This window comes from Ictalurus furcatus, chromosome 25, assembly GCF_023375685.1.
Source record: "Ictalurus furcatus strain D&B chromosome 25, Billie_1.0, whole genome shotgun sequence".
Taxonomy (NCBI): domain Eukaryota; kingdom Metazoa; phylum Chordata; class Actinopteri; order Siluriformes; family Ictaluridae; genus Ictalurus; species Ictalurus furcatus.
In genome coordinates, this window is record NC_071279.1 from 20,094,202 (window position 1) to 20,152,182 (window position 57,981).

General features: G+C 39.7%; 2 protein-coding genes and 2 pseudogenes across 4 annotated transcripts in view; 3 read left to right on the forward strand and 1 right to left on the reverse strand.

Moving 5' to 3' along the window:
• Positions 1 to 350, forward strand: part of LOC128601482 (zinc finger protein ZFP2) — a 17,423-nt gene extending 17,073 nt beyond the window's left edge. Inside the window, exon 6 of the mRNA XM_053614723.1 lies at positions 1 to 350. This exon is cut by the window's left edge and continues 2,713 nt beyond it. The gene's annotated coding sequence lies outside the window, so the exon portion shown is untranslated.
• Positions 351 to 16,895: 16,545 nt separating this feature from the next.
• LOC128601516 (zinc finger protein OZF-like) lies at positions 16,896 to 25,447 on the forward strand (annotated as a pseudogene).
• Positions 25,448 to 26,593: 1,146 nt separating this feature from the next.
• LOC128601493 (gastrula zinc finger protein XlCGF7.1-like) lies at positions 26,594 to 36,483 on the forward strand (annotated as a pseudogene).
• A 7,254-nt stretch (positions 36,484 to 43,737) lies between these two features.
• Positions 43,738 to 53,784, reverse strand: LOC128601490 (uncharacterized). 3 transcript variants are annotated; one of them, XM_053614744.1, is made up of 10 exons: positions 52,935 to 53,784; positions 51,059 to 51,176; positions 50,201 to 50,333; positions 49,988 to 50,074; positions 48,580 to 48,699; positions 46,521 to 46,824; positions 46,171 to 46,414; positions 45,796 to 45,961; positions 45,540 to 45,649; positions 43,738 to 45,151 (listed from the first exon to the last, which is right to left on the reverse strand). In XM_053614744.1, exons 2-10 carry the CDS (start codon positions 51,128 to 51,130, stop codon positions 45,146 to 45,148), a joined length of 1,242 nt encoding a protein of 413 aa, XP_053470719.1. In that variant the 5' UTR covers positions 51,131 to 51,176; positions 52,935 to 53,784; the 3' UTR covers positions 43,738 to 45,145. The 3 variants fall into 3 exon arrangements, with proteins under 3 accessions (XP_053470719.1, XP_053470717.1, XP_053470718.1); XM_053614742.1 differs by having other exon boundaries at positions 43,738 to 45,154; positions 52,935 to 53,783; XM_053614743.1 differs by lacking the exon at positions 52,935 to 53,784 and adding an exon at positions 52,806 to 52,925 and having other exon boundaries at positions 43,738 to 45,154.
• Positions 53,785 to 57,981: the final 4,197 nt, after the last annotated feature.

Sequence of the window (57,981 nt, forward strand, 5' to 3'; positions counted from 1 at the left end):
ATGCACAGTGGAGAGCATCCTGTCTGGCTGCATCACCGTCTGGTATGGGAACAGTACTGTCCTCAGCTAAAATGTGCTGCAGAGAATAGTACGTACATCTCTGCATATAATTGGAGGTGAGCTTCCCTCCCTCCAGGAAAGCTCGGGGGATCATTAAAGACTCCAGCCATCCAAGCCAAGCACGGTTCTCATTGCTACCATCTGGTAGACAGTATCACAGCATGAGAACCCGTACCAGCAGATTGTGGGACAGCTTTTTCCCCTTAGACCATCAGGTTACTAAACAGTTAATAACAACTTTGTGTGTATGTGTATATATGTGTGTGTGTGTGTGTGTGTGTGTGTGTGTGTGTGTGTGTGTGTGTGTGTGTGTGTGTATATATATATATATATATATATATATATATAACATACATACATACATAAGACAACCTCTGGATATGACGCTGAGCACGTGCACTCAACTTCTTTGGTGGACCATGGCGAGGCCTATTCTGAGTGGAACCTGTCCTGTTAAACCGCTGTATGGTGCTGCAGCTCAGTGTCAGGATCTTGGCAATCTTCTCATAGCCTAGGCCATCTTTATGTACATCAACAATTCTTTTTTTCAGATTTTCAGAGAGTTCTTTGCCATGAGGTGCCATGTTGAACTTCCAGTGACCAGTATGAGGGAGTGTGAGAGCAATGACACCAAATTTAACACACCTGCTCCCCATTCGCACCTGATACCTTGTAACACTAACAAGACACATGACACCAGGTAGGGAAAATGGCTAATTGGGCCCAATTTGGACATTTTCACTTAGGGGTGCACTCACTTTTGTTGCCAGTGGTTTAGACATTAATGGCTGTGTGTTGAGTTATTTTGAGGGGACAGCAAATTTACACTGTTACACAAGCTGTACACTCACTACTTTACATTGTAGCAAAGTGTCATTTCTTCAGTGTTGTCACAGAAAAGATATAATCAAATATTTACAAAAATGTGAGGGGTGTACTCACTTTTGTGAGATACTGTGTATATATGTGTATATATATCCAGACACACAAAAACAAAAAAAGTACATACTACTGCACGTTTTGTATACCATGTATACAAGATCACTTGCGTCTGTCTGTGTTATATGTTGTGTAATGTGTACTGTGCTATGTTATTATACATTTGTATATTCTGCTTTGTACAGTGGTGCTTGAAAGTTTGGGAACCCTTTAGAATTTTCTACATTTCTGCATAAACATCACCTAAAACATCATCAGCTTTTCATACAAATCCTAAAAGTAGACAAAGAGAACCCATTTAAATAAATGAGAGAAAATATTATACTTGGTCATTTATTTATTGAGGAAAATGTTCCAGTATTACATAAGAGTGTTAACTCTTCCCACTTATGGGAAGAGTGTGTGCAGGTCCAATTGGGACCTAAGAGGGCATTGATAAGTTTACTGTGAACACTCTTCCCTTTCTGTTCCCTTGTGAACACACTCTTTGTTCCTCTGTTAACTCTTCCCAACAAGGTCTCCCCGAATACCATATGTGTGCTTTTACATACCTCCCTGAACAACATCTGCTCGTATTCCTATGACTTCCTGAAAACTGTATATTGGGTTGTTCCTCTTACATTGATATGCTTTCTGTTTCATGCAAATATGCCCTTCCACCTAGCCAATCAATAGTTAACCCATTGTCTCTGTTGTGTGTCAAGCATGATATATACTCTGCCTTTCTTTGAATAAATCATAGCTCTTGCCATTTGAACATTGTGTGTCTGTGTGTTATTTGGCAAACTCTACCAAGCGCTTGGTGCGGGAAGTGTGTAGCGGGGCGAGGGTGCTGTCTTTCTTGTGTACTTTCACTTTCTCTGTTCTTAAGAATCGTAACCCGAATATTCTCAAATCATAACATGTTAAAATAGAAGTATCAAGGATTTTTTTTCTGCTAGCTCAGTTATATCAGTATAAATTAGATTTAATTATTAAACAAACAAACTGATCAAATCAGGATGACGACAGCAACAAGGTAAAAACATGGGGTTTTATGAAAGAGAAATGTACATTTAAGTAAATGTTTGTTTGTTCAATTCAATTCAATTCAATTCAATTCAATTTTATTTGTATAGCGCTTTTTACAATAGACATTGTCTCAAAGCAGCTTTACAGAAATATCAACATGGTATACAGATATTAAAGGTGCGAATTTATCCCAACTGAGCAAGCCACTGAGTGGCGACGGTGGCAAGGAAAAACTCCCTAAGATGTTTTAAGAGGAAGAAACCTTGAGAGGAACCCGACTCAGAAGGGAACCCATCCTCATCTGGGTAACAACAGATAGTGTGAAAAAGTTCATTATGGATTTATATGAAGTCTGTGTGGCCTTAGGAGCAGCCGTAGTCCCAGCAGTCTGGAATTAGAGAAGATTTGAGCTCCATCCAGAGGCAGAAAGGATCTGGATCTCTAGTATCTCCATAAATTCATGTGGGGCTCGGCGAAAGGAGAGAGGGAGAAAAAAGATAATTATGACTGCGAAGTAGTAGAACAGAATCTAGTCAGGGTAGGCTTGAGTAAACAAATACGTTTTAAGCCTAGACTTAAACACTGAGACTGTGTCTGAGTCCCGAACACTAATAGGAAGACTGTTCCATAACTGTGGGGCTCTGTAAGCGAAGGCTCTTCCCCCTGCTGTAGCCTTCACTATTCGAGGTACCGTCAAATAGCCTGCATCTTTTGATCTAAGTAGGCGTGGCGGATTATATAAAACCAAAAGGTCACTTAGATATTGTGGCGCAAGACCATTTAGTGCTTTATAGGTTAATAAAAGTATTTTATAGTTAATGCGAGATTTTACTGGGAGCCAATGCAGTATTGATAATATCGGTGTGATATGGTCGTACCTTCTAGTTCTAGTTAGGACTCTAGCAGCTGCATTCTGGACTAACTGGAGCTTATTTATATTAATTAAATAATTAATATTATTTATATTGGTTTGTTCCCACCAAACAGTACATTCTGATGATGTCGCCAGTTGTCTTTTCACCAGCATGACATTATGACAACATTATGACCACGTCTTGGTAAAGTTTCATTTTTAAAAAAATAATCTTGGCTAACAGTCCAGAAACGTTGTGACCACGTCCTCAAAAAACGTTACTAACTAGTCCAATTGAGAATGTTGTGAAGGTGTGGTACCCTGGTATTCAGATAACTTTCTCTCATTTTATCTTTGTTGAGATATATACCATTTCACATAATATGGGAAATTTACTACATGGATCCAACATTTTACTTATAGGCTAAGTAAATCAATCGACTTCTGAATGTTATTAGGCCTATGAATAATACATATTTTATTTAAATATTTTTGTATTGTATTTAATTTACAACAACTACCAAACATTTTGTTTATTAAATGTTGATTATTCATAATATCTTTGGGAATGAAAGAGATTTTCTAATTAAGGCACGAGACTTCTCTTTGAATTTCAAACTATAGCTGCGCGCGGAATCGGTTTTTCGGAGTACTGCGCATGCGCCTAATTTTGCCAGTAACTGCCGATTTCCAACGGAAACAGGGAGAGAGAGATCCAGCATGAGTGAACGCTTCTGAAGCGGCTCTTGTTCCCGATGCTTATATTGATATTGAACAGAATGCTCCAGCAGGAGGCGCTGTACCTCTCAAGTGCACAATATACATCAAGACAGCAAATAATATATGAAATTCTTGCAAGTTTATTCAGAATCCACAACATGTCGTAAATTCTGTCATTTTTATGGGTTCAGGCACATGTGGGAGTGGAGGGCTATGAAACTGTTGATATGTTGGCTAAACAAGCTTTAAGATACCCAAATATTGATATTCAGTTCCCATTAAGTAAAAATGAGGTAAAAACAAATATAAGAGCAAATATTAAAATGGAGTGGCAATAGAATTGAGACAGATAACTAAAAGAAAGGCAATTATATAGTATTCAAAAGCAAGTTAATACAGAGAGGATAGTCTATAATAATGCACCAAAAACCTGGCTGTCAACCGCCAATAAACCAATAAACTCACAACAGAAGAAGAACATATGTGGTTTTTCACCCACGAGTGACGGTGGCAGCTTCTTACCACCGTGGTGGTTAATGACCAAACAACAACAAAAAAATATCTTATAATGGAATCAGCAGGGATACGACCGTGCTCTTCTAGAAAACCTCCACACACTCCTGGTCCCACTGACTCACAGGTAACAGTTATCTATATGTATGCAATTAAACATAACATTTTTAATAACTAAGAGATTCACCTGACTGTGTGAATGTTCTTCTCTTAATCAGCTGCCATCCTTGGTAGCTTGCATGCTCTCCTACTAATCAAGTAAACCATGTTATTATCGTCTCTTCAGTATCCTCATGGACTATATGTTGTGTTATACCACAGTTAGTTTCAGTCCACTAATTTGATTGGTCAAGTGACATTCCAAGAGTGCTGATATTTATTATAACGGCACTGGGACATTTCACTGTGTGTATCACTCCACTTATCTGTGTTTGCTGCATAAATTACAAATCTAGCAGTAGATCATTACATTGAAACTGTTACTACACTTACTACAGGCTGTCAGTCTGTGTGTTACACGGCAACATGGAAAGCTCTATCTAGCTGTGGCTGTTTTGGGAATTATTTCCATTGACAGCAAAAATAAACCAATATTTGGCCATATTGTGTCTGAAATGTTAGTTATTTGATATTAATTTCTTATTAAGAAAACTGTCACATAAAAGCAAGATCACACTCGCAGTTGTACTGCTGTACTGAATATCGACACTGCTGTGATTACCTGCAGCCTCGTGTCTACGGCCGAATCACAGCCGTGCCGATATTCTGTATAACAGCACTTTTGCTCATGCAATATCGCTTAATCGACTTTCTTTTGTAAATAAGTATTATCACTCTTTGTTCATCAGCTTTGTGGGGATGTGCAGACAGAAAATATACATCTTCAGATGGAGGGACACATCACCTGTGTGAACCTTCAGAAACATGTAAAAAAAAAAAAAAAAAAAAAAAACTGTAGATGAAGAATACTTCTGTAACTGTAGATGAAGAATACTTCTGTAAGTCAACATGGCACATTACAATCCAGTCTAATATTCAGTAATAATTTTTAGTCTAATCTAATTTGTGAATGAACCACATCACTGTCTTTTCCCCATTTATATTTTGTACTTCACTTTTTATAAGTTAAATTAAAACATTTCAGTTCAGTTAATGAGATTCCAGGTGAAGCGACACCAGCCTCTGTGGGACACATCACACCTGTGGACCTACAGAATCATATGAAAAAGGAAGAACCTGAAGATAAAGACTATCTCTGTAAGGCAACAGGGTGTATTATGTTCCATACTGGAACTCAATAACTAGGGGTGTAACAATACATGACACGTGACACGATGCATCAGGATGCAAAAATCTGATATGTGTTGTGGAAATGTGTGATCTCAGCATACTATTAATTATGACTCATGCAATTGCAGTGTTTGAACACCAGAGGTCCCAATCTGCAGGTCCCATGGGGTTACATTAAGGCAGGGGTTCCCAAACTTTTCCAGGGCAAGGCCCCCCAGATGGCATTAACATTTGACTGAGGCCCCCCTTTTGCAAGATGTCTTTAAATCACATTAAAAATACAGACTTCTGAATATACCCCCCCCCCCCCATTTTTTTTTTTAAATTAATAATTACATATTACATCTTTACATTACATTAGGAATTGATTGTGTGTGTGTGGTTGTCTGAGAGTGAGAAAGAGAAAACATACTAGTGGGAGGGATGGGCTTGGTGGCTCTGACCAAATTGTTGAGGCCCTCTGGCGGCCCCCACTTTGAAAACCACTGCATTAAGGTATATAGAGGGCATGCTGGTCACATCGTGTTGTTTCTTTGAGAGTCTGCACCATTACCTAGACGGGAGTCATGTGCACTTGAAAAGTGACTGATGGATCACAATTACTAACTTGACTTGCCACGATATCATTTTCATGCTCATACGGTATCCCTAGTTCAAACCAGTAATTAGCACTTTTTGGATGCTAGATGGGGCTATCAGGTAAATGTGGGTTGTTGCATGCCTAATCTTTTTTTATTATTATTATTATTATTTTTTTTTTAAAAAACAACATCTTCTTTCATTTTAGCTGTGTTTGCAGGGTGATGAGTGTGAAGGTGTGCAAATAAATTCGACATTTTCCCTCTCACTGAAACGTTTGTCGTGCAGTTTCTACATATGCCTTCAGCTGTGTTTTCAGGTTCTCTATGTTCGTTGGGTGTAAAATCGGAATATTGCCACACAGGAGATGTCACTCCTTTGATCATTTCAATACTGGTCTCCGTTTTGTCTTCTAAATGCGGCTAGATTGTTTCAGGGAGTTCTCGTGCATTTGTTCCTGTCAGTTAAATGTAATGTCTTCTGTCAATGAGCGTGCTATGCTGTTGGTGTAGTTTTGATGTGTCTGTAAAAAACATTCAGTTTTCATTTAATTTATCATTAGATGACTAAACATAATTTAAGGCTGTTCTATGCATTAGGATATTAATGTAGGAAATGTTATTAAGTTTTATTCGTAATGTTTCCCCTTTTAAACTGGTATAAAATATCATACCGGTATACGACCCCTGGCAGAAATGATGAAATTACCAGACTTGGATGTTCACCCAGTGAATTATTTTATTTTTTTATTTTTTAAACTTTGTAGCAAATAAACAAATCATAGAAATGAAACAATTTTTTTGTTTATTTGCGGAACATTGTAGAAACATACCTTAAGCAAATAAAATAATTTAAATTAATGCCATATTTTCCCCAGAGCAAGTAGAGGAAGAAATGATTGAATCACAATGTTGAGGAGAAAAAATATGGAATCACCTTGTAATTTGCATTTCTAAAACAATTATCAGCACAAATCCTAAAAATGCAAATAAGTCTGTAGTTAAGAGCGCTTACAGTCCTTAAAAGAGTGCTGACAGACCTTAACCTTGGACTTTTTGAAAGGAAACAACGAGAGTATCAATTGAAACAATGGAAAGGATTATAAAACTCCTTCAGGAAGAAAATCCAACACGGAGTGTGCCAAAAGATGGTTGTTTTTTCTCAGTCAGCTGTGTCTAAAATTTGGTGCAAGTATAAACAAAATAGGAAGGTTATAAAAGGAAAACATACGGGTCGACCAAGTAAAACGTCAAAGCGTCAGGATAGAAAACTCAAAGCAGTATGCCTTGATTGTTACGCCACGGCCAGCAGAGGGCACAGTGGCTCGGCTCAGCTCCGGACGAGTCATGCGACTTTGTTTTGGTTCGCTCTCTTTCGGCTGAGCACTTATTGAAGTGACTTTCATTTGCTACAGGTGTCTATGTTTTGAGTTTGATTATGTTTGGGATTTAAATGCCTTGGTTACTGAGCACGGCGCTCAGTATTATTGATTGTATAGTTATATTGGTTGTCGTTTTTGTATCAGTCGGATCGGTTTGTTTCCATGCCTCGAATGTTCTCGTTTCCCGGTGAAGACCGCGTTTACTTTGGTTTTGTGTTTGAAGTTCAATAAAGACTTTGATCTGCGCCTGCATCCGCCTCCAGTCCCGATACGTTGCAGAATACTGAGCCTAACACGGAAGCAGCAGATCAGGCAGAAGATGAGCGCGGAGTTGGACCGAGTGTTCTGGGAGAAGCAAAGGACACTGGACGAAGCACTGGCGCGGCTCACTCACCAGATCGCTCAACAAAGACTGCTGCAGCGAGCCGGTCCATGCGCCACGCCACCAACAGCTCAGTGAGGAACTTGCTCGGCTCAAGCGCATGAGGGCAGAACAGAGACAGCTGCAAGCTGTGCTACGCGCCATGCCACCCCCCCGCGCCCTTTACCCCGTCCCTGCCACCAGAGAACCACGCCGTGCAACGCAGCCAGCAAAGCGGCCGGAACATCTGGGGCCTCCCACTGCAGGGGAACTGTACAGCGCCACGCAGCCAGCAAAGTGGCCTGAGCATCTGGGGCTTCCCACTGCAGGGGAATTGCACCATGCCGCGCAGTCCAGAGGTGAAGGCTGGCCCAGAAATTTTTTTTGGGGGGGGGCAACGAAGACAGCAGAGTTCCAGCCTGAGGCCTATGGGGAGGCCTCAGCTGTGGAGCTCCTGCCTGAGGTCAGTCAACAGGGTGACCTCAGAGCTACAGCTTGAGGCCTACGGGGAGGTCTCAGCTGTGGAGCTCCTGCCTGAGGGTAACATGGTGACCTCAGGGCTGCAGCTTGAGGCCTACGGCGAGGTCTCTGCGGGGGAGCTGTCCTGCTGTCCAGCCCAGCCGAGGAGGTCGTCCCGCTGCCCTGCCCAGCCGAGGAAGCCGTCCTGCTGTCCAGCCCAGCCGAGGAGGCCGTCCCGCTGCCCTGCACAGCCGAGGAAGCTGTCCTATTGTCCAGCCCGCCCGAGGAGGCCGTCCCGCTGCCCTGCCCAGCCGAGGAGGCCGTCCCGCTATCCAGTCCTACTGGAGACACTGCCCAGCCCTCCATTCCCGCTGGGGACTTATTTTTATTCTATATTTAGGAACATAGCGTGAGCCATGACAAATTAATTTACCTTCTGATGAAATAAATTTAATATCTTCAGTTAATTTTACAGGCTGTATGCAAAAAACCACTGTTGACCGGTTCCACTTTGTTAACAAATATAATAAATTTCCAAAAATGAAATCAAAACATGAATACTGGAGTTGACTTTTCTAGTGATATCTGGCAAATGTGAGTTTAAATGAAGTGAATGTGCTGTCTATTAGAGTTGGTGAAGAGAGTGAAGGAGAGAGGCAGTGTACTGTATGTTTACAGACTGAACAGTTGCTACTCTTGATTATGATTGGTGAGGAATTATTTAATAAAGAAGTTTGAAGTAAACCCACCTTGTAGTGTTAGCATTATTATTAATTTACTCCGCCCGCCGCTGTGTCAACACGATCAGGTCACAGTCGCAGGTTCAGGTCATTTTGCGTGATCAATAAAAGATGGTGGTTTGTGAGATCGGGAAGTTGAGAGAAGCAGATGATGTACAGTGCTGCTCTTGTCCTCATAATGCATTCTTGCCAGTATTTACACACTTGTTCGGTTTACTGAGGTGATGAAAAGCAGTGTTAAAGTAACTGTTGCGTGGTGTAGATGCATTTTGGAGTTGTAATTTTTATTCCGATTGTATTATACAACTTTGTATAATACAAAGTTTTCACTTGCACCAGTGTGACTATATATTTTTTCACGGTCACACAAAGTACTTTTCAGTTGCAAATGCAGGTGAAATGGTCACACTGTAGAGCCCTGGTTATAGTCCCTCATAACCTGTAGAACTGATATGACCATATACCTATTACTGACGCAAGTTGTATGTTTGGTGCACTTCCCAGGTTTGGGTAGGGAATGAAGCTGGAGGCAGGCTTGGAACAACTCAAAAGGAGCTTTATTCTTTCTTTTACTTTCCCTTTTCAGCTGTTTTATTTTATAAGAGCATGCACACATGGCTCTCTGCTGGCTGTCTCTCTCTCTCACTCTCTCTCTCTCTCTCTCTCTCTCTCTCTCACATGCAGGTGAGAATCATTATGCGTTACCTGCCGGTTCAGCCTGCCTTCTCTCTGTCCACAGCCAACACTGGACCACTCCCCCGCTGCCACAATGTTATGCAGTTATACCACCATATAACCATAAAAGATCTCTTCAGTAGCTTTGAAATGGCACCAACCTTATGCCTCTGTGATCTGTGGTGCCTGAAAAAGACTTTGGGAATTTCAGCCAACTTTGGAGCGCTATTGCCAGCTAAAATGACACATCAAGCTATGCTGTGGAGCTAATTATTTTTTTAGTCGATCATTTTCATGGTATCCCAGGTTATAGACTTTATCAGGCCGTACAGGACTTTGCTGATTTACTTTTTTGTGATTGTTGTACCCAAAACTGCTTGATTTTACTGTGGCTTTTTAAAAGATTTGCAATGCAACCTGCGGAGATTTTTCTACATTTTTGCAGAAAACTACTTCAATTGGTGAACTTGCAATTGCATGAAATTGTTTTGCATGGTCTTTCACAGTGATGTTCGTTGGTAAATAAGACCTTTTAGCTGTACTCGGGTTTGACACACATGAATCAAAGAGGATTTTGACTGAATGTGCATTGTGATGGGGTCACATGATGCATCTTGGCCTAAATCTGCTGTAATTTTCAAAATTGCAAGCTCCTCCGACTATTGTGGAGTTTGCATTATTTTGTGTTAATTTCTGTGGTCACAAAATCACGAAATGCTGCAGAGAGTGGTTTATGCAATCAGATTTTGGGGAGAATTTGTACATTGATGTATTTATTTTTAAAGTATAGTGAATCTATAGTACATTTTTGTTATACAGACAAAAATGCACATTGTTTTGCATTGGTTATCATTTATTAAAAATAGAGTACTCTTTTCACTCATAGTATTTCTTCGTTCAAATTTTGTTTAAAATATTTGGAAAACATCAGAACGTGAACCCAGTATCATGAATTGAATCGAATTGTGTATTGTTACACTCCTATGAATAACTTTTTTAAGTTTTAACTAGGCTTAACTATTTGTGACTGGACCAGTCCTTCAGCACTGGTTTCCCTTTTGTACTTCATAGTTTTATTTGAGTTGACAGTATTTAAATGTAAATCTTGGAATTTCAGATGGTGGGACATCAAACTCTGTAGAAGATGTAGACCAAAATAATGGAGGATTTAAAAGGAAGCATGTAAAAGAGGAAGAGTCTGAAGATGAAGACAATTTATTAATATCACCACTTCTTGTCATGCAAGTTCCCAATCAGGAAAGCCCTCCTGTATCATGTGTGAAATCAAGTGTGCTCCTCATCCAGATGATATTCAGCAACAGTGGTAGCTGTGAGGCAGTCAGACAGCTGGCAGTTTATTCTTGCCTTTCAGTCAGTTCACTTGGTCTAACACAGGAAGTATGGGATACCAAGCTTTCACCATCCTGCTGAAGAGAAGACATGTTTTCATGCTTGTAAGGAAGGTGAGGTGTGGTGATATAGAGGGTCATGTCAGCTATACAGCAGTCTTCACCACTGTCTTTCAGTGTTTACACTTTACATCTCTTTGAGAACACTTCTGTTTGGGGTATTGTACCTAGTCCATTTGTCTATTTTTATACTTGCTCTATTTTTTTAGAATAATAACATACTTCCGTGAGTCATTTTATCCTAAGTGCTTAAGAGTTTTTGCTGGATTTTGAGCCCACAGTGATAAGGCTCTTGCAACCCTCCCTAGCAAGGGCAATCTATCCACTCCTGATGATCTAGTATTTCATTACAATGATGGCCTTCAGTCGCTTCTTGATGTCTGAGCACCTCTAAAATCCAGAACTGTTTCATTTGTCAATTCAGCTCTGTGGTACACACCAGAACTGCACCAGCTAAAAGCTCAAGGTCATCGTTTGGCATGTCTGCATGTCAAAACCAGAATGTCCAAACTCTTTTCTCTGTGATGAATAATATTGTCAAGCCACCTGATCCTCTCCCATCTCACTTGCATTCAACTGCCCTATGTGATGCTTTTTTTTGACCTTCTTTTACACAAAAATAGAAAATATTTTCCAGTCACTGTCTGCTTCATATAAGACTTCATATAAATCCATAATGAACTTTTTCACACTATCTGTTGTTACCCAGATGAGGATGGGTTCCCTTCTGAGTCGGGTTCCTCTCAAGGTTTCTTCCTCTTAAAACATCTTAGGGAGTTTTTCCTTGCCACCGTCGCCACTCAGTGGCTTGCTCAGTTGGGATAAATTTGCACCTTTAATATCTGTATACCATGTTGATATTTCTGTAAAGCTGCTTTGAGACAATGTCTATTGTAAAAAGCGCTATACAAATAAAATTGAATTGAATTGAATTGCTTCAAACCAAGCCTGTTATTCTTGTCTCAGTTCTCCTCTGCCTCTATCTTCTACTCTCTCCACTTTTAAACTTCCTACAATAGATGAGGTAACTAAAATTATTCGAAAATCTAAATCCACTACTTGTCAATTAGACCCTCTTCCAACCAATTAGTAAAAATCTGTCTACCAGTTCTTTCGTCTTTAATCATTGATCTTATTTATTCTTCAATAATCAATGGTGTTTTCCACATACACTTAAAACTGCTATAACAGCTCCTGTACTCAAGAAGCCAGGTGCTCACGCAAATAATGTTGATAATTTCTGCCCAATTTCAAACTTGTTTCTGTCTAAAACTCTGGAAATGGTTGTTGTGGTTCAGGTTCATGACCAGCTCTGTGATAATTTATACAGACAATTTCAATCTGGCTTTCATTTATATCATAGTACTGAGACTGCCCTTGTTAAAATCTCTAATGACTCGGTGGTAGTGGCTGATTCAGGGCTATCTACATGAATTTTTCTGGTTTTAACTGTGACATTCAACACCATTTCTCACAATATCCTATTAGATAGATTACCATCTATAGGAATTGTTGGTACTGCCATGACTTGGTTCACATCCTATTTCTCGGGTTGCACTCATTCTGTACAATTAAGGCGGTTCCAAAAGCATCCCAAATCACTACTGGTGTCCCGCAAGGATCATTCTTGGGCCCCCTGCTATTTATTATTTATCTCCTTCCGCTTGGTACTATTTTCAGAAAATTTGGCATCCATTTCCAGTGGTATGCTGACGACACCTAGCTCTACCTATTTTCTAAGACCACTCGTGTTCTTCCTCTCACCTTTGTTTCTGTTGTCTGTCTGAATTTAAAACTTGGTTTTCAAACAACTTCCTTAAATTAATAACAGCAAAACTGAAATTTTACTTGTTGGTTCAAAAAAATTATCTTGCAAAGTCAAATTGTCTATTAACAATTCTCCATTTTCCCTCTTTACGCAGGTTAAGAGCTTGGGTGTTATCTTCGATAATACTCACATTAATAATATTGCTCAGATAGCATGCTTCCATATACGTAACATTAACCATCTCTGTCCAGCCCTCTCACCAAAGAGCACTGCCATGATGGTCCATGCACTAGTCATATCATGCATCGTTTATTGTAATTCTCTTCTCTATGATCTCCCTCTCTAACTTGTAGAGTTAGAGAGGGAACTTAGAGAACTTATAAACTTCAGTTAGTTCAGAACTCAGCTGCACAAATCACCTCTAGAGCTCCTTCGGATGAGCACATTTCCCCTGTCCTTCAACGTTTGCACTGGCTTCCTGTGAAATGCATTGAGGTTTTTACTTCTTACCTATAAGGCACTACACAAACTGGCTCCTTCCTATTTGCCCGATCTTCTTTCCATATACAATCCTGTACGGACTCTTGGATCATCTTATCTCTTATCTTAGTTCTCCCTTGCATGTGTTTGTCCTCTATGGAGTCTCCAACTTTTAGCTACGCAGCCCCTCATTTATGGAACCTGCTTCCTCAGGATCTCTGAAATGTTGAAACTATTTCTGTTTTTAAATCTTGCCTCAAAACACATCTTTTCTGACAAGCTTTCCAGTGACTGTGTATATATATCTTTTTATTGTTATTATTTTATTGTGGTGTTTTTAAGCCTGCAGTGAGGGCCTCTGTGTTTTTTTTTTTTTTTTAGGCCAAATTGATGGCCTCCTGTCATTTTATATTTTGTGTTTTATTGCTTGTAAGGTGTCCCTGAGTGCAATTAAAGGTGCCTATAAATAAAATGTATTATTATTATTATTATTATTATTATTATTATTATTATTATTATATAATTATAATAGAAGGCTATTACTGGCAGGCTAGCCAGTCTGTCCCTTTTGTTGAATGCATGTGGCATGAGATGGATAATACCTTCTGATGTTTGATGGTGCAGTTCAAAAGCTGGATATGGAATATCCTGCTGCAGCACTGCAAGGTTTTTCCTCCTTCTGGTCCCCACAAGATTTAGCATATTTACCTGTTGAAAGGTCAAATATGAAGTCTAAAGGCCTACCAGCTTTCATTGGCATTATTTAGAACTTCTTAGGTGTTGCAGTGGTGCCAAAGTTCTAGGGCTTAAGTAAGATGACATTAACTTTCCCTCATACAAGAATACTTACTTCCCCAGAAAACACACATTATCAGAAAAGTGTTTGGGCAATCTCCATGCCTTACCTGTTGCTGCTCTCAGATGCTTTACTATGGTGTCACATTGCACCTAGAAACAGAGCCCTATACACTCTTAGATTTTGCTTATTGGTTAAGTGAATGTGTTGATGTTTATAAACATATATAAAAAATCCAGGCTGATGATCAGTATTGTCAGTTATGAAAAATTATTTCAATATATCGGCCCTTCTCTACAGCTGACATGACCCTTCATTTTACCACGTGCCACTTTTCTTACAGGCATGACTGTGTCTTCAGCCAGGTGCATGAAGGTGTGGTAACACATATTATTTGCGTGATGCGTTGTTTCTTTCCTTCAGAGAACAGGGTTTTATAAAAATAACCTAAAGTTCCTCGGACTGAGCCATATCTACAGTATCTCACAAAAGTGAGTACACCCCTCGCATTTTTGTAAATATTTGATTATATCTTTTCATGTGACAACACTGAAGAAATGACACTTTGCTACAATGTAAAGTAGTGAGTGTACAGCTTGTGTAACAGTGTAAATTTGCTGTCCCCTCAAAATAACTCAACACACAGCCATTAATGTCTAAACCACTGGCAACAAAAGTGAGTATACCCCTAAGTGAAAATGTCCAAATTGGGCCCAATTAGCCATTTTCCCTCCCTGGTGTCATGTGACTTGTTAGTGTTACAAGGTCTCAGGTGTGAATGGGGAGCAGGTGTGTTAAATTTGGTGTCATCGCTCTCACACTCCCACATACTGGTCACTGGAAGTTTAACATGGCACCTCATGGCAAAGAACTCTCTGAGGATCTGAAAAAAAAGAATTGTTGATGTACATAAAGATGGCCTAGAGTGCCAAGACCCTGACACTGAGCTGCAGCACGGTGGCCAAGACCATACAGCGGTTTAACAGGACAGGTTCCACTCAGAACAGGCCTCGCCATGGTCCACCAAAGAAGTTGAGTGCATGTGCTCAGCGTCATATCCAGAGGTTGTCTTTGGGGAATAGACATATGAGTGCTGCCAGCATTGCTGCAGAGGTTGAAGGGGTGGGGGTTCAGCCTGTCAGTGTTCAGACCACACGCCGCACACTGCATCAAATTGGTCTGCATGGCTGTCGGCCCAGAAGGAAGCCTCTTCTAAAGATGTTGCACAAGAAAGCCCGCAAACAGTTTGCTTAAGACAAGCAGACTAAGGACATGGATTACTGGAACCATGTCCTGTGGTCTGATGAGACCAAGATAAACTTACTTGGTTCAGATGGTGTCAAGCGTGTGTGGCGGCAACCAGGTGAGGAGTACAAAGACAAGTGTGTCTTGCCTACAGTCAAGCATAGTGGTGGGAGTGTCATGGTCTGGAGCTGCATGAGTACTGCCGTCACTGGGGAGCTACAGTTCATTGAGGGAACCATGAATGCCAACATGTACTGTGACATACTGAAGCAGAGCATGATCAGTCTGCAGTATTCCAGCATGATAACGACTCCAAACACACCTCCAAGACGACCACTGCCTTGCTAAAGAAGCTGAGGGTGAAGGTGATGGACCGGCCAAGCATGTCTCCAGACCTAAACCTTATTGAGCATCTGTGGGGCATCCTCAAACGGAAGGTGGAGGAGCACAAGGTCTCTAACATCCACCAGCTCCGTGATGTCGTCATGGAGGAGTGGAAGAGGACTCCAGTGGCAACCTGTGAAGCTCTGGTGAACTCCATGCCCAAGAGGGTTAAGGCAGTACTGGAAAATAATGGTGGCCACACAAAATATTGACACTTTGGGCCCAATTTGGACATTTTCACTTAGGGGTGTACTCACTTTATTTGCCAGCAGTTTAGACATTAATGGCTGTGTGTTGAGTTATTTTGAGGGGACAGCAAATTTACACTGTTACACAAGTTGTACACTCACTACTTTACATTGTAGGAAAGTGTCATTTCTTCAGTGTTGTCACATGAAAAGATATAATCAAATATTCACAAAAATGTGAGGGGTGTACTCACTTTTTGAGATACTGTATGTGTTGGGCACAGTTTAGGTGGGTTTTACTTCGTGGGCAATAAAACGTTATTGACTTGTATTACAGTAAAGTTTTCCTAAATAATAATCATAAGCTAAGGTTATTCAAATATAATAAACGTTCATTTATATTTTCCTCGTCTTGCTGAAAGAGCCAACAGCTGTATGCTGATTATACAGCATGTAGGGTTGGCATTAAGCCAGCACCTCAGCCAATCATGCTGCATGCTGAATTGCAAACACAAATTGGGGGAATCATGTCTAAACAACAATAGCATTTTTCTTGTGGCCTTGTTGGGATCCCTTAGAATCTCCTATAAAAAAATAAAAATAAATAAATAAATAAATAAATAAATCATAATAAATGGATAATAATTAATTCCTTACATTTATACAGTGCTTTCCTAGACACTCAAAGCCCTTTACATTGTATGGGGGAAAAGCGTTATACCCCAACACTTTGAGACGTTCTGGGATTTTTAATAACCACAAAGAGTCAGGACCTCAGTTTAATATCTCATCCAAAAGACCACTTCCAGCAGCAACCTTAGTTTACCCCAGAATGTCTCCCATCCAGAGTACTGGCCAGGCTCAACTCTGCTTAGCGTCAGTGGGACACCAGGCAAGACCCACAGGGTGATATGGCTCTGGATGGCTTACCTCTAGTGTTTACATTTTAGATTTGCACTGTAACTTGGTTAGCCATTCTCTGTACATCTTCTCCAGAAGTTATGTTTGTCATTGCCTGATCTATTATTTATAGAGCCTTATTTACATTCATTCTTTTTTCTAAAAATAGTTTATTTTCAAAATGAGTTTCTAATACTGCTCATTTTCCACTCCAGAAATGTATGATGCCCAGCTACAGGCCTTTTCCTGCTCTCCGTGTTCACTTTCCTGTACATCTCAAATTGACCTCCACAAACACATCAGAAGATACCATTATGAAGAATACAAGAGACTGCTACAGTCAGGAGCGTTAAAAGATAAGAACCATATCACCACAATAAGCTCCAGTATTCAGCAAACAGCCTCCGTTACACCCAACGGTAACTCCTCTAATAAACAAATGCAGAAAGAAGTCTATCCCTGCTCACAGCGTGGGAAGAGTTTTACTGACCGGAGTAATCTCAGACAACACGCATTCACACAGGAGAAAAGCCCTATCACTGCTCAGACTGTGGGAAGAGTTTTATTCGACGGAGTGTATTACAAATACACCAGCGCATTCACACAGGAGAAAAGCCATATCACTGTTCAGAGTGTGGGAAGAGCTTTAATCAACAGAGTAATCTACAAAGACAACAGCACGTTCACACAGGAGAAAAGCCATATCATTGTTCAGAGTGTGGGAAGAGCTTTATTCGACTGAGTGTACTACTAATACACAAGCGCATTCACACAGGAGAAAAGCCATATCACTGTTCAGAGTGTGGGAAGAGCTTTAATCAACAGAGTAATCTACAAACACACCAGCGTGTTCACACAGGAGAAAAGCCATATCACTGCTCAGAGTGTTGGAAGAGCTTTAATCAAAGGAGTAATTTCATACACCACCAACAAATTCACGTATCATAGTTACTGATTTGAGATTTACTTTTTTAGGTGCCTTTAACACCTGAGTGCTCTAGCATGGAGTCAGATGACTGTGATGTATGATCTCTAAATAAAAAACAAAACTTTGAATAAACAGACCTTTAACAGTTATCATGATTTGTGTAAGGTATGTACACTCCCATGCAAACATTTGGAATCACTTAGAAATTGGCTTGTTTTTGAAAGAAAATCACAATTTATTTTAAGCTTAAATAACATTAGAACAGAAATACAGTGTAGACAGTGTAAATGTTGTAAATAATTATTATAGTTGGAATCAACTGGTTGTAATGGAATATCAACATGGGTATATCAAAGCTCATTTTAGGCAACAATCATGTCTGTGTTCTAATTCCATTGTATTAGTTAAGTTATCATGTAAAAAGGCTAAATTATCATTTGAAAATCCTTGTCCAATTATGTTAGCACAGCTGAAATTCGTTGTGCTGTGTAAGGAAGCAATAAACCTGGCCAGCTTTGGGCTATTTGGGTATCTGGAGCATCAGCATTTTCTGGGTTTTATCAGTGTCTCAAAACGACCAGAAAGAAAGAGCTTTCTTAAGAAGCTTGTCAGTCTATAGTTTTTGTTTGAGAAATGAAGACTATTCCATGTGAGAAATTGGCAAGAAATTGAAGTTATCTTAGAAAGATGTGTACTACTCCCTTCACAGAACAACGCAAACGGGCTATAACTAGGATAGAAAAAGAAGCTGTATTTCTCAGTGCACAACTGTGCACTAAGTGAGGTGTTTGCATCACTGAGAAGAACATTTGGGAGGCGCAAAACAAATGAAAATCATCAAATGTGTACTTACCTACTCATTGCTTCAAACAGTTACTACCAAAAGCAACCGAGCCTCTTCTAAATATAATCCTAAATATAAGCCTCTTCTAAATATAATCAAATCTAAGTACAGAAATCTTTTAAACCGGCAGTTATCAAACCCTGGTTTAAAAGAACCTGGCCTGTCCCTGTCCCCTGTCAGTTGTCCAACCATAGGCCAATATCAAATCTCCCTTTTATTTCCAATATCCTAAAAAAGGTTGTACAGCAGTTAGGCTCATACTTGCATAGGAATAACATGTAGTACAGGAGTTAGGCCTCATCATAGCAAAGAGGAAGCACTGGTTAAAGTGGTAAATGACCTACTGCTGGCCTTTGATTAGGATTATGTGTCCTTACTTGTGTTGCTTGCCCTTAGTGCAGCTTTTGACAGCACTGATCATACTATTCTCCTTGATAGACTAGAAAATGCCTTATTTGACTGATCATTATGTAGAGGTAAATGATGACATCTCTCTGCACACTAAAGTAAAGTTTGCTGTTACCCAAGGCTCTGTTCTGGGACACTGCTCTTTTCTCTATATATGATACGTCTCAATACAAATATTCATAAACATGGTATTAACTTTCACTATTATGCTGATGACACACTGGTATGTTTCAACAAAGCCAGATGAGAGATAGCAGCTTAGTTGAGGAAGTACATTAGATACTGGATGCTGATTAACTCTGTATGTCCTTTCAGTTACATGATACAGAATTAAAAAACCTTGGTGTAATTATTGTCTCCAGTATTTCAACTGAAGCTTATGTAGATAATAATAGTAGTATAGCCTTCGTTCATCATATTGCTAATTCAAGAAATACTGTGTACTGCCGTTTCATGATGCAGTAAAGCTAGTTAATACTTTTGTTGTTGCTAGGCTGGATGCCAGGCCAGAGTCCTTACTAGAATCAGAAAATGACCACATCACCCCAATATTATCCACACTGTACTGGCTCCCAGTAAAATTTTGCATTGATTAAAAAATAATTATGAAGAATTGAAGGGTCTGGCACTGCAGTGCCTGGGTGAACTTTTGGTCTTTTATGACCCGCCATGCCTGCTTGGAACAAAAGTTGTAGGCTCTTCAGAGGTACCTTGAATAATGAAGGCTACAGCAGGGGCAGAGCTTTCTCTAAGAAAGACCCACAGTTATAGAACAGACTTCCAGTTAGTGTTCAAAACTCAGACGCAGTCTCAGTCTTTACATCTAGGATAAAAACATACTTGTTTAGTTAAGCCTTTTGTTAATAACTTTTTTCTTAGGTAAAGGAGCAGATCTGGAGGGTTCACGAGTATTGTGGTGAACTGGGATGTTTAGATGCTGTCATCTCCAGTCTCTCGCGTTTAATCAGGTTTCTTGACCGTGGATTGACTGGCCACTTTATGTCCTAGGGCGCCCTCATGTTAGCAAGCCCTCATGTTACCTTCTGTGTTACCTTTTGGCTCTCTCTTTTAGTTATGCTGCCATAGCTGGTCTTGCCTGAGTCCCTGCTTGCACTCACAGTGTACATCTTCTCAAACCATTACATACACCCTTAATGATGTCTGTGGATGTTCTTTCTTAGATTGCTTTAAGACAGTAATCGCTAAGAACAGTTTACACTCAAGTCTCCATCACTGAACAGTTGACAACTTCAGCTTTGTACAAGAAACTTAAAATTCTGATGGTGACCACAGCCATACTCAAGTTCCTTCTAACACACTTCACACTGCTTGACTATAAAATATACAGTTATAGAAGAGAAATGACTCATAATCACACTACCCATTGTCACCCAGATGAGGATGGGTTTTCTTTTGAGTCTGGTTTCCCTCAAGGTTTCTTCCCCTTGTTGTCTCAGGAACTTTTTCCTTGCTACTGTCACCTCTGGCTTGCTCATTAGGGATTCATTTAAATAAAAATTTTATATCTAGATTTCTGCAACTCTGCTTTTGTTAAAAATCACAATACAAATCAAATGAATTGAATGGAATTATTATTTAAAGATTTGAAGATTTTTTTCCAGAATTGTCCTTAGCTCTGGTAGTTTATGTATATCAGCCATTCCTTGTAGAAATTACATTTAATTATTATATTTAAAAAAAATACTTGAACTTGATCCAGTCAAGAGGACCACAATAACAAAGTAAAAATATGTGTTTGATGAAAGTGAGATGTAAAAGTAAGTGAATGTTTATTTGTTTGTTTGCTTGTCTATATATGCCATAAATTAAAGGCCTCTCTATAATGTTGTGACATTCATTAAATGGTGTAAATAATTAATAGGAACCGGGACATGAGCACATTTTTGTTGATTGAAACTTAAGAGGGCAGCATGTTGGCGCTGCCAGCCTTTATGAAAAGTTAACAAAACTATTAAACGTTAAACTGTTTCAATATGGAATTGTCACTGTATGAATATTATTTTGAAACCCATGGATAGAAAGAAGCAGCTCCTGTTCTTGAGCCTCATACTTATGTATTGTGACACTATGCTCCAGCAGGAGGCACTGTGGACATTAATCGGTCCTTTAAACTCACAACAGAAGAAGAGGAGATGCAGGATTTTTTTCTTCTCCCCTCTGAGTGAGCAGTTGAGCTTTCGTACTGAGGTAATCATCTTCTACATTAAAATATTCCTATCTGGGTGGTATAATAACAAATTTGGTTGATTTAAAACCATAAACCTGCTATTGTGGCTGTATTTGAGGGTGTACACTACACTGTACTTTAAAACCTGAGCTAAGTTAAACTAACTGAACTGTCTGCATGAATTCTCTATGAAGTGTATTAGTTTATAGTAGGTTCTACAGTATGATCAGAGCCTTCATTTCCAGAAACACAAAGCTTTAGGCCTCATAAGATCTTACAACTTACAATGGAATCAGCAGAGGTTCGACTGTGCTCTTCTAAAAATCCTCCATTCACTCTTGGTCCTCCTGGCTCACAGGTAACAATTAACCATATATGTGTAATTAAATGTTTAATACTTAAGTGATTCACCTGGCTGTCTGAATGTTCTTCCCTTAATCAAGTTTCATCAATGGTAGGTTGCATTCTGTCCTACTATTCAAGGAAAACCAAAGTTATTATTTACTCAGTAGTCTCAGGGATCTATATGTAGTGTTGTTTATCTTTTGTGAACAAGTGTTGTTACTCTTTGGTCATTAGCTGTGTGGGGATGTACAGACAATAACTAGTAAGGCTTCAGGTGGAGGCTCTCTGGAACACATCACCCTTATGGACCTTCAGAAAAATGTAAAGAAGGAAGAAACTGTACATGAAGAATATCTCTGTAAGTCAACATGGCAACTAACAGTCCAAACTATTGTTCATTAATAATATTAGTATACCATAATTTGTGAATGAACCACATCACTTACTTTTTAGATTTTTGTTTTCTACTTTACATTTTTATGTTAAATTGCAACATTTAAATTTAATAAATGAAATTTCAGGTGAAGTGCTGCCAGGCTCTGTGGGACACATCACACCTGTGGACCAACAGAATCATGTGAAAAAGGAAGAACCTGAAGATGAAGACAATCTCTGTAAGACATCAGGGTCTACAAGAGTCTAGATTGGTCTCAGTAATGTATAATTTTAATTATGTTTTATTTCTGACTGGAGTAGTCCTTCAACACTCGTTTCCCCATAAATATTCATTGTTCTTCATAGATTTACTTGAGCTGAAAGTATTTAAATGTAAATGGTGGAATTTCAGGTGATGGGACGTCAAACTCTGTGGAAAATGTAGGCGAACAGAGTGGAGGATTTGAAAGAAAGCATATAAAAAAGGACGAGTCTGAAGATGAGGACTCTCTCTGTACAACAACAGACCGGGGTTAAGTAACACTGATACTCATTCATATTCTTGCTGTGCTATATAATGTATTAATATAAACATTTATTGTAATTGGAGCTCCCAATCAGGAAGAACAGCCTGTATATTGTGGGAAATCAAGTGTCATCCACACCTAGATGATCTTCAGCAACAGTGGTAGCTGTGAACCAGCCAAACTGATGGCATCAATTTATTGTTGCTTTTCAGTCGATGTATGTGGAACAACACAGTAAATATAGGGTACAAAGTCGAGTGTGTCATCGCCTGGGCCAAACAGGGAGCACTGTCTGAAATGTACAAGCCTGAGCAGACACTTTGTTCTTAGCAGTAGCACTCGAAGCTTATGATAATGAGCAAGTTCTCAGCCTCAATAGTAAAGTGCATGGCCTCCTAAATGTGGAAACAGAATATATGTGGGCTAGCTAGCCTGTCCCTTTGGTTGCTGAGTCCATGCAGCATGAGATGGATAGTTCCGTCTGCTCCTCAAAAACTGGGTGTGGAGTGTCCTTCTGCACCACTGCAGTTTATTTTCCATCTTCTGGTCCCAACAAGAGTTAGACAGGGTCTACCTCTTTTTCCAGTATTTATGTTGCAAACATCATCCCGGACCAAACCTTAAAGTATGTGTGTTATCATGCCAAGCTTTGCTCATTTTTTAAAATGTGGACAGTGCTGAGGCAGCAGCACTGTCCTCTTAGTAGGTGGCTTGCTCTGTGTGACTTGGTTAGCCATTATCTGTACATCTTCACCAGAAGTTCTATTTGTCATTGTCTCTGATTATCTATAATTCATAGAACTTTTATTGCATTCATTGCTTTTTCTTAAAATTTGTTAACTATTTTCGCAATGATTTTCTAATGCTGTTTATTTTCTGCTCCAGACATGAATGCTGCCCAGGTCTCCTGCTCTTGGTGTCCACTTTCCTATACATCTCAAATTAACCTCCACAAACACATCAGAAGATACCACTATGAGGAATATGAGAGACTGCTGCAATCAGGAGAGTTACAACATGAGAACCATCTCACCGCAATAAGCTCCAGTATTCAGCAAACAGCGTCTGTTACACCCAACAGTAACTCCTCTAATAAACAAATGCAGAAAGGAGTCTATCCCTGCTCACAGTGTGGGAAGAGTTTTACCCAACACTATAATCTCCAAGTACACCAGCATACTCACACAGGAGAAAAGCCACATCATTGCTTAGAATGTGGGAGGAGTTTTATTAGAAAGGGCGATCTCCAACGACACCAGCACACTCACACAGGTGAAAAGCCATATCGCTGCTTTGAGTGTGGCAAGAGTTTTTCAAAACACAGTAATCTTCAGCGACATCAACGCATTCATTCAGGAGAAAAGCCATATCAGTGCTCATACTGTAGGAAGATGTTTACAGATAAAGGTAATCTCAATGTACACCACCGCATTCACAATGGAGATAAGTCATATCATTGCTCACAGTGTGGGAAGAGTTTTAATCAACAGGGCCATCTCAAAACACACTTGCATATTCACACAGGAGATAAACCATATCGCTGCTCACAGTGCGGGAAGATGTTCACTGAAAAACGCCATCTCAAAGTTCATCAGCGCATTCACAATGGAGAAAAGCCATATCACTGTTCACAGTGTGGGAAGAGTTTTAATCAACTGAATAATCTTCAAAGACACTTGTATATTCACACAGGAGAGAAGCCATATTCCTGCACACAGTGTGGGAAGAGCTTTAATCGACAGTGTAATCTCGATCTACACCAGCGCATTCACTCAGAAGAAAAGCCATATCACTGCTCGGAGTGTGAGAAGAGTTTTAATCAAAGGAGTCATCTTCAGAGACACCAACGCATTCACTCAGGAGAAAAGTTGTATCAGTGTTCATACTGTAGGAAGATGTTTAGAGAGAAGGGTAGTCTCAAAGTACATCAGCGCATTCACAGTGGGGAAAAGCCATATCATTGTGCACAGTGTGGGAAGAGTTTTAATCAACAGAGTCATCTCAAAAGACACTTACATATTCACACAGGAGAAAAGCCGTATCAGTGCTCACATTGTGGGAAACGTTTTAATCAGAAGAGTAGACTAGTACAACACCAACATATTCACATATCATAGAAAGTGATTTGATATTTGCTTATTCAGATGCATTTAATAACCAAGTGCTCCAGCATGGAGTCATCAGCCTGTGATGCATTATTCAATCTTTTTCTGAATATAAAATTAATAATAATAATTATAATAATAAATCGATCTTTAACAGTTAACATGATTTGTATAAGGCACTTATATGAATGTAATGAATGTGTCAAAAATAAACAGGGAAACAGTAACCTATGTCGGTATGCATAGAATAGACAGCTAGCAATGAACACACTTTGTAAATATTGTATACACATATTTTTGGCTCTATTTGATTATATATGTTATAACAGCTTCAAACGAACACTAGTAATGTTAGCTACTGCTGAGTACTGGTCCATGAGCATTTGTTTACAAAGAGGGTTAGGTAAGAGGCAAGTCCAGGAGAATGCACTGAAGTCAGCCATAGTGGCCTGGCTTCTGTGGTCTAATTCTCCAAAAAATGTGATCATTTGAATAAACAAAATCTGTGTACTGGGAACTTTGAACATGAAACGATCAATTCTCATACAATGCATATTCTTATACACCGTAATTAAATTATGGTCTGGTAGCTCTTTGCTTATGTGGCATAATTTTCTTTTTTTCCCATGATTATTTGTTAATCTATACAAGATTTATTCATTTTAAGATCAATTAAATTTAATGTGATTTTTTTTGTAACTGTCTTTGTTCACTCACATGTGTCCGTTCCTTGGGTCATGATGTTTTGTTCTTGTTCATGTTTTTCTCCTATCTTAGCCTCGGGCATTATCTATATGGTACAGATGCACCCACACATCGATATCTGCACACATAAAAACTGGCTGTGTCCAACATTTGTTTAGACTATAGAATGCCCAGGTTGTCTTCAAGCATGCATTAAACCATCTTTTTTTAATATAATAACCTGGCTCTTGGTCTCCTGATTCATCAGGTATCTTACTTCTGATGAAACTGCAGTATTTTGATGGTCATTCAGAAAGATTTACAACACTAACAAACCATATTAAAAGCTATGTATATGGTTATTGCAAATATTTCATATCTTTGTGGCAAGAAAGCTCTCCATCAGTCCCTCCAGGATTTTGCGATTGCAGAAATCAACGCAAAATCAAGCAAACTCTGCAATATTCGGTGGAGCTTGCAATTTTTCACAATTACCATAGATTTTCCAAGATTTGGGCCAATACATGGTGTAACATCGCCACAACCCATGTTCAGCCAAAGCCCTCTTCGATTCATGTGCTTCGAACATGAGTACAGCTAAAAGGTCTCATATACCAACAAACATCACTGCGAAGACCATGCAAATCAATTTTGTGTGCAATTCGCCAATTCAAGTAGTTTTCTGCTACAACCCCCCCAATTATGAAAAAAAGACACAACAAAAACAGGTATTTTTGGTGGCAACAATCACAAAAAAAACCTCCATGGAATCCTGTATGGATTGTCTCCATTCCCAACTTAATATGCCCAAAGGTTTGTGGACACCTGACCATCACACCCATATGTGGAAGCACACAATTGTATAGGGTGTCTTGCAATTCCCCTTTACAGATAAGATTGGACACCGCTACATTAACCATATCAAGCTCAAATTTGGTATGGTGCATCTATGAGTTAATACATGACTGAATATTTCATAATGACCCGATTGCTTAAGCAACATGGCCACCATTGTAAAAATCGGGTTTCAGCAGGCATTTCATAAGGTTAACTTTATCATCACTAAACATGAATGGTAGGTTTGGGTAGGGACCCATTACTATTTGATGCAATTTCTATTCATGTATGAACACAAAATAAGCGTATCTCTTGGAATATAAGGTGCACAGTGAAAATACTTTTTTAGGTTAATGTTTTTGCTCAAATTCTAAATAAAATTTAAAAAGCCTTTTGGATTAACTTGTTTAGTTAACTTCTTTTCACTTTTTACTTGTCAGTGTATGAATTTTCTTTTGAAGCCCGTGGACAGGGAGAGAAGTCCACCTTAAGTGAGTCACGCTGAAGCGTCTCCCACTTGTGAATAACAGAATGATCCAGCAGGCGGCGGTGTCATGAACATGAACGCCTCTGTAAACTCATACATGAAGAAGACGAGGTGCAGGATTTTTCCCCTCTGAGTGAACAGTTGAGCTTTCTCACTGCGGTAATCATTTCCACGTAAAATATTTCTGATTGGGTTTAATATCAACATTGTTATCAATATAAAAATAAAAGCTTGTTATTGTGTCTGTATGTGAAGATGTTCACTACGTTCTTTCTGAGGTGAGTTAAACTAGCTGAGCTGTTCTGTTATCAGTTAGAGGCTCGATCCCATATGGATACCTCCTCCATTCAAAGTGCAGTACATAGAGAATGATCCGGTGGCGATTCAACCTGTGTAGTTCACTACATGGTCAAAGAGGAGACATTTGGGATTCAGCCTTGGTTTAAAAACGAATATAATGTAGCTAAATGGCTAACGCACGCTATAATAAATTTCGTCCCTTGTGTAAAAAAAACCAAACCAACAACTGATTGGCTGGAGGGTCTGTGTTCAAACCGTTGAATCCGCAGGTAGATCTGGGTAGTTTAATCACCGTTTAATTCTCTCTCTCGCGCTCTCGCTCTAATCAATCAATCAAACCGCAAGTAGATCAGGCTAGTTTAATCATCTATCTAATCAAGCCATCCTGTAAACATCTTAATCCGTAATAATTCTTGGAACACAAAGTTTTATAAAGTTAATTTCTTATATTTAAAGTTTACAGATACTGTGCTGACAATTAAATATTAGCACAAGCTGGATCCAATTAAAAAATCCTTTAGAAGTGGTCTTAAAGGATATTTATCTTGTCCTATAAGACAATTCCTGTAGTAATCTTATAGAAATGGTTCCAAAATATTATAGAAAGTTTGTTATTGGAATCCTTTATGACAAGTTTTTTATTTTTTGTTATTTAATAATTGTGGTAATATTTGACATTTAATCATCAATGTGCAATGTTACTAAGAGGAACATTATCATTAAAAAATACATTTGAGATCCTATCCATGGAAGAGAATGCAGGTTTATAAATCCAAAAGTTAAAAAAAATCAGTTTTCTATTTTTATTGTGGTAAATTTTAAATTCTATCCTGATTGTGATCAGTAATTGTGATGATTGTTTTTGTATTAATCTGATTTAATTAGCATTAGTTTGTTTTATGGCACTCTTTTCTGAACCTTTTAAGAAAGTTTTTTTTTTTATCCTATTTAGTATAAAATTAATGAACCAGCCTCACACACAAAAATTTTAGTATTTTAATTGACTACAGATTCAGCTGACAATTTTATATGGAATTTTCAAGAATACCCAGAATAACTTCTTTATCCCAGAACTACACAGTCTCCTCCAAAGGTATTGGAACAGCAAGGTCAATTCTTTTGTTTTTGCTATACATTGAAGACATTTGGGTTTGAGATCAAAAGATGAATATGAGACGATGGATCAGAATTTAACAACATATAGTCTTCACAGGTGAAACCTAGGACTCAAATGAAGAGTAGAAATTAAAAGCTGTTAATTCTTTAAGCAATTAATCTAACAGGGCACACCTGGGCAACAAGAAATACCTGGCAGTCACATGTTCCATTCTTTTTGATCACTTGAAAAATGGGTGGGTTCAAACAAAAGGTGTCATTTTAAGTTGTTTAACACATCTACAAGTAAATATCAGGAAATCAAAGCTGAAATTATCTATAATCTCATTCATCTTTTGATCTGGTACAGAGATGTCTTTAGTGTACAGAGATGTCTTTAGTGTACAGCAAAAACAAACACACTGGCCTTGTGGTTCCAATACTTTTGGAGGGGACTGAATATTGTATGGAGGAATGAAATAATGTTCCTCCAGAATGATGATGCAGCACAAAACAGAGGTCAAAACAAATAGTAAAATGTGAGTGTGTGTGGATGAATTGTGCAGATTGTGTAATCTGTAGCAGCAGCCGGAATAGCAGAGTAACATAGCAGCAGATGATGATGATGATGATGGTGATGACGACCAGCAACCTCAAACCCAAATAACCAGCAGAAACTCACCAATAATGATATTAATGTTACTGCTGTTCTATGAACACCGGGCAGTTCCTAACAGCTAGATATTATATTCTGCATGCATATGCTTGCCAACTCAGTGGGCAGTGACATAGAAACTTTTTTGCTATAAATACTTGAATGTTACTGCTTGCCGTGTGCCTATCGGGTTAGACAGCAGACCCAAATGACATGGAACCCTGGCCATTATCAAATGCTCAAAGAGCCACACTTTTATCCAGAACTATTAATCTATTTTATCCCTTCTAACTGTTGGGGTAGTGTCTAACACCAGGATACCCCCTGCCACAAGGGTATGAGCAGAGCACCCACACTACTAGCTCAGTGGTTAAGATCTTGGGCTACTGATGTCGTGAGTTCAAACCCCAGCACCAGGGCCATCAGGAACCAATTCAGTTCTCTTTGAACATGGAAGAGTGATGAGGTGAAAACCACTGCTAACCCACACAGCTTGATGATCCTCAAACCTTTTGGGAGAATGTTCTGTGAACTAATGAGTTGAAAGTGGAACTGTTTGGAAGACAGGGGTCCTGTTACATTTGGCATAAACCAAACACAGAATTCTACAGAAAGAACATCATACCTGTGGTCAAGCATGGTGGTGGTGGAAGTGTGATGGTGTGGGGATGCTTTGCTGCTACGGGGCCTGGGCAACTTTCAATAATTGCAGTGTTTGCTGCATCGGTTTCTCTTTTGACACAGCTGGTGATGGGGATGTGGGTTGCGGTGATATTTCAGAGACAGGTTGGCTTAAACCTTTATGATACCTCATCTTCTGACTCTCAGAATATTCTATCGGGTGGAACTGCTTCAGATGGTGGAACAGATTTGATGTGTTCCTGCTGCTAGTCGGCACCACTCTCCGACACATTTTGCAGCGCACTGAAACCTGAAGTTTATCAGAGCTTAGATAGCCAAACCACTTCCATACCACTGAATTAGTCTTTCCTCTCTTATCGACTATTTCGTCTGCTTTCTCTTCACTTGTGGAAGCTTGCTCAGTCGCATTTGTATTGCAGTCGGGGTACTCATTTTATAGCTAAAACTTGCCGTGTTGGAGCTTATCTTAACACTGCCGAGCACTGGCTGCGTGACTGTGGTTTACGTCATCACGCACGTAGCTAATTGTGTTCTGCTCATTCTCCTCGGCTTGAATACAACGAACTGACTCCTGCGCCCTGAACGTCAGTAGTGACAAATGTTTTAATGTATATCGAAATATCGGAAATGTGTTTAAAAGTCAAATCACCGTTATTGAAAAAAATTATATCGCGATATATATTGATATTGAATTATTGTCCAGGCCTAATTATAATACATTTTTATTCCTTATATAAAGGAAGTGATAACTGATTCTGATTAATTTGTATTCTTCTTGTTTCCTTTTTATCCTCATAGTTTGTAAGAAGTGTATTAGTTTACAATGGAGTCTGCAGTTTTGCTTATGAATTTAGCCTTTACCATGGTTTCCTTTTCCAGACAAACATCCATTTAGACCTCATAATAAGAGATTGTAATGGAAACTGCAGAGGTCCGACCATGCTCTTCTAGAAAACCTCCACACGCTCCTGCGGGCTCTCAGGTACTAGTTACTAGGTACTAGCCATATGTGTGTAGACTTCTGATCTGTTTGATTATTAAATCTTTTAACAACTGAATATTGGAACAGATACAAGAAAGGTTTTCTTCTACAATAAAAATAACTGTAGAAAAAATTGACTCTTTTAGGTCATAGCATTGGTTAGTTTAGATGTTTAAAAAGTAACATTCACATGGCTGTGTGAATGTTCTTCTCTTAATCGGCTTCCGTTCCTGGTAGATTGCAATACTACTCAACCAAACCAGAGTTATTGTCCTCATTATGCACAGGTTGACTTGCACTACAGTTATGCAACACTACAGGTTATAGTGTTATGCAACACTACAGGTATGTAGTGTTGACTTTCTTTTGTGAACAAGTGTTGTTACTCTTTGGTCATTAGCTTTGTGGGGATGTACAGACAGAAACTAGTAAGGCTTCAGGTGGAGGCTCTGTGGAACACATCACCTCTGTGGACCTTCAAAAAAATGTAAAGAAGGAAGAAACTGAAGACTACCTCTGTAAGCCAACATAGCACACTAGAGGCTACTCTTACAGTGGTGCTTGAAAGTTTGTGAACCTTTTAGAATTTTCTATATTTCTGCATAAATATCACCTAAAACATCATAAATTCACAGAAGTTCTAAAAGTAGATGAAGAGAAACCAATTAAACAAATGAGACTAAAATATCATACTTGGCCATTTATTTATTGAGGAAAACAATCCAATATTACATATCTGTGAGTGTAAAAGTATGTGAACCTTTGCTTTCAGTACCATGACATTTCTATTGAATTAAGGTCAGGACTTTGGCTTGGCCATTCCAAAACATTAACCTTATTCTTCTTTAACCATTCTTTTGTAGAATGACTTGTGTGCTTAGGGTTGTTGTCTTGCTGCATGAACCATTTTCTCTTGAGATTCAGTTCATGGACAGATGTCCTGACAATTTCCTTTAGAATTTGCTGGTCTAATTCTGAATTCATTGTTCCATCAATGATTGCAAGTCGTCCAGGCCCAGATGCATCAGGCCCAAACCATGATCCTACCATCAGCATGTTTCACAGATGGGATAAGGTTATGCAGGAATGCAGTGTTTTCCTTTCTCCAAACAAAACGCTTCTCATTTAAACAAAAAATTATATTTTCATTTCATCCATCCACAAAACATTTTTCCAATAGCCTTCTGATTTCTCCACGTGATCTTTAGCAAACTGTCCGATGGGCAGCAATGTTCTTTTTGGAGAGCAGTGGCTTTCTCCTTGCAATCCTGCCATGCACACCATTGTTGTTCAGTGTTTTCCTGATGATGGACTCATGAACATTAACATTAGCCGATGTGAAAGAGGCCTTTTGTTGCTTACAAGTTACCCTGGGTTCCTGTGTGACCTAGTGGACTATTACACATCTTGCTCTTGGAGTGATCTTTGTTGGTCTTCACTCCTGGGGAGGGGAACCATGGAGTTTCCTCCATTTGTACACAATCTGTCTGACTGTGGATTTGTGGAGTCCAAACTCTTTAGAGAGGGTTTTGTAACCTTTTACAGCCTGATGAGCTTCAACACCTTTTTTTCTTTGTTTGTTTGTTTTTGAGGTTCTCAGATATCTCCTTTGTTCATACCATGATACACTTCCACAAACGTGCTGTGAAGATCAGACTCTGATAGATCCTTGTTCTTTAAATAAAACGGGGCACTCGCTCGCACCTGATAATCATCCCGTTGATTGAATTCACCTGACTCTAATTTCACCTTCAAATTAACTGCTAGAAGTTCACATACTTTTTCAATCCACAGATATGTAATATTGGATCATTTTCCTCAATAAATAAATGACCAAGTATATTTTTCTCATTTGTTTGAGTTCTCTTCATCTACTTTCAGGACTTAATTTGTGAATGAACCACATGACTATATTTTCCCATTTTTGTTTTATACTTCACGTTAATCTATAACATTTAAATTTGATTTATGAAATTTTCAGGTGAATTACTAACTAATTATGTGGGACACATCACACCTGTGGGCCAACAGAACCATGTGAAAAAGGAAGAACCTGAAAATGAAGACCATCTCTGTAAGACAGCAGGGTGTTTTAGGGTCTAGACTGGACCAGTTCTTCAACACGTTGTTCTTCATTGTTGTACTTGTGCTGAAAGCATTTAAATGGTGGCATTTCAGGTGATGGGACATCAAACTCTGTGGAAAATGTAGACCAACAGTATGGAGGATTTGAAAGGAAGCATGTAAAAGAGGAAAAGTCTGAAGACGAAGACTACCACTGTACAAGGGCAGACTGGGGTTAAGTAACACTATTACTGTAACGTTAATTCGGACTGTTGCTATACAATTGCTATACAATTTATTAATAGCAACATTTATGGTCATGGGAGCCCCCATTCAGGAAAGACCTTCTGTATCATGTTGGAAATCAAGTATCATCCACATCCTGATGACCTTCAGCAACAGAGCTGTTGCAAGCCAGTCAAACTGCTGACAGCATTAGTTTTTTGTTGTTCATTCAATTCACTTGGTATGATACAGTAAGAATGGAATGCCAAGCCTTCACCATCTGGCTGAAGACGCATTTTCATGCCGGTAATGAAGGTGATGTAGAGGGTCATGTAAGCTGTAAAGCCCTCATCACCAGTCTTCTTTCAGTTTTCATGCTTTTCTCCTTGTTGAGAACACTTCTCACTTCTGTTTGAGGTGTTATAGCTTTCTATCTAATCCATTTAAACTTTTTGCTGCTGGTATTTGCTCCATTGCTTGAGAATGACTACATCCTTACTTTGGTGTGTCATCTTATCATGATGTGGTTAATCATTTTTGCCAATATTTCAGATTGCTGTGGCAAGCCTCTAAACTAGCTTCTGTTTAGTTTGCTAACACAAGCTTGTGGTCTGGTCTTATCTAGAAGAAACTTGTCCTTGTCTCGAGCTCTGTAGATCTTGAGGACTGTACCTCTTCTCTATGAAGGAATGACCATGATTCATGCCTGAGTGCCTGGAATTGTAGAGGCCAGTTCTGATGCAGTCTGATGTGTGTACAGTATATTTTGCCACACTTAATGGTAAAACTGCAGGACCAAAGCAACAAAGGGTGTGCGCGCTAGCTAGCCTGTTCCTTTGGTGAGTACATGCAGCCTAAGATGGATAGCTTCCTCTGCTCTTTGGCCATGCAGCTCAATGCAGCACCACTGCAGGTATTTCTCTTCTCCTTATCCTGAGAACAGTTAGATATGGTCTACCTATGTTTCCATTGTTTATGTTGCTAACATCATCCGGGGCTGAACCTATAATGATGTGCAAGGCTGTGCTTATTATTATCTTGGCAAGAAGCCTGTATGATTCAAGTGAAATCAGTTGGGTTAGTTTTTTTTTGTTCTTAAACTGTTTCAACAGTGTTGGCCCTAAAAACAGTTTAGCAAACAGTGCTGTGTGGTGCAATAGTAGTAGCAGATTACTATGGTACTACATTCTACCCAGAAACAGAGGCCTGTACACTCTTATGTTTCTCTTATTTCTTAAGTAAATGACATGCTTATAAAAATTGTGTATTTTTTATATTCTACATCATTATTGATTATTTTGATTAATCAACCCTAATAGCTTATATGGACCTGTGTGAAGTTGGCCCCCCCACCAACGCAAAACGTCAGCAAAATAGTCTCAATCGTTTGTGCTGGTTTGTGCCGTAAAAATTTTCGTTTGTGCTGCTTCAGTTCTGGAGATATTAAAAGAATATTCAAAGGCATTCTGGGGTCACTCAGCCCCCCCCACATGCTCCAAATTAACCCCAAATTGTCTCAATCGTTTGTGCTTCGTTTGTGCCGGTTTGTGCCGATAAAAGTTTCGTTTGTGTCGCTTTCGTTTTTAAAATGTTATGCATTTAATTATGTTGCGGTGATGTCACCAGCCCTCCACATGCTCCAGGTTCACTCCAAATAGGATCGTTTGTTTGTGCTTTGTTTGTACTGGTTTGAGCTGATAAACGCTTCGTTTGTGCTGCTTCGGATTTGGAGATATTAAAAGAATATTCAAAGGTCATTCAGGGGTCACTCAGCCCCCCCACATGCTCCAAATTAACCCCAAATAGTCTCAATCATTTGTGCTTCGTTTGTGCCGATAATTAATTTGGAGCATGTGGGGGGCTGGTGACGTCATCTCATAGAACTTAATGTCTAATATTTTAAAAATGAAAGCAGCACAAACTAAACTTTTATCAGCACAAATGAAGCACAAACGACTGAGACTATTTGGAGTGAATTTGGAGCATGTGGGGGGGCTGAGTGACCCCAGAATGACCTTTGAATATTCTTTTAATATCTCCAGAACCGAAGCAGCACAAACAAAAAAATTTACGGCACAAACGAAGCACAAACGATTGAGACTATTCTGCCGATGTTTTGCGTTGGTGGGGGGGCCAATTTCACGCAGGTCTTATATGACCCTATATTTAGCCCAGTGTCACCTTCTTTACAGGCATGAATAGATGTGTCTTAAGCCAGATGTATATAATATGGTACCCCCATATTATTTTTGTTATACCTTGTTTTTTCCCCTTTAGAGTACAGGGTTTAAATGCATAACCTAACATTGCTTGGCATGGGCGTGGGATCAACCTACACATTATCCCAGGTCTATAGCATCATGTGGCATAGTTAGCCTAGTAGGGCTACCAGAACTTACCTCAACATTACTTTATGTAAATCAATTTTTTTTTTCTCTTGTGGCCTTGTTTGGGTACCTTAGAATCTGCTAAAAAGGTTACTAGAGGTTGTCTTAGCTCTAGTGTTTACATTACTGGCAGTATCACACTGTATGACCTAGCCACGCTCTATTTATCTTCACCATAGGCTATATTTTTAATTGCCTCTGATCATCCACAAATCAGAAATCCTTAGTTCCATTATTTATTTATTTTTTTGCTACAAATAGGTTAATTATTTAGTATCTATTTTACAGTGAGTTTCTAATGCTGGCCATTTTCTGCTTCAGAAATGAACGATACCCAGGTACGAGTCTTCTTCTGCTCCTGGTGTTCACTTTCCTATACTTCTCAAATTTACCTCCACAAACATATCAGAAGATGCCACTACAAGGAATATGGAAGACTGATAAAGTCAGGAGAGATAAAATATGAGAATCTTACAACCACAAGAAGCTCCAGTATTCAGCAAACAATATCTGTTATTCGCAACAGTAGCCCCTCTGATCAGCAAATGGAGAAAGTCTATCCTTGCTCTCAGTGTGGGAGGAGTTTTACTGACCAGAGCAATCTCAGACGACACCAGAACATTCACACAGGAGAAAAGCCGCATCACTGCTCACAGTGTGGGAAGAGTTTTGCCCAACACTATAATCTCCAAAGACACCAGTGCATTCACAGTGGAGAAAAGTCATATCACTGCTCAGAGTGTGGTAAGAGTTTTATTCGACAGAGTAATCTCCAACTACACCAGCGCATTCACACAGGATTAAAGCCGTATCACTGCTCAGAGTGTGGTAAGAATTTTATTCGACAGGGAAATCTCCAGCTACATCAGCGCATTCACACAGGAGAAAAGCCTTATCACTGCTTCCAGTGTGGGAAGACATTTTCCCAGCACAATAATCTACAGCGACACCAGCGCTTTCATTCAGGAGAAAAGCCGTATCAGTGCTCACAGTGTGAGAAGATACAGAAAAAGGTAATCTCAAAGTACATCAGCGCATTCACAATGGAGCAAAGCCGTTTCATTGCTCACAGTGTGGCAAGAGTTTTAATCAACAGAGTCATCTCAAAACACACTTGCATATTCACACAGGAGAAAAACCGTATAAGTGCTCACATTGTGGGAAGATGTTTACAGATAAAGGTAATCTCAAAGTTCATCAGCGCATTCACAGTGGAGAAAAGCCTCATCACTGCTCACAGTGTGGGAAGAGTTTTAATCAGCAGAGTAATCTCATACAACACCAACGCATTCATATAGCATAGAAACTGATTTGGGATTTACTTATTCAGGTACCTTTAACACACAACTGCACAGGCAACCACCAGAGGGGTGTACCATGAAGAGTTAGCGAGCTAATTTGTGATTAAATTATGGTTTATCTGTACCACAAAGATGGCTCTCTTTTAATCTGGGTAGACCACAGTGGCAACTTTCTCTACTTGGCTAAGCTGCTTCGAGCAGGTTAAGGTGAAAATAACCACGACAATGTATAAAACCTGACTCCTGTCCAATCGGAGAGCTAGGAATTACTATTGTCACCATTCCTCCTTAGGATCCCATGGAGCTCACTGCTTATATTGTGAAAGGATTTCTACAGCATGCTAGAGATTTCAGGAAGAGACCGAATCCGTTAGGGTTTTCAGCTTCTTATATGGTTTATATGCATTTTTACACAATCCCAATTCCAAAAATTTAGGATGGTAAATGAAATGCAAATAAAAACAGAAAGCAGTAATTTGTAAATTTAATTTGATTTGTATTCAAGCAGAAACCCTATAAGACCATTTTTAAAAATACAAACATTTATTTCGAAATTGATGCCTGTAAAACCTTTCAAACAAGTTGGGATAGGGGCAATTTAGGAATAATAATGATGTGACAAGCTGAAATAACAAGGTGATGTTAAACCAATGAGGTAAACATCTTGTAGTATGTAAGCAGCCTCCAAGAAAGGCCTAGTCAGTCAAAAGCAAGGATGGGTCAATGCTCTCTGATTTGCCAACAGATGCATCAGTGAATAATACAGCACTTTGTCATGGTAACTAGCACATCTGTGAGGGCATCATTAATGCAGAAAGATATGTCCAAAATTTGGAGCAGTATATGCTGCCATCCAGACACAGTCTTTTCCAGGGACGTCCCTGCATTTTCCGGAAGGAAAATGTTAAACACCATTTTGCCAAGATTGCAAGTGCATGGGTGAATAAGAAGAGTGTGTGGGTGCTAGATTGGCCTGTCCGCAGTCCTGACCTGTTTCCGATTGAGAATGTGTGGCGCATTATGAAGAGCAAAATACAACCCCAATTCCAAAAACGTTGTGACGCAGTGCAAAATGTAAATAAAGACTAAATGCATTGTTCACATCACAGCTATATTCCTTGGTCTAATCCATTATTATTAATGACTAAAGGATTTTGGCCTATGTCTTACCTTACTGTGGGCAGCTGTGGCTCAGGTGGTAGAGTGGGTTGTCCACTAATCGCAGAGTTGGTGGTTCGATTCCCGGCCCACATGCCGAAGTGTCCTTGGGCAAGACACTGAACCCCAAGTTGCTCCCAATGGCAAGTTAGTGCCTCGCATGACAGCTCTGCTACCATTGGTGTGTGTGAATGGGTGAATGAGACACAGTGTAAAGCACTTTGGAACCACTAAGGTTAAAAAAGCGCTATGTAATTGCAGAACCATTACCATTACTCATATTTATACCCATGTAAAACACGAAGTCATGGTTGAACAATTTCCTGTTCCTAGTCACCCAGGTGTACTAAAAGTTTTTTAAATATCAATGGGTATATACTTCAAATATACAACCCCAATTCCAAAAAAGTTGGGATGCTGTGTAAAATGTAAATGATAACAGAATTCAATGATTTGCAAAACTCATAAACCCATATGTTATTCACAATAGAACATCTCCAGCTTTTCATCTGCATTTGAGCCTGTGTGAGACCTGCCCTGTTTAAAGTGAACGCACGCAGAAGTTCAAGGGGAAAACCTGGCTCAGCTTAATGTTAACTGACATCATGATACCAGTTAATTAGTTGGTGAATGTTTGGTGTGGCTATTTTTGCTTCATGGTATAGCCCTCAGGTCAGAATTTGGATCACAGGCACAACCTGGAAGTCAACATTCAGCACAGATCAAAGTCACCAAAGTTCTAATTACATACCTGTCTTCAATCAAGTACTCCATATAAGCAAACACTGGTTCACAGTTTCTTTGCAAAGCAGTGCTGCAGCTATAATGCTGCAACATTACTTAGCCTTTCTTTACTCAATCTACTGCTTAGTTGTTTTTTTTTTTTTTACCTTAGCCTGCTTTTGTTATTTTCGCTTTATGTAAACTAGCCAAGTTCAGCATGTTAGCTCATTGCCTGACCTCTTTCCTGTTTTTTTAACTCTGGTTATTGCCTTGCTCATTGGATTTGTGTAGGACTGCTTTGAAAACTGCTATAAAAACTGCAACAAAGAACCTAGAATGAACACTTTCCATTCATGAAATGACTGACTTATGTATTAACATTTTATTTAGCCAGTTAGAGGCTAGCCCAAATATTACCTTGAAATCTATGTTCCCATACAGTCTTATATATAAAATTTTAATTATAACGAAACATTGTCTGCTATATGGCTTTTGAAAAATGTACATTTTCTCCATGTCTTCATGGCAAGAAGGTTTTCTGTTGTTGACTTACAGTTGATGTTACATACATACAGTTGCATGTGAAGTTTCTCAGAGCTTGAGATGCGCATGAGCCTTGTGATGTCATCCTTCATAAAATGACACAGCAATGATGCTTTATTTCCGCACAAAAAGACCTGACATCATCCAAAGAAATGTTGGGAAACAGGAGACCAGTTTTTCTACTTTTTCTCAGTCGTTGCATAGTAAACAGACATTTTTGATTTGGGATATCTGCAGCACTCACTTTTGTCATTAACCGGTACAAACGTTACTCACTCCGTAATACCCACAAAATAAATAGTTCTGTACATCATAGATATACTGTCTGCACTTACACTTTAAAACAAGATCCTGGTGGGTACAACTATTTTTAAACCAGCCAAATTTGGTGGAAATAAAATACTAACTTAAAAAATACTAACAGCCCTGCTCAGGATACAGATTTTCAGATCAAGAATAAGGACATTACAAGCTTTTTTACAAGTTTTTTTCTTCAGTGTGTTGGTATACATTTATTTAAGAGATTATTTATTATTATTATTAAATAGAATGATTCATAGAAAATAATTTATTTAAAAATTTTCAGTGGTGTTTGAAAGTTAATTTGAAGGTAAAATTAGAGTCAGGTGTTTCATAAGAAGTGCAATGACATTCAGGTATGAGTACGTGATCTGTTTTATTTATAGAACAGGGCTCTATCAAAGTCTCATCTTCACAACACAAATTTGTGGAAGTGTATCATGGCATGAACAAAGGAGATTTCTGAGGAGCTCAGAAAAAGAGTTGTTCATCCTCATCAGAGTGTAAAAGTTCACAAAACCATCTCTAAAGATTTTGGACTCCACCGATCCACAGTCGGACATAGTGTGTATAAATAGAGGAAATTCAAGACCATCATTCCCCTACCCAGGATTGGAGACCAACAAACATCACTCATAATATTCCATGAGATCACAAAGGAAACCAGGGTAACTTCTCAGCAACTAAAGGCCTCTCTCACAATGGCTAATGTTAACGTTCATGAATCCACCATCAGGAGCAATGGTGTGCATGGCAGGGTTGCAAGGAGAAAACCACTACTCTCCAAAAAAGAACATTGCTGCCAGTCTGCAGTTCAAAGATCATGTGGACAAAGCAGAAGGCTATTGGATAAATGAATAGAACATACTTGTTTAAATGAGAAGTGTTATGTTTGGAGAAAGGAAAACACTGCATTCCAGAATAAGAACCCTATCCCATGTGTGAAACATGGTGCTGGTAGTATCATGGTTTGGGCCTGTTTTGCTGCATCTGGACCAGGACGACTCGCCATCATTCATGGAACAATGAATTCTGAATTATATCAGCAAATTCTAAAGGAAAATGTCAGGATATCTGTCCATGAACTGAATCTCAAGAGAAAGTGGGTCATGCAGCAAGACAACGACCCGTAAGCACACACCTCATTCTACCAAAGAATAGTTAAAGAAGAATAAATGTAAAGTTTATGGAATAGCCAAGTCAAAGTCCTGACCTTAATCCAATCAAAATGTTGTGGAAGAACCTGAAGCAAGCAGTTCATGTGAGGAAACCCCCCAACATCCCAGAGTTTAAACTGTTCTGTATTGAGGAACGGGATAAAATTCCTCCAAGCCACTGTGAAGGACTGATCAACAGTTCCTAGAAATGTTTGGTTGCAGTTATTGCTGCACAAGGGGGTCACACCACATACTGAAAGCAAAGGTTCACATACTTTTGCCACTCACAGATATGTAACATTCGATCATTTTCCTCAATAAATAAATGACCAAGTATAATCCATCCATCCATCCATCTTATACCGCTTACTCCTTTTCAGGGTCACGGGGAACCTGGAGCCTATCCCAGGAAGCTGACCAAGTATAATATTTTCTCTCATTTGTTTAATTAGTTTCACTTTGTCTACTTTTAGGACTTGTGTAAAAATCTGATAATGTTTCAGGTCATATTTATGCAGAAATGTAGAAAATTCTAAGCACTTTCAAACAGCAATATATATGTACTTAAAGTGAGGGTACACCCATACAGTTCACAGGGTATGTACGACAGGATTGACAATCCCACAGATGAGCCCTATCAGCAGGCCATGGCCAGATTCAACAATAATCCCAAACAGCCAAAAACTGAGGAAAGGAAAAAAATTGCAGATGTACTCTAAAAGATTACTGTCATAAAAACAGTTCTATAAGAGAGGTTCAAAGAAATGGAGACAAAAACCTTTCCAGAGTTGACCTTACATCTGCTAGCCTCAATATATTTATACCAGCTGTCCCTGTAGAAATTCTATTTAATTATTAACTAAAAATCTGATTAATTCAGGATGAACACAGCAGCAAGGTAAAAGTAAATATATATGTTTGTTTTTATACCAAAAACTAAAAGGTCTGTCTAGCATGTTAGGTCATTTATTTAATTGTGTAAATGAGGCAGCGGAACCAGGATCTGTGACCATATTTTAGTTGACTGCAACTTAACAGTGGCACAGTGTTAACCTTTAACAAATGGTAAAAGTTGTCAAGCCATATACTATAGAAGCCCAGAAAGGACATGGCTTTTCTTGAGATCACAACTTGTTTTTCTATGCCGAAATGCATTATTGGGCACACATACTATACATCAGGGAAAACGCTAACATAAAGTAGCTGGTACAGTGGTAGAATTACAGCCGTATAGCTGTACAAATCAATAAATTTATAAATTAATATTATATTTGCTCCAAATTTTCCCTTCAGAACTAACTAACTAACTAATTATGAAGACATCCTGGTCCCTCAAATTGAACAGCAAAGAAACTGACCACCCGTTCAGCATCTCTTGTTTACGACAATATAGTTGCATATTTTTAAGTTGCCCTCTCAAGGGAAGGACACTAATTTGCTAATGATCTAGCACTGACACACATGATTACATAGGTAGATAGATCTGCTTATGCAACCATGCGCTTGTAATCCAGGCAGAATGTGGTTTGGCGTTTTGCTCTGGATGGCAGCATATGTTGCCCCAATATGTGTACATATCTTCCTGCATTAATGCTGCCCTCACAGATGTTCAAGTTACCCATACCATGCGCACCGACACGCCCCCATACCATGACAGACGCTGGCTTTTGGACCTGACGTTGATAACAGCTCGGATGGTCCTTTTTCTCTTTGGCCTGGAGAACATGACGGCTGTTTTGTTAGAAAACTATTTAAAATGTCGACGCGTTGGACCACAAAACACAAAATTCCACTGTGCTACTGTCCATCTCAGATGAAACCGAGCGCAGAGAAGTGGGCGGAGCTTCTGGACAGTGTTGATGTATGGCTTCTGCTTTGCATAGTAAAGCCTTGACTTGCATCTGTGGATGCAGCGGTGAATGGTGGCGACTAATAAAGGTTTAGCAAAGTATTCCCGAGCCCATGTCAGGATCTCCATTACAGACTCATGACGGTTTTTAAACCTCTTACCCCGTATGGCCGAAAAACCGGCTTGCCCGTCTTTGATCTATTCCCGTAAGGACCATATACCGACTTGGTCATCTATGCCAAATTCCCGTAAGGCCGATATAGAGGATTTACAGTGTAAACGTTATCCCCGTAAGGCCGGTGTACCGGCATTACTCTGCTATGATTCCTTACTTATTTAATTATTATTTTGTGACCCGGAAGGTTCATGACGTCACGACGTGATTACGTTATTACGCCGGCATTACGATGAAGCTGATCCAAGCATGAATATTGGTGTAATAGTAGAAGTGAACTAAAAATGCCAAAGCGAAAAACTAATCGTGTTCCAGCTAAAGTTACACCTACAGTGAACACAGGTACATCTAAAACAGTGGAAAAAAAGAAAAAACATACACAGTTACACAGGCGAGAGCGAGGATTCTAGATAGCGACAGCAGTGAAAGTTCAGGCGATGTTGAAACCGAAACCGATAGAGACGCAAACTCTCTTGATTCAGACCCTGATCCGTCTTCATCTTCAGCATCAACCAGTGCGACTGACACTGCAGGGGTTTGGAGTCATAACGGGACCATTTCTCTGCATTCGTGAAAACACTAGCTGCTGGTCTGATTAACACCAGAAACTTGACTTTTGGCGCTAAAATGCATTTATTTATTTATTATTTACTTGAATTTATTCAAAGGCATTGACCACGCTGATGCTCGTATGGTACTTCTAAATGAGTAGAAGGATTTTAGCGAGCATTTTTCGTCATTTCTCTAGTTAAGAATTGTGCTCTAAGTTTAGTAAAAACACTGAACTGCTTCATTTTCAAAGTAATATTACACAAATACATTATTATAAGTTGTTTCAAGGCCTAAAAATATTAAAATTAAAATGTTGATTTTGGCCCAGGAACTCAGGGTCGGCGTGCTGTTTCTCTGGGGAATATAGGGTTACGGGACATAATTCTGTGGGAACTTAGGGGTAAGAGGGTTAAGACAGTGACGTCTGAAGGATCGGAGATCACGCACATGCAGAAGTGGTTTTTGGCCTCGCCCTTTACGCACCGAGATTTGACCGGATCCCTTGAATCTTTTAATTATATTAGAAGGTGAAATGCCCCAAATACTACCGATTTGTCTTTGGGGGAATGTTGTTCTCAAAGTGTTGGATTATTCACTGCAACATCTGTTGGCAGATTGGCGAGCCTCGACCCATCCTTGCTCTTGAAGGACTAGGCCTTTTTTGGAGGCTCCTTATATACTATGATTAGACGATTTCCTCACCTGTTTCACATCACCTTCATTTTTCAAAGTGTCACATCCGTATTAATCCTAAATTGCCTTGCCCCCACTTTTTAGGAACCTGTAGCATTTCCATACTGTCCCAACTTTTTTTGGTCTTGGGGTTATACAGTAGGTTACACTAAAAATATTACTGAATATTAGACTGGACTGTAATGTGCCATGTTGACTTACAAAGATATTCTTCATCTACAGTTTCTTCCCTTTTTACATGTTTCTGAAGGTTCACACAGGTGATGTGTTCTACAGAGCCTGATGTCCCTCCATCTGAAGACGTATATTTTTCTGTCTGCACATCTCCACAAAGCTAATCAACAAAGAATAAAAATACTTATTTACAAAAGAAAGTCGATTAGGTAATATTGCATGAGCAAAAGTGCTGTTATACAGAATATCGGCACAGCTGTGGTTCGGCCGTAGACACAAGGCTGCAGATAATCACAGCAGTGCCGATATTCAGTACAGCAGTACCACTGTGAGTGTGATCTTGCTTTTATGTGATATTAATTTCTTATTCAGAAAACTATCAAGTAACTAACATTTCAGACACGGTATTCCCAAATATTGGTTTATTTTTGCTGTCATTGGAAATAATTCCCAAAACAGCCACAGCTAGATAGAGCTTTCCATGTTGCCATGTAACATACAGACTAACTGACAGCCTGTAGTAAGTGTAGTAACAGTTTCAATGTAATGATCTACTGCTAGTTTTGTAATTTATGCAGCAAACACAGATAAGTGGAGTGATTGCACACAGTGAAATGTGACAGTGCCGTTATAATAAATATCAGCACTCTTGGAATGTCACTTGACCAATTAAATTAGTGGACTGAAACTAACTGTGGTATAACACAACATATAGTCCATGAGGATACTGAAGAGATGATAATAACATGGTAAATGTCCCACACCAGGCGAGTCGATGATTGATGGTTCAGACGCCTAAGCTCAGACAGTGTAAAAGTAGAGGACATACTTCTGGAGATGCAGAGAAAGTATCGCTTACTAATCCAGGTTACGATAATCCCCAGTGCAATTAGAATAATCCAGCATACTGTATGCAGTCATACTGGATTCCTCATTTAGATGCACAACCAGATTTTTGCCCCATTAACCAACAGCCCTAAGCGATTAGTACAGAGGAGCGATACCATCCACTCCTATACAGAAACTACGGGCCGATTAACTAAGCGAGAATGCGGAAACTCACTCAGCAGAGGCAGGTTTCATGGAAACTCAAATGGTGAGGGCTTGTGTAAGGTCGGTGCGATGCAGAGAATCCAGGTGATAGATTTGCAGTAACAGTCCACAAGACAGCCAGGAAAGCCAGGTATCCTTTGTTTGAAACTTGTGAGCTGTAACGGCCATGAATTAGTACATGACCAGGGTAGTTTTAAAGTAGTTCAATCGTTGAATACTAGTAAAATAAAAAGGTATAACAAACAGCCGGAGAGAAGCAGCAGCCAAACGCGCACGCCGTTCACTCAACCAGAACTGGAATAACAAGGAGTGTTAATCCAAGAATAACCAGTTTATCCACACTACCATTTAAAAGTTTGGAATAATTTACAAAATTTCACATTTTCCATGAAACCCATACTTGTCATCAAATAAGTTTCAAAATGAATAGAAAATAGTTAACACATTGTGAAATAACAATTTAGCACTTCAAACTTTGCTTTCATCAAAGAATCCTCTATTTGCAGCAACTACAGCCTTGAAGACGTTAGACATTTAGTTTGATGTCATCTGCATCAATTTCACTCCATGGTTCCTAAAGCACTTCCCACAAGCTGGATTAGTCCTACAATTCTTGTAGGATGCACTGGAGATCCCACTTAGCTCTGCTGTGAACAGACAGTGGATATATCTGAATATATGGCATTTCATTTCATTGGTATATACATGTACTATATCATGCAGTCTGAACCAACAATTTCAGAATCAGTAAACTACAGACATTAGCTACACATTTCTGAACGCAAGAAAGTGGACCACAATTTACTCATAATTTGAAACCTCCAAATCAATCATCAATATTCACAATAGGTTTGGAGTATGTATGCACTTTCAGTTATATGCATAGTGGAAAGGTTTTTGCTTTTCAAATGGATATAAAAACTAATGAATAAGTCAACAATGTTAAACAATGGCACATTTGTATGAATGAGAAAAGAAAAATAATCACAGAAGTTGTAGATTTAAATTCTAGAATTAATCATAAACACTCACATTATGTTTCTTGCCACCTTTCCTGGCTGGGGCATTTTTTAGGTAGCTGCCGATGGCCTCTCTGCAACTGGCAACAGTGTATTCCCGTCCATGGGCTCGTTCGGCAATATCTGTAATATAAATATCAACAAAAACATTCAGCCTTGGAATGCAATAAGAGAAAATGTCCAATTTCTGAAGGCAAAACTTTCTTTTTAGGAGTTTGCAAAATGAGGCACATATTGTCATATATACATTTTTTATCCTTCATACTCACCGTGTACAAGGCGATAGACTTCATCATGCCCAGTCAAGGCCAGCTTCCCACCTTTTGACCCTTTCAAGGAAAACATACACCACAGGCTGTTCTCCCCGATTCTTTGGAGAATGGCGCGAACTGTCTCTCCGATGCTGCTCCCCCTCATTGTCTTCATGTAAGCACGCTACAAGAAATTCAAATAAGAAATCTGGAATACATGGTCCAACATAAGATACAATTCCGTCATTTAGTCACATAGGATTGTATGACATAATTTTGATATTATAATCAAAAACTTCAGTTCATGTAAACATATAGATTTATTATTCTGAGATTTTTTATTATTATTATTCTGAGTCAAACTCCGGGTGAACAGTAGAAAGGGTGACTTACAAAACAGTTGCGAAGTTTTTCGCTATTCTTCAGTTGCTCATTCAGATCCTCTAACTCCCTGATAGTTTTAAGAGGCCGTGGTAAGGCCACCAAGCCTTCATCTGCCTCTGGCTTGACGTGACTGAGCACATCAGCCACCACTGTACGCAGGTCATCAACGTCCTTTCTTATCTGCCGCAGAGTGGTTTCCAACCCTTGTACCCTTTGCAGCACGAGTTGCGTAGTTTCCACATGATTCATGGAGCTGCAATATGAACAAACTATTTATCAAAAACAGAATACATCTTTATGTGACAAAGTGTCATGCATCTGACCTATGAATATTCACAAAAATAGCACAAAGTACTCACACAGAACGCCGTGTCTCCACACAGATGTTTTCTTTTTGGTGGTGAGCGATAAATGGAGGTGGAGAAGGGGGACGTGACACCTGCTTCCCTTTTGAGGCATTACTTGACTTTTTCTTAAGTTTTTTTCGTTCTGTTGCACTTTTCGTTACCCTCCTGCTTTCCTCCGAGTCATCAGATTCCTCATTATCCATTTCAGCAAGCATCCTCTTACGGTGTGGTGCATCGACATCCATAGTCGAGAGATGTGCAGCTTCACTATGTCGTTTATAGTTTTGCGACCGGTTAGTCGCAGTTTGGAGATCTTCTGTAAGATACACAAATGTTAATCATCTGATTCAATAATACATAGAAAGTCATTAAAAAAAATATGATGACTAATTCCTTCTTTCATTATTACACTGGGAAATGATTTTAATAGTAGACCATTCCATCACCATACTGGCATAAAGGGCTACCTTTTTACTGTATCAATCTTCAATCAGAACATGAAAGAGTCACTGGGTGTCATTTTTATTTCTGGATGATTTCATAAAGCTCACCAATACCATTATTTTAGACAACAGAAAAGAGAAATAATATGGTAGACAAACTGTTTAATCTGGACTCAGTTCCTTGTGACAATCATTAGCAGATTTACATTGGTCATGGTTCATGTTCCAAAAAGGTTGGGACGGGGCAATTTAGGACTAATAGGGATGTGACAAGTTGAAAGATGAAGGTGATGTGAAATAAGTGAGGCAATCGTCTAATCATTGTATATAAGGAGCCTCCAAAAACGTCCTAGTACTTTAGGAGCAAGGATGGGTTGAGGCTTGCCAACTGCCAACCAACATTCCCCAAAGACAAATCGGTAGGATTTTGGGCATTTCACCTTCTCCATTGCCCTTTATAATTAAAGGATTCAAAGAATCCGATATAATCTCAGTGCGTAAAGGGCAAGGCTGAAAGCCACTTCTGAATGTCATCTTCTTGTAGAAAATCTCTCCATTCTAAATCAAAAACATACCGAGAAGAGGGGTTATAGACGTCAATAGATCAAACTTTATTTGAAGTCAAATAAAGCTGAGACCTCTGCAGATAGTCTGAATCAATATAACCATAATACAGGTTTTTATACTGTCTTGAAACAGTGAGCTAAACTAGGCGGGGGCTACGCCTTCTTCCCTCAGATACAACCTGTCATTTCACTACAATTAAGTCTTTCTAGACACTTTTAAACACTTCTCTACAGGTAGATACAGGAAATTTCTAACTTAGTACATACTTGTATCATTTGCTTAATTAGAAAATACTCTATAATCTCCGATCCCTCAGACGTCACTGTCTTAAATATCGTCATGAATCTGTAATGGATGTCCTGACATGGGGTCAGGAATACTTTGGTAAACCTTTATCAGTCAACAGAATTCTCTGGTGCAGCCACAGATGCAATTTAAGGCTTTACTATGCAAAGCAGAAGCCCTACATCAATACTGTCCAGAAGCGCCCCTGACTTCTCTGGGCTTGGTCTCATTTGAGATGGACAGAGGGCTGGGGGCCCAGATGGTAGTAGGGTAGCAGCACCCTGTGCTGAACATCAGCTGGAAGCTCGGTATGGGAGACCAGGTACAAAATGAGTGAGAAAGAGTGTCTGGCCATCAAGTGGACAGTTCTCACGATACAATATTACTTCGTGGAGCGCCCTTTCACCCTCTGTTTCGATCACGGCCCGCTCCAATGGCTCCACCGCATGAAGGATGCCAACACACGGATATCTTATTAGGGTCTGGCACCCACAGACAGATGTGGCAGCAGGGTAGTGGTCGAGCGTCAGCTTGGTATTACATACATCTGTGTTATACCAAGTGAACTGACTGAAAGGCAACAATAAACTGCCAGCTGTCTGACTGCCTCACAGCTACCACTGCTGCTAAAGGTCTTCTGGATGTGGAGGACACTTGATTTCACACATGATACAGGACAACTTTCCTGATTGGGAGCTCGCATGACAATAAATGTTGATATAAATAAAGCGTACAGTATACCAAGAGTTTGAATTAGAATGAAAGTGTTACTCAACCCCAGTCTGTCCTTGTACGGATGTTGCCTTTATCTTCAGAGTCTTCCTCTTTTACATGCTTCCTTTCAAATCCTCCATTATTTTGGTCTACATCTTCCATAGAGTTTGATGTCCCAGCATCTGAAATGCCAAGATTTACATTTAAATACTGTCAACTCAAGTAAAACTATGAAGAACCAGTGCTGAAGGACTCTTCCAGTCACAAATAAAGCCTAGTTAAGACTTCAAAAAATTATTCATATTGGGTGTAACGATGCACGATTCGATTCAATTCATGATACTGGGTTCATGTTCTGATATTTTCAGAATATTTTAAGCAAAAAGAGATACTATGAATATTTTATTTTTTAATTCAAACAATGTGCATTTTTGTATTACAAATAAAGGTCTAATATTGTAAAATAAATGTACTACAGATTCACTATACCTTAAAACTAAACACTCCCAAAAATTTGATTGCATAAACCATTCCCTCCAGGATTTCATGATTGCAGAAATTAACACAAAATAAAGCAAACTCCACAATATTCAGAGGAGCTTGCAATTTTTTTTTAAAGTTACCACAGATTTGGGCAAAGACGCGTTGTGACTTCATAACAAAACACATTCAGCCAAAGCCCTCTTCGATTCATGAGAGTCGAACTGGAGTACAACTAAAAGGTTTAATTTACCAACAGCATCACTGGGAAAGACCGTGCAAAACAGTTTCGCCAATTCAAGTAGTTTTCCACAAAAAAGTACAAAATACTCTGCAAGCTGCATTACAGATTTTCTACAAAGACACAGCAAAATCAAGCATTTTTGGCCTCAACAATAATAATAATAATAATAAAAACCTCCACGAAATCCTGTACAAACTGATAAAGTCTATGACCTGGGGAAACAGGAAAATGATTGACTGAAACATAATTAGCTCTGCAGCAGTGCCTAAGGTGTCATTTTAGACAGAAATAGAGCTCCAAATTTTTTTCTTTTTCAGACACCAAATATTGCAGCTGCATGGGGCTGGTGTCATTAGAAAACTAAAGAAGGGATCTTTTATGGTTATTATGTGGTGGTGTAACTGTATAACATAACGTGTCAGTAATTGTGATACAGAGCTATCAGTAACTTTTCAAGTGCAGATGATTCCCTTCTTGGTAAGGCTGCACTCTCCAGAAAAGAATGCGATCATGTGACCAGTAAGCTCTCTATATACAGTATTTTAACTCCTTGGGACCTGCAGATGGGGACCTCTGGTGTTCAAACATTGCAATTGCATGAGCCATAATTAATACAATGCAGATATCACACATTTCCACAACGCATCACACTTTTGTATCCTGATGCATTGTGTCACGGGTCATGTATTGTTACACCCCTAGTTATTGAGTTCCAGTCTGGAACATTATACACCCTGTTGTCTTACAGAGATAGTCAGTATCTTCGGGTTCTTCCTTTTTCACATGATTCTGAAGGTCCACAGGTGTGACGTGTCCCACAGAGACTGGTGTCACTTTAAAAAAGTGAGGTACAAAATATAAATGGGGAAAAGTCAGTGATTGGTTCATTCACAAATTAGATTAGACTAAAAATTATTACTGAATATTAGACTAGATTGTAATGTGCCATGTTGACTTACAGAAGTATTCTTCATCTACATTTTCTTCCTTTTTCACATGTTTCTGAAGGTTCACACAGGTGATGTGTTCTACAGAGCCTGATGTCCCTCCATCTGAAGATGTATATTTTTCTGTCTGAACATCCCCACAAAGCTAATGAACAAAGAGTAATGATAGTTATTTACAAAAGAAAGTCGATTAAGCGATATTGCATGAGCAAAAGTGCTGTTATACAGAATATCGGCACGGCTGTGATTCGGCCGTAGACACGAGGCTGCAGGTAATCACAGCAGTACTGATATTCAGTACAGCAGTATCACTGCGAGTGTGATCTTGCTTTTATATGACAGTTTTCATAATAAGAAACTAATATCAAGTAACTAACATTTCAGACACAATATGGCCAAATATTGGTATATTTTTGCTGACAATGGAAATAATTCCCAAAACAGCCACAGCTAGGTAGAGCTTTCCATGTTGCCGTGTAACACACAGACTAACTGACAGCCTGTAGTAAGTGTAGTAACAGTTTCAATGTAATGATCTACTGCTAGATTTGTAATTTATGCAGCAAACACAGATAAGTGGAGTGATACACACAGTGAAATGTCCCAGTGCTGTTATAATAAATATCAGCACTCTTGAAATGTCACTTGACCAATCAAATTAGTGGACTGAAACTAACTGTGGTATAACACAACATATAGTCCATGAGGATACTGAAGAGACGATAATAACATGGTTTACTTGATTAGTAGGAGAGCATGCAACCTACCAAGGATGGAAGCTGATTAAGAGAAGAACATTCACACAGTCAGGTGAATCTCTCAGTTATTAAAAATGTTATGTTTAATTGGACACATATAGATAACTGTTACCTGTGAGTCAGTGGGACCAGGAGTGTGTGGAGGTTTTCTAGAAGAACACGGTCGTATCCATGCTGATTCCATTATACGGTCTTATTGGCTCTGATCATAAGAATAACTGCAGAACCCACTGTAAAGTTAAAAGAAAACAGGGAGAACAATAAAGCAATAAGCCCCAAGAGGTCGTTGATTTTAGAACAGCTAAGGGGTATTTTTAAGCAAGATGTAGTTCTAAAATTGTAAACTGTAAACCACAGCCTTACTGCCTTTATAAAACGGTTACTGCATATACCTGGCAACAGGGCTGTTACAGTGGCCATGACAACCACGGTGGTGTTACATCACACGCCATGTTAATGTTTCTGCTTGAGTGGGCACTATGACAAGTATAAAATACAATGTTTCATATTCTAGTGTAATAATAACAGTTGCTATATTGATTTGTATTTATAGCCTACCATATAGCAGGAGATTTTATGTTAATACATAAATTACATAAATCATAAACAAACACCTTATATGGTCTGTTAGTTTGGCGAGGTTTGTATGAGTACGGTGAATTCTGCGATTTCACTTCGGGTTCTGCCACTGCGATGGATCTTGTTGAGAAACTTCAGATTTTGGAACATTTTGGATTCGTGCGGAACAAGAGAGGTGAACCAATAAATTTGGACGAAGACATATGTTGGCTTTGTGGGGGATATACTACAAATGTAAAAGAAAAAGTATTCATCAGAGAAACATGTGACCGTGTTTAACTCCACCTCTTTATTATTCTCTTCTCCTCTTAATCACAATACTGTATCCCACAATTTCTCATTTCAACAACACGACACAACAAGGCTGTATTGAGTTGTGTCACTGACGAAAGTACTAAAATAAACGTGCACATTTTTGTTACGAAACAGATGTCTGAGCCTCTTTTAAAAAAAATTATATTTAGGTGTTTATTGAATTTAAGCCTATAAAATTATTATATCCTATTATATAGTGATAAATTACACTGTTACACTCCAGTTCACTAGGTGGCGGTAATGCACCTTTCAACCGTCTTTATTGAAAGATGAAGCGTTTCGTCATCTGTCTGAGCGCCACATTTGACCATGTAACAGAATGAGTAACGTGAGCTATCGAAAACAAAACAGTTAGCACTGTAGTCTGGTTTATTATTTATTGTATGTTACTGCGCTAATGTGTGTGTGTATATATATATATATATATATATATATATATATAAATATATAAAACTGGGCTCAGGTGGTAGAGCGGGTTGTCCACAGGGCTGGCGGTTCGATTCCCGGCCCACATAACCTGTGCAAGACACTGAACCCGAAGTTGTTCACAATGGCCTTGCATGGCAGCTCGGTTACCATTGGTGTGTGTGTGTGTGTGTGTGTGTGTGAATGGGTGAATGAGACACAGTGTAAAGCGCTTTGGATAAAAGCGCTATAGAAGTGCATACCATTTATATTAGCATAACAAATGCAAAATGCAGCTCTTCAACTTCTCTCTCATTAATTTCAGCGTCTCCTTTCTTTTCTATATCTTCCTCCTCTATCCTGTCCATCTCTTTCAACCACTCATCCATGCTTATACCACCCAGCAAATCATAGTTCACAACTAAACCTGACCCTCCGGAACTATCCGTGTTATAAAAATGATTTAATACGCCACTGTATCATTCTCTCTGTACTGCACTTCGAAGGTTTGGGATTCAGTCACTAACTATTAGCCGAGCAGCTCAGCTAGTTAAACTTACCTCAGGTCTTAAAGTAGAACATAGTGAACATCCTCAAATACAGACACAGTAACAAGCTTGTTTTAAAATCGATCAAATCTGGTATTGTATATAAACCAGTCAGGAATATTTTCATGTAGAAAAGATTACCTCAGTGCCAAAAATCCTCTTCTTCTGTTGTGAGTTTACAGGTCTTCTTCTTCTTCTTCCAAGTTTTTTAGCGGTAGGTTTTTGGTGCATTACCGCCACCAACTGGATAGGAGCAGCGAAATTAGATATAAAAAATGAGTATATTTCAAACTTAAATCCTGTTATTAAAGCCTGTTAATCGTAGATAATTGAATAATGCAGTATATACTTTCCATTGTCCTTAACCACTTTTGGTAGGCTTTGCTTTAAAATGTGGATTACACCAATATTAAGTAGCTCTTCTTAAAGTTCATGTAGTGAATGTAAGTGTTATGTTTATTTTGACCAATGGAGGGCGCTGTACAGTTAGACATGTAACATTTCCTCAGAGTTTGTAATCCAGGGGAGTTCTCAGTTGTTGATATCTGCTGCTTTGTTCATGTCCTCAGAGTCTGTGGGATAAAAGACAAAGTTAATTCCCCTCTGTGTCTCATATGTGAGCTGCATCCAAGAATATTACAGTTCAGATATTTCATATTCATATGCTGTACAGTGAAGGAACACATGTTCCACTGTCTCTGCTTGGCTGCAGTATATGCATCATCCTGTTTCATGTTTTCCTATTATAAATAGCGACTGATTTAGACCTGATTGTCCTATTCTAAGATGAGTAATAACTGTGTCCTCTTTTGGTTTGTTATAGACTATCCTCTCTGTATTAACTTGCTTTTGAATATTCTATAGTTGCCTTTCTTTGAGTTTTCTGTCCCATTCCTCTTGCCACTTCATTTTAATACATGCTTTTATATTTGTTTTTACCTAATTTTTACTTAATAGGACCATCACACATACCCTGTAAAAAAATTCGGTGATGTATTTAACAATCAGGTCCTCCATTATTAAAATTCAACAGCTATTCAAGAGTTCTCTTTATGACTTGACTGCTTATTATATTTTAAAGTATTAGGTTATTGTTTCTCATTTTTGCTGACATATTGGTAACACCATGACAGAATAAGTTCTATAATAGACAAATGAGCAAGCATGCCCTTTGCTGATTCCACTGTAAAGACTTTTGAGGCCTAAAGGGACATGTTTCTGGAAAAACGAGGCTCTGATCATACTGTAGAACCCACTATAAACTAATACATTTCATAGAGAATTCATCCAGACAGTTCAGTTAGTTTAACATAGCCCAGGTTTTAAAGTACAGCTTTATAAAACAGATATCAAAATATGCTCGGTACGGGTCTTTCAATAAGTGAACAGAAACACACAATACCTCAAACAAAGAAACACGAGGAGCTTAAATAATTAATGTAATCAACAGTAAAACAAAACAGCTGTGAATGATGACACGTAAGGGAGACAACGAATGACAAGACAGGGGCAGAGACTAGACATGAACTAAAACAAAACACACATGTCGAAAGTAAACAAAGTCAAAATCATTGACAACCTGGAAACGTGCGCTGTCGCACTTCGGGCAGTTCATACTCAGTATGTGAGGGAAAATCCATGACAGTGGACAGTAGACAGACGCTTCCGGAGAAATACACTCCCTCCCCCAGGTGTCCTGGCCCTCAGAGCAAAATGTTCACACAGCCCCTCAGATTCCAAGGCAGACAATGTCCAACAAGTAGCAGGTTCCTCAAAGAGCCGAGGAGCAGACATGAGGCTGGGGTTCTGGTTCGCCGGGGTCATTAGGCAAGACCCAGGCTTGGGAAGTTGTGTCGTCAGCTTTAGACAGGGGCTCGTCTGGATGGGCCGTCTCATCGGCCTTTCTTGAGTGTGGAGCGACTTCCTCAGCTGAGCATGGAGGCGGAGCAACATCCTCAGCTGGGCAGGAAAGCAGAGCAATGTCCTCAGCAGAGCAGGAAGGCAGAGTGACGTCCTCAGTGGCATGGGAAAATGGAGTGATGTCCATATAGAACCCTGGCATAGTGGTATCCAAGGCAGAGTAGTGAAGCAAAGTGGAGCTCTTGGCTGAAACGGGGGAGAAACTTCCTCAGCTGTACAGGGAGGCTGAGCGGCGTCCTCAGTCACGCAGAGAGGCTGAGCGTCATTTCCTATCGATTTTGCAGGCTGAACTTGGTTAGTGGTGTCAGCAGACTCAGGTGTACGTAGAGCTTGTGTGGCCGTGTCGTCAGTCTTGAGCATGAGCAGGACAGGAACGTGGCTTGGTTGGCCGTGTCATCACCCTCTGACAGGAACGTGGCTTGGTTGGCCCTCTCTTCAATCTCGGACAGGATCCCGTCTCGGACGGCCCTCTCTACGACCTCAGACAGGCACCTGTCTCGGGAGGCCATCTCTTCAACCTCAGAAAGGAACTTTTCCTGGGAGACCGTCTCTTCAACCTCAGTCAAGCATCTGTCTCGGGAGGCCATCTATTTGATTTGGGAGGCCGTCTTGTCGCACTATGAGAGGAACGTGTCCTGGGAGGCTGTCTCTTCAACCTCGAACAGAAACATGTCTGTCGAGACAGTCTCTTCGACCTCGGACTGGAACATTTCCTGGGAGGCCGTCTCTTCAACCTCTGACAGGAACGTGTCCTGGGAGGCCATCTCCTCGATCTAGGACAGGAATGTGTCCCGGGAGGCCGTCTCATCGACCTCAGACAGGAACGTGTCTTTGGAGGATCTTTCTACGACCTCGGACAGGAACGTGTCTTGGGAGGCACTCTCTTTGACCTCGGACAGGAACGTGTCTCGGGAGGCCAACTCATTGACCTCAGACAGGAACACGTCCTGGGAGGCTGTCTCTTCAACCTCGAACAGGAACGTGTCTGTCGAAGCAGTCTCTTCAACCTCAGACAGGAATGTAACTTGGGAGGCCGTCTCGTCACCATCTGACAGGAACATGTCCTGGGAGGCCGTCTTATCGCACTATGACAGGAACATGTCCTGGGAGTCCGTCTCATTGCCCTCTGACAAGAACGTGGCTTGGGAGGCCATCTCGTCGCCCTCTAACACGGACCTGTCTCCGGAGGCCGTCTCAACGACCTCGGACAGGAACATTTCCTGGGAAGCCGTCTCTTCGACCTCGGACAGGAACCTTTCCTGGAAGGCCGTCTCTTTGACCTCGGACAGGAATGTGGCTTGGGAGGCCGTGTCGTCGAGTTCGGACAGCAACATGTCTTTGGAGGATCTCTCTACGACCTCGGACAGGAACGTGTCTTGGGAGGCCCTCTCTTTGACGTCGGACAGGAACATGTCTTTGGAGGATCTCTCTGCGACCTCGGACAGGAATGTGTCTTGGGAGACCCTCTCTTTGACGTTGGACTGGAACGTGTCTCGGGAGGCCGTCTTTTTGACCTCGGACAGGAACGTGTCTCGGGAGGCCGTCTCTTTGACCTCAGCCAGGAACTTAGCTTGAGAGGCCCTCTCTTCTCATGCTGGGGCTCTGGGGAGAAGGTCGCCACATTGACCTCCAACTGGGGCTCTGGAGCTGAGACTACCTTGTGGGTCTCAGGTTTGATCTCTGGAGATCAGGTCACCACATTGACCTCTGGTTGGAGATCTGTAGATTAGACCACCTCGTAGGTCTCAGACTGGAACTCTGGAGAGGAGGTCGTCTTGTAGTAGGTGGTGAATGGCCTTGCAGTTTCATTAATGAGACTGCTGGCCCTCCCCAAAAACTCATCCAGGTTAGGTGTGTACTCTGGACTCCCAAACTCCTTTATTAATAGTCCCACAAACTGAGTTACATCGTGAAAACCCTTGGATTCTGTACGGGCAAGATGCTCCGCCCACTGGTGGACTTGGCCAACGAGCCGGGAGAGTATGAACCCCAGCCACTGCCTCTGCTCAGGCTTGGGGTGTGTCAGGCTCAAAAAATTTAATTGGCAGTCGAAAAGAAAATACTCAGGGTAGCCAAAAAATCCATCGTATGGCTCTGGGGGATCCCTGGCAACCCTTTGACGAAGCTTGATAGAGTTGAGTCTCGGTAGGGTGTTTCTTATTACCTTGGCATGATGTATCCACTTTCCTGCTGCTTCCATGTTATCGGTGAAGTATTCTGTCACGTATTGGAGGCTGGGATGGAAACAAGTGCAGTTTAAAGAAACAAGAAGTCCAAACGATCAGGCAGAAATCAATAAACAAAGACAGGCAGAGGTCAGGCGATCAGGCAAAGAATCTAAACAAGGCAAAGCAAAAAGACAAGGTCAAAAACAAGAACAAGGTCAAAACCAGAATCAACAAACAAGGTATCAAGGCTTGGTAACAGCAGAAACAAAATGTAACATAGTGTATACTATGCAAAGTGTGAAATGCATAGAAGGTCCTTTTAAACTGTAGTATTGATTGTGTTGTGAATTGAATGCAGGTGTGCATGATTAGAATGAAGGTGAGTGTTCCGGGAATTCCGGTCCATGGTGGCCATGTTTGTAACATGCAGTGCAGGACTGGAAATGTAGTCACTGGTTTGCTGTGATATGACATCGTCGCTACTACATAATGATGGTGTACATGTTTCTGTGCTAGAATTTTTTTCTCTCTAATTATTTTTCATTTAAGTGGAGCTACCTTATCTAGTGCATAGCGGAACGGGGACGCTAAGCATTCAGTTGCCTGATCAAGTTCTGTGGGATCAGACAGTGATCCAATCAAAGTTGCTAACACTGAGAGATTATTGATAAAACTCTGTACAGTACTTAACATGAATTTATGTTTGACACAGTAGCATGGCAAGGTGCATATATTATGACTAAAATACATTGATTTGAGATAGCTTCAGACTGTGGAAATGTGACTATTTTATATTTAATCTGAATAATTAGTATTAAAGGTTGTTATTAAAATTATAGAAGTTAGTATTAAATCAAGAATGTGTCCACCATTATGAGTGGGTCCATAAATGTTCTGGTTAACCTCTACTGAATCTACTGAAAATTAATTATTTTGTTTGATATTGGTCTCCAATCCTACCGTGTGGGGTTTGTGCATATACGGCTTGCCATTGCGAGCTCGTTGCTCTTGCTTCCATGTGATTGGGGCTGGACACTGCCTTGTGTTGTGGCTTGGCTGTGTTCTCCGTATTGCTCTGTGTCTGGATCTCGCCTTATGTA

Excerpts from the sequence above, each read along its gene's own strand:
- LOC128601490 (XM_053614742.1), bottom strand. The coding sequence starts at position 51,130 with ATGGAATCAGCATGGATACGACCGTGTTCTTCTAGAAAACCTCCACAC. Across the intron at positions 46,825-48,579 it reads CCGTACAAGGACAGACTGGG|AAGATCTCCAAACTGCGACT; the intron begins GTTGAGTAACAC and ends TGTATCTTACAG. Across the intron at positions 45,650-45,795 it reads AGTCTATCGCCTTGTACACG|ATATTGCCGAACGAGCCCAT; the intron begins GTGAGTATGAAG and ends TTTATATTACAG.